Source organism: Dipodomys merriami, unplaced genomic scaffold, assembly GCF_024711535.1.
Source record: "Dipodomys merriami isolate MVZ:Mamm:240054 unplaced genomic scaffold, mDipMer1.0.p SCAF_17, whole genome shotgun sequence".
In the NCBI taxonomy this organism is placed as follows: Eukaryota; Metazoa; Chordata; class Mammalia; order Rodentia; family Heteromyidae; genus Dipodomys; species Dipodomys merriami.
Genome location: NW_027203048.1, coordinates 453,577 through 525,665, shown reverse-complemented (window position 1 = coordinate 525,665; position 72,089 = coordinate 453,577). Strand labels below are relative to the sequence as shown.

At 42.2% G+C, this 72,089-nt stretch overlaps 1 protein-coding gene across 1 annotated transcript; it reads right to left on the bottom strand.

Annotated features, from left to right (window-relative positions):
- Positions 1-30,805: 30,805 nt before the first annotated feature.
- Ddx1 (DEAD-box helicase 1) lies at positions 30,806-61,100 on the bottom strand. The gene is made up of 26 exons (XM_070025019.1): positions 61,024-61,100; positions 58,128-58,179; positions 57,810-57,873; positions 57,110-57,139; positions 56,443-56,539; positions 54,784-54,831; positions 50,621-50,704; positions 50,362-50,445; positions 49,813-49,889; positions 49,057-49,129; positions 47,860-47,936; positions 47,636-47,750; positions 46,211-46,349; positions 43,905-43,965; positions 41,215-41,313; positions 40,201-40,290; positions 39,411-39,599; positions 38,711-38,762; positions 37,049-37,195; positions 34,842-34,933; positions 33,600-33,672; positions 33,405-33,477; positions 33,281-33,323; positions 32,183-32,278; positions 31,767-31,887; positions 30,806-31,135 (listed from the first exon to the last, which is right to left on the bottom strand). The coding sequence occupies exons 1-26, from the start codon at positions 61,037-61,039 to the stop codon at positions 31,005-31,007; spliced, it is 2,223 nt and encodes a 740-aa protein (XP_069881120.1). The 5' UTR covers positions 61,040-61,100; the 3' UTR covers positions 30,806-31,004.
- Positions 61,101-72,089: the final 10,989 nt, after the last annotated feature.

Sequence of the window (72,089 nt, the reverse complement as noted above, 5' to 3'; positions counted from 1 at the left end):
TGAAGTTGAGCTGCCCTGTGAGTCCCGCTGGCCCCCAGCCGCACAGATCCAGCCCTGTGCCAGCCAGCTTTACGTACCTCGGTCAATACATGGGATATTTCATCCACCCTCTGTCGCTGACATCTCCATCTTCCTTCCTCATCACCAGAGGCTGCTATTTACCAACAGATAGTGGACAGGGGGACAAGGGACACAGCCCCTATCCTGCATTTCTGAGACGCATGCCATATGAGGTCCCCATGCTTACCTGATCCTCAGAGCTACCAGAACTAACTCCTCTGAGGCCTCCCATTGGATCCATCCTGCCATTTTTCTTCTCCTTATCAACTCCTAAGGATAAGCTGCCTTCGCATAGTCTGTTGCCTGTGCCTAGACCGGACCAGTTGCACTTTTCTGACAACAAATTCATACTAGCTTTCAAAACCACTCACATATCCCAACCAAGATGGGATATGTTACCCCCACACAAACGCTTGGTATTCTGAAATTACTTGTGTAATTACATGCCTGGATGTCTCCATGACATACCATGAAACTGTGTCCTCCTCTGAGTGCCCGCTCTCCCCCCCTTCCCCCCCAGAACTGAGATACGAAGCCTGGGATAGTTCACCTTCTCACCACAATGTTTCAGGACCTGGGCAGAGTGGCATCCAACTGTCATCCCAGCTGTTTGGAAGTTGGAAATAGGAGGATCACAAATCCCAGGCAAAGACACTGAGACAGTCTCAAACACAAGAGGACTCTGGGTAAAGCTCCAGTTGTAGAATGTTAGCTGAACAAGCATGAGACCCGGTTCAATCCCTGGTACTGAAAAAACAGAGACAGACAGAGAAGATTCAGGTCTGGTGGCCTGGTTTTAGCATGAGCACACTTCCTGGGCTGGGGGGTGGGGGTGCGGTGAAGGAGTCATTATTTCCATGTGACTAAAACCTTTTTCTTTGTAAAGCTTATTTCTAAGAAGCAGTTCTATGCATTTTTTTTGTTCCCTGTTATCTACACTAGCCCTTGACAGACAGACACAGTGTGGAGGGAGCTTCAGAGCTGCTCGGATTTTTTTTCACCTCCAAATGGCAGCCAGGCTTACCGAGGGAGGCAGGAGCTGCTCTAGACCAGCAAGGCCTGAGCTTTTGCTGCGAGCGCTTGTGAAGCAGGGGGGGGGGGGGGGGGAGGGCCGGGAGGAAGTTCATATACCAAGACCACCAAGCTTTTATATTCTAGATCTCACCTGCAAAGTCGCTCTTGGAAAATATGACGGAGCTGCCTTTGGCAGACATTGGAGCAAGCAAAGGCAAGTTCCTTCCAGGCTTGGAATCTGATGACTCCAACAATAACAGATATTAAAAAAAAAAACAGGCATCATGATTTTTTTTTCTTATTGCCTACAGTTTAAGGTGACACCGACATGTTACTTGGATGCTGATATTCATTCTATGGATTAAGCATTACTCTAAACCCAGTTCACCTCCATTTCACAGAGGAGGGGCTGGCACTTCTCTTTCTTTGGTGATCCTATAAATAAACAACGCACATTGCCTGGTACTACATACGCTCCGTGTAACTGGGAAAATCATTCACCTAACAAGCACTGCTGTTAAGAACACTTAGTGGAGGAATCCATTTTCACCAGCTCAAGCATGACCATGCTCAGCCACCCCTGGCCCAGGAAATGCATGCCCAGAGGTGAATGGGTGGCTTTCCCACACCTCCCTCCCCTTCCCAGGGGTCTGGCTGCCCAGCGCTGGGCCTTGACCTCTTTCTCTGCCCTCCAGGGAGGTGCCACAGCGTGGCTGCCTGTATGCCAGGGAATGGGCAGATGAAAGTCAAGCCTGGATGGTCTAATGTATCACTGTTGAGCATCTGCTATTTACTCTGCAGTGTGTCGAGGGATTGTGTGAGCCTATAGTTTCAGGGATCTGTTGGCCACAGTGGATCTGGTGCCTGGCATGTGGTACCCACCCAGGCAATAATTGTGGAATGAATAAATGGACAAGTGAAGTAAGTGCTTTGACTATAAACACCAACCGAGTTGGTGGTTGAGTTAAGTTTGCAAAGGTAGCTACTTCCAGAGATAAAAACAGAGACACCAGTGCTGGGGAGAGGCTGGAAGATGCCTGTCTGTTTCAAGGGATCCACAGTCTTATGGCAAGACCACTATGAGATAAATGGAGGCCCGTCCCCGGCCCTGCCACTGCCCTGCCTGGCTCTGAGCAGTCGAGCCGCTTCTCCTGGTGGGTCTCCCTTTTCCCACATAGAATGCATTCTCAGTGCCTCGCTGCTGCTTTGGTGGGGGACAAATGAGACAGGGCGCGCAAAAGTGCTGGCTTGCTTGCTCTTCTTCCTTCCTTCCTCCCTTCCTTCCTGCTTTCCTCCTTCCTTCCTTCCTTCTCTTCCTTTCTCCTTTCTTTCTTTCCTTCCTTTCATTTCTTTTTTCCTTCTTTCTTTCCTTTTTTCTTTCTACCCTTCCTTCCTTTCTCTTTCTCTCTTTTGTTCTTCTTTCTCCTTCCTTCCTTCCTTCCTTTTCTTTCTTCCTTCCTTTCTTCTTTCCTTTCTTTCTTCCTTCCTTTCCTTCTTTCTTTCTTTCTTTCTCTTTCTCTCTCTTTCTTTCCTTCCTTCCTTCCTTCTTCTGTTGGCAGTGGGGTTTGAACCCAGGACTTTAGTTCTTGCTTAGCTTTTTGCTCATGGCTCTCATTCTACCACTTAAAATCACACCTCCACTGCTGGCTTTTTGCAGCTTCATTGGAAATAGGAGTCTCTCAGATTTGCCTGCCTGGGCTGGCTTTGAACCGCAATCCTCAGATCTCAGCCTCCTGTGTAGCTAGGATTATGGGAATGAGCCATTATTGCCTAGTTTGTAAAAGTATTCTTTTTTTAATGTAATGTTAAATTAAATATCCATTAGTCGATGGGCCTACCTCTGTTCTGTAACTTGCAATGATTGTGCCTTGGGCACCACCAGCTCTCCCAGGCCAACTTTGATTGGTCAGCAGGGTTTTCACACTGCAGGCTGAGTGGGGAGGCCCATCCTCACCACTGTCTATGTGAAACCCCTTCTGCCCTTCTAGGAGTCGCCAGTGACTGGTGTGTACAACTACACACAGAAGTCCAGAGTAGGCCCTAAGGACAGGGAAGGCCAAGAAGTGAAATCTAGGCAGGTGAAAGACAATCGACTGGTGAGCTGTTCCTGCCTCAAGAGCTCAGAAAGAAGGTGCTACCTCCAGCGGGTGGGCTGAGGGCCTCCTGCTCCCCCCACCCAGGCTGCCCACATGCCACCTGCAAGATGGTTTGACAGAGCAGAAGACCAGAGGGAGGCAAAGACCACTGTACCAGAACTAGCACCAGGATCAAAGCCAGGTCTTGCTCTGGTTTTCTTCCAGGCAAGGGTTGGAGCGGGGCAGAAGAGGCTGAGAAGGAGAAGTCCTCACCCTGGGTCCTGAGACCCATCCCTCCACACCCCTCCCACACAGAGCTCTCCCAGCTCTCTCCACACAGAGAGCTGAGGGTCAGCCAAGGCCAAATCCTGTGCTCTCTCATGGGCTGCTCTTTCCTTGCACTGTCCCACAGCACGTGACTCTAGCTACTGGACACTGCAGGAATTCCCACAAGGAAATTGAACCCTTCCTCTAAACATCAAAATAGATTCAAGATGGGCATAGTAGCACATTTCTGTAAGCCCAGCTTGGGAGGCTGACATGGGAGGATCCTAAGTTTAATACTAAACCCTGTCTCAAAAACAAAAACAAGCTAAAGAAGGCTAGAGACATAGCTCAACTGGTAGAGCTCTTAGCATGTGTTTTGGTCCCTGGCTTTTACCCACCTCCATACCCACATACCCCTAGTACTGCAAAAACAAAATCTGGGTGCCAGTAGTTCACCTTTGTAATCCTAGCTGCTCAGGAGACTGAGATCTGAGGGTTGAGATTTGAAGCTAGTCTGAGAAGGAAAGTCTGTGAAACTCTTATCTCCAATGAACTCTCAAAAAGCTGGAAGTGGAGCAGTGGATCAAGTTGTGGAGGGTCAGAGACAGAGCCCAGGCCCGGAGTTCAAGCGCGCACGCGCGAGCACACACACACACACACACACACACACACACACACACACACACACACACACACACACACACACACACACACACACACACACACACACAACATACTCAGAAACCATTTCATTGGCCATGGGACGGTCTGGCTGTGTCTTTGGTGACCCCGTCTCCTTCGTCTAAGGAAGCCCAGTCCAGATGATGTGGCTCCCCGGCAGGCAGATGTGCTCCACAACACGAGTCCTTCCACGCTTTCTGGCTTGCTTCTGCTCCCATGTCACCCTGGGTGGCACACCTCCCGGCCTGGGCCATGTCTCCCCCCACCCCACCCCCAGTCAGGTGCACCCCTGAGCCCCTGACCCGGAGGAAGGGTGCAGCCGGTCCCTTCCCAGCCTCACGCCCGCACCCACCCGCAGGCCTGGCACGACATTAAAAAGGGTCCCTCGAAGCCCTTGCTTGTGGCCCGGGGTCCCAGCCCCTCATTAGGCCGCGGCAGCTCTCCTACACCGTCTTTCATGTGGTGCGATGGTATTTTTCAGGCTGCCTTTGAGAAGGAAAAAGTTAATAACGTGAAAGCTTTATGGCCTCTCTCTTCCCCCCCCTCAGAGACGTGGCCTTTGGTAGTGTAACCCCGGGGCTGGTTAAGGCCACAGCCCGGGATTTCCTCCGCCCTGGGAACCCCTGTAATTACACGCACACAGGGGCCAGGACGCTGAAGTGGCAACAGACCCAGGTCTTAACCTCCGGGGCGGGAGGAGAGCTAGGTGTGAGCCGTCGTGGCCCGGTCTGCAAAGCAGAACCATATGGAGAATCCATTACCTGCTCTACAAAGGAGGCGGCCTTGCTAATAAACGTATTTACTGGGTTAAATAAATACGCCGAGGGTTGTTAAAAGCCCGGTCCTGTGCCTTCAAGTCACCAACATTTTTCACTTGTCAAGAAAGGGGTTTGTGCAAGCTTTCAGGCGGTCTGCCTTCCTGCCCGTGTTTATGCGCCCCTCCCTGTGCCCAGGAAGAAAGGGTCTTTGTCTTAGGAGCATGGAGCCCTTACAGGTGGGCAAGGAGGAAACGCAGGCGGTGTGGGCCAGGGTCTCAGGACTGCAGATCCCTGCCCGGAGCGAACAGGGAGAAGAACTTGGTGGAAATTACATCTTCACACAGCTGTGAGCCATCGGAGGAGACGACTCTGGTCCGATCGTCCCCCCCAGGACATCACAAGAGAATTATCCTTCGTTCAACTCCTGTTCCTAACATTGCAGTCGCATGCACGGCATGTAGACTTTACCACCTGAATCATCCGGAGGGATATTCCTTTCTTGTATGTCTGTCTCTTCACCACCACCCTCCAGAATGCCCGCCTGAGCTGCTGGCTACCATGCATCTCCTTCCCACTCACCAGTTCCTCCAGCCCTAGCACACAGGACAGAGGCTGAGCAAGGAGCTTCTGGTGTTTGGGCCCTAAGAGCCCTAGGCTGGCAAGGGTACCGCATGGTGGTACCCTTAGGTAGTTACTACCTCTCTGTGTCCTCACCCCAATGTAAGACACTCAGGGCCGGGATGATAACTTAATGAATGTGTGCTTCCTAAAATGTCAACCCCCATTTGATTTGGACAAGGAATAATCAACCTGCTATTTATGCCTGCATTTGGTGGTGTGAGGGCAAATAAAAAGTGCTCAAAAGTCATGTGCCTATGACCGTATAAAATGATGCTTATCAAAATGAGTTCCAGGATGGAAACAAGAGGGTTTTGTTTTTTATTGTTGTACTGTTTGCAGGGGTTTTTCTTTGTTTTCTTTTTTCCCTTGCGGTTCATTCCTTTTTGTCAGTGTTTTAGGTTTCTGTCCCCTTTGACTTGTGTATGAGTTTATCTGATCTGGGGAGGGGAAGGGAAGCACAGAAACAGTGGGACCAAGGGTGAACTAATGCAGCAGTGATATTCACTACACACTATGTTGGAGATGAACTATACAACTTGGGGGGGGAGGGGGACTGTGAGGGGGAAAACTGGAAGAAAATAAGGGAGGAGGTAACACTATTCAAAAAGAAATATACACTACCTGACATATAACTGTAACCCCTCTGTATGTCACCATTACAATAGAATTTATTTTTGTTTAATGACCATTTTTTGCTCAAAGGTAGCACTCTACCACTTGAGCTACAGTTGCCCTTCCAACTTTTGGGAAATTCATTGGAAATGAGAGTACCACAGACTTTCCTGCCTGGGCTGGCTTCAAACTCAGATGTCAGCCTCCTGAGTAGCTAGGACAACAGGCCTAAGCCACCAGCCCCTGACAGAAACAACACACTTCTAAGTTGGAATCATTTACCAAATGTGGGACATAGTGTCCCTCTACAGACATCATAGACATTGCAACCTTTATTAAGACCTTGCATTATGAATCTGTCAGCCAGGCCTGATGGTATATGCCTGTAATCCCATCTACTTGACGGGCTGAGATGAAGAGGATCACAATTCAAGTCCAGCCGAGGCAAAAAGTTAACGAGAAACAAGCCAAGTATGGTAGTGTCTAGCTATCACCTCAGCTCTACAGGAAGCCATAGGTAAGAGCATCAAAGTCCAAGTCTAGCTTCCAAGCAAAAGCAAGGACCCCATATCAAAAATAAGTAAAGCAAAAAACAAGGGAGGAGGTTCAAATGGTAGAGCACCCGAACAGAAAGTGCGAGACTCAGGACTCCAGGAGGAAGAAGAAAAGATAACTCCTCCATAATAATCCTGTTGCAATCCAAGTTGTAAAGACTTCATCAGGACAGCCGGTGGAGGCGGCTTCAAAAACCAGATCTACCCAGACGGCCTCCAAATCTTAGAGAGTTGCTCTTTCTTCAGGCCCATGGGGATGGGAAAGGAAACTTCCAACAGCCCCGAGTACTCGAGAGGAGGACTTGTGTCCACATCCTTCTCGCTCTTCCCTCAGTGGCTTCACTAGCACATCTCCTGAGGTCCAGTGGGCTTCCTCTGGGAACACAAAAGGGGAAAAGAGTAGAAAAGTGTTTTTAGATAATGAGCAGAAGTTTGCCATCAACTTGATGCCTGTCAGCTTCTCCAAAGACGAGTTATGCGCTGCGAACTCACTTCTTTCAAGTCTTGTTTATGGTTGATTAAATAAGCAATGGGGTGACCTGTCACCTCTGCACTCAGCCGGTGAGCAGCGAGAGCAACAAGCCAATCTGATGTGAAATGATTTGGACAGTAAGTAAATAAATCCCACCTTGATAAGCCGAACTCCGCGGCAGATCTCCCCGGGGCCTTAAACATTTTGATTAGGGACTGATGAGCGCTTCCCAGGGGGAGGCCAGAAGCGCCCCTTCCCTGGAGGTCCTGGTCCACAGAGGCACAACCCATTTGTCGGGGATGTTTTAGGCAGAAGGAGGGTACGTGGGAGCTGGGGTGAACCAGGTGACCTTTTCGGGTCTCTTCCATCAAGGAAGCTTGAAAACATTGTCTACTCAAGACAGCGAAGTTTCAGAGCCTGTGAAAAGAGATTGCTCTGGATTTCTGCTCAGTCAATGGGAGAGGAAAGGAGGGTAGGTGGGAGGGAGGGAGGGAGGGAGGGAGGGAGGAAGAGAAAGAGAAAGGGAAGGTGGGAGAGAGTGAGGGAAGTTTCTTTAAGGTTGCTGTGCCTAAGAAATTTTCACAAATCGCACAAAGATACATCAACTGTCTGAATGTGGATTCCTGGCCCAAGATACATAAACATCAAATCGCCACATTATTGGATAAGGAATGTTTCTCCTCTTTAGTGAATCTCTTGTGTTCTTGGTTGCAAGGTGGAAATGTTTTATTTATAGGAGGCCTTTCCCAGGTTTATATCTACTCTTAGTCACTCACCACTTTGAAACAGTGCCCGCGAAGCCCCATCATAATGCCTCTAAGCTAACAGTTACATTGATTTAGTGTTTCCACGGTTCCAAGCTCTCTCCACATTGTATCTCATTTAAAGCTGAGACATGCCTCATGGCAGACTGCTTATGATCACAGACCAGCTCCCAGGAAGCCACGTGCCTGGCTCAGGATCTTGGTTTTCTCCCTATCAATGCTGTGGTCCCGGACAGTATATTAAACTGCTCTGTGTCTCAGTTTTCTTATCTGTTCAATGGGGATGATAATAATAACATCTAATGCACAGGAATAGGTAAGTTCTTGTTATTCTGAGACATAAATGAGTCAAGCTATGCAAAGCAGGTAGAGCAGCAGCTGTTATTCTTGCAACTTGCTGCAGATTTCAAAGAGTAAACAAATCTTACTTTTCTGGCTCTGAGGAGAGGTCCATGGTGCTAGAAAGACCTGTATTGGGGGTTGACATTTACATGAAACTGACAGAATAGTCCCATAAGGATGTGATGCTTGAGTGAGATGGGAAAAATGAATGGAGTTAATGGGCCAGGGCCTACAGGGAGGAACAGCTGACACAGGAAGAAGAATCTATGGTACAAAGAAGCACAGGGCTTTGAGAGATGGACCGATCCCAGAGGATGATTCTACCAGGGGAGGAAAGCAAAGAGCTATCGGGAAAGAGAGACACCAGAGACTAGAAAGGGCTGGCCATGCAAGGATTTGAAGTCAATTAAGGAGTTCTGACTTTCTCCTAGGTCACTGAAAACCATTCAAGAATTGGCAACCGAGAAGATGACCAAGTTGGATTTCTTTTTAGAGACCACGTGGCCTCAGTAGGGAGGCTGCAGGGAGTGAGATTGGATCCATTGCTGGTATTCGTCCACTCATTAGAAGCCCTAAGAGTAGCCCAGGTGGATGATAAACGCAGCTGGGTGGACCACAGTATCGGTGAATATGGATACAAGTGGCCAGACTCAGGAGTGATTTAGGGGATAGAAATCCACAGAGTTTAGGCATGCAGGGAGGGGACACGTTCACATCCAGGACTTTGAATTCCTTTAACTCAAGCAGTAGTGGTGCTATTCAGTGACGTGGTGAGCACAGGGGTATCAGACTGACGATGGCGACCATCAGTTCAGGTTTCAGACTTGCTTGAGAAGCTGCAGAGGGCAAGATGGCCAAATGGAAGTGCCCTCCGCTTGTCTACTCCTCTTCCAAAAGAGGAACCAGGATAACCACAAACTAGCTGTGTGTTAAGGTAAGTAACACCAGAAAGAAGAGAGAGAAGGGAAAAAGAAGAAGAAAGATAGCCCTTGAGGTGTTTGGAATACCACTAAATGAACAAATATTCTCATTTTTTGTTGAGCATCTGAAGATGAAATAAAAGGCATGGGCACTGGTAGCTCATGCCTGTAATCCTAGCTACTCAGGAGACTGAGATCTGAGGATCATGGTTCAAAGCCAGCCCGGGCAGGGAAGTCTGTGAGACTCTTATCTCCAATAAGCCACCAGAAAACCAGAAGTAGCACTGTAGCTTAATTGGTAGAGTGCTCACCTGGAGCTGAAGGGCTGAGGGACAGTGCCCAGACACAGAGTTCAAGCCCCACAACCGAAAACAACAACAACAACAAAAAGCATGGGGGGAAAAAACTATTCCATAAAATAATCGCTTACAATATCCCTAACTTTGGGGAAAATACAAGACATCCAGGTGTAGGAAGCATATAAGACCCCAAATAGACTTAATCAGAAAAGATCTTTATGGTGGCATATTATAATCAAAGCGTGAAAAGTACAAGAAAAAGAGAGAATGCCAAAAATTGTAAGAGAAGAGCTGAGTGGCATTTCAGGGCATCATCATTGGACTAAGAGCAGATTTCTCAACCGAAACTTACATTCCAGAATGGAACAACATATTCAAAGTCCTAAAAGAAAATGATTACAAAGCAGGAATCTTATAGCCCAGAAGGCTGAAGAATTCTGGCCATGAGGAGATAAAATTCTATCCTTCAGAAATGAAAAGAAATCTTCCAAGACAAGCAAAAATAAAGAATCTGCTCCCACCAAATCTGCTCCCAGCCTTACCAGAGATGCTACTGGAAGTCCTACAATCAGAAGGGAAAGAAAGATAGCAACTACCATGAAGCCATAGGGAAGTGCAAAGCCCACTAGAGAATGGATACACAAAAGAGCAATAGAAAGAGTCAAAGTTTAGCAATACGGTAAACCACTGAGCCACAGAGGTAAGTGAGAAGAAAGAGAGGAACAAAGGACATTCAAGTCAGAAGTTAATTAACAAAATGACAGCCTCAATTCTTTCCCAGCAATAACTTGGGATGTAAAGACTAAATTCCCCCAATTAAAAGCTAGAGACTGGCTGAATGGAAAAGAAATCAGGACCTAGTGATTAGCAACCTCAAAGAAAATCATATTGCCAGAACTCAGATCTAGAAAGTTTGAGATGTCTTTAAAATATACACCCCACACACATTTAAAAGAGAAGTGGGAGATGTTAAAGGAATATCTGGGATAGGATTACTTATATAAAGCTCCATCATCTGTGTGGAAAGGTAAGCATGCATTTGTCCCCACTTGAAAACTTCTGGTATTTGAAGAATCCTCTGTCTTAGGAAGCAAAGCCCACTTCCCACTACAGAAGCTGAATGACCAGCCTCTCGGGATGAGCTACAAGGATGATGTAAGGATACAATAATGAGGTGGGATCTCTGTAATCCCACAAGCTTCTGTTTTGGCTTGGCATGGAATCAGCTCCTTTTTGCTATGTGAAGGTAAGTCCCTTATCCATCTTACAGCTAAGCAAACCTCCACTCAAAAAAAGAGATGGTATGTTGTCCAAGGAGAACAAGCTGTTCCTGCTACACGCTACCCATTAGGCTTGGCTATGTCAGACTCCTGCTCAGACCCTAACCTGGACCATTGCACCTGACAGACACAGACACTTGGCAGCCAGGGCAATTACCTGGCAGATTTCAATAAAAGAACTATCTAACCAGAATGAGAAAGCAGATTTTTATTTTCTGGCCCTGAATGATCAAGATTATTCATCCCCAAAGCTGTAAATATATCACCCAAAATAGCAAAGAGCTGAACGAAAACACGTTCATCAGCAGATTTAAAATTAAGTCCTCATTTCCCCCATTAACAATGGGATTTCTTTTTAATCTATACTTTTCTTCAGCATGAACTTTGCTTCATCTAACCAAGATGAAGCCTGTATCTTGCCTATAACAAAAAAGGTGCAGGGGAGGGGTGTGTGTTTGTGTGTGTGTGTGTGTGTTTGTGTGTGTGTGTGTGTGTGTGTGTGTGTAGTTATGGTCTAGATAGTTGAGACAAAACAGAATCAATTCAATTGCTCAAAACCTGTGTGAGGCTTTGAGTAAGAGAACATTGCTGAGCTGAGCACTGGTGGCTCACATCTCTAACCTTAGCTATTTAGGAGGTTGGGGTCTAGAGTATCGTGGTTAGTAGCCAGTCTAGACAGAAAAATCTGTGGGACTCCATCTTCAACATAACCAACAAAAAGCCAGGCTGGAAGCATGGCTCACATGCTAAAGTGCCAGCCATGTATTGCAATCTGAGCAAGCCAGCCAAGAGAGTAGGAGGGCCTGAATTCAAACCCTAGTACTTCCAGAGAGAGAGATGAGAGAGAGAGCTGTCCAGTAGAACTTCCTGTGATGATGGAAACTTTCTCCCCTGTGCTATAATTCAGTAGTTTTTTAGCAGCATATGCCTACTGAGCCCTTTAAATGTGGCCAGTACAATTAAAAGAGAGGACGTTTAACTTGAATAAATCTAAACAAGCACACGTGACTATTATCCACTCTACTGGATAGGACAGAAGATGCTGGGACCAGGGGCACCTCTGACTGTGGCATTACTTCTGCCTGAGGCACATCTACATTTATCAAAGCAAATTATTTGAGCTTGCTTTGGGACTGGGGGAGAGAGAGAGCAGCACTCCCCCTTGGCCAGTCCTGTGCGCATGGGTTTATTAATTGTCTACATGATTGCTTTTGTAAAGGGTCTACCTCTCTGAACTCAGAATTAGGAGCTCTGAATTTGAAGTCATTTATTAGGCTTAAATTTATGTGGTGTGAAATCTGTTAGATCATTTGCTCATCAGTAGGTTGTCTAGGAAAAAAAAAAGACTCATCTACAAAGGGTTTTCAGGGTGAGGGTCACCAGTAATCAGAAACATACCAAACCTGGCCTCCAGCAAAAGACTGCGTGCTTTCAAGTCAATTCTGAGTTGGGGAAAGTGGCCTTCGGAAGACCTGACCATTGGTAATGTAACATTTCTTCTCTGATTTAAAAAAAAAAAGGTAATTACTTTGCACATTGTTCAACTGAAAGCCTGAAAGGCAGAAACTCCAAGCGGCTCACATTTGAAAGTATAAACTGCATATTTGAAACTTTCCAAACTGGTACATGGGATTGGCATGCGGCAAGAAAGTGTGAGTGGAATTGGAGCTGATTGGTGCAACAAACAGGCGTGCTGACACTGCCATCAGAGGCCTGGCTGATACCACCGATCATAGAGAAACCAGACAGGTCTGCCTGGAAGAGCTGTTCACTCACTCATCCAACAAACACCAATCCAATCGCAGACCACACAGGCCCTGCACTGAGTTCTGGGAGAGAACAAGAGGCAGATGTTGACTGGGGAGCTCACACTCCCTAGAGATCTCTGTGGGAACCTCCAGTGTACCCCAAATTCAGTTGATGGTAAGAGTCGTTCGATAGGCATTTTGAAAAGCAAGTTTCCAGATTTGTTCTTACCAATTCTTTGAGCTTATAGGTCTATAATAGGCCTAGAAAATATACTATTAGACAGAGCTCAGGGAAGATTGTGTGTGTGTGTGTGTGTGTGTGTGTGTGTGTGTGTGTGTGTGTGTGTGTGTGTGTGTGTGTGTGTGTGTGTGTGTGTGTGTGTGTGTGTGTGTGTGTGTGTGTGTGTGTGTGTGTATGCTGGTCCTGGGGCTTGAACTCACGGCTTAGCCCTCTTGCTTGACTTTTTCACTCAAGGCTGGTGCTCTACCACTTCAGCCACACCTCCACTCTGGCTTTCTGCTGGTTAATTGGAAGCAAGCATTTCATAGACTTTTATGCCATGGCTGGCTTCAAACCTGGATCTTTAGATCTTAGCCTCCAGAGTAGCTGGGATTACAGGCATGAGCCACAAGCACCCAGCTGGGAGATTCTTACTAAAAGGCAGCTTGGGGAATGTGATCATAATCAAAGCATCACCTTGCCATTCAAGGCTCCTCATGACTCTGCTTCTTGCTTCAGCGAGACTCCTTCTGTACCACCACTAAGCACAGGGATTCCCGGAATCCTTCCTTCTTAACCTTGGACTGCCACATGCCCCTCTTTCCTCCAGTCCCTCCTCTCCCTATAAACTCATTCTAGGTCTAGCCTTCCCTACTTGAAGCTGAAGGTGCAGTCACTCCTTCCTCTGAGGTCTCAGGCAATCTCGGCTGCCCTCTTCCCAGCCCAGCCCCTCTCCTGTTAGAAAATGGTCTCTGCCTTTTGCCACCAACACACTGGCTCCAGGAAGCCTTTCCAGATCCTTCCAGATCATGTCCTGACCCCCTGCCTCTATCCGAGGGAAGTTAAAGAGAAGTGAGTGTATGGCTTGAGATTAGGAAGAGCAAATGGTTCTGGAAGCCAGAGGGAACACAGTGGGGGTGGGGGAACAAATCAGGGAAAGTTGGGTGCTTAAAACACACACAAAAAAACCCTGTAGCCATTCTGGTAGAACTAGAGGATAGAGCACACCAGAGAGAAGGGAGGAACAAACGCCTCAAGACCCCACAACGTTGGTGAGAAGCCATGGGTAGCCAGGCCAGGGCTTAGACTGGGACGGACAGGAGGGAGACCAGCCAGGGTGTCTTGAGAACGCATCACGTGAGAATGATGTCAACCAAGTCAGCCGAGGCCGAGGGCAGGGGAGAAGGACCCACTTCAGAAGCAGGACGAGACGAATTCTCTGTCCTTCCCTGGCGACCACACAGCCCCGGGGCAGCCAGAATCAGCAAATCACTCCCCCCATAAAACCTCCCGAGTCAACCCCCGGCCCCCCGCGGCCACTCAGTTAATGCTAACCACCTGGCACCTGCCATTTGGTGGCCTGATGCTGGCCAGGCCTCCCCGGGCACCTTTCATGTGACATTCCTCCCTCCTCAGCTTTCACAGGACGAAGGGTTACTGCCGACGGTGCTGGGAGATGAGAAGCAGGCCTCAGGGAGAGGAGGATCTGTGGGGTGCCCCCCGGCCTCCCTACCAGCAAAACCCAGGGCTCCAGTTCCCACAGAACTCGGGCCTCCAGAGCTCCAAGATGCTGAAGGGAGGAGGGCTGAAATCCACAGAGGGGTTCCAGGTGAGAACTGTACAATGGTCTCAGTGTGAGAACCTAGAGAAAGCTGCAGCTCCTGGAGGCCAAATCTGCAAACCCCCCACCCCCCCAAGGTACTGCAGGGTCCGTCTGCACTACCCAGGCCTTGTAGAGGGACCCAGAACAGGCAGTGGAGAGTGGTTGGCTGCCGGGGCACCGCCCCCTTTCCCAGGATGTTCTTTGGCTCTACCAAGCACATCTACACTTTTTTTTTGTTCCTCCGTCTCTCCAAACAGCTAGAAGGATTCAAAGGGGGAGGCCTTGTGCCACTGCTATGACTGTAGGGAAACAATATTGTTCAGAGATTATCAGCAGTTTTCATCATAAATCTCTCGGAATCAGAGCAACCAGTGAAGCAAGGAAGATCATCCGGGTCCGACAGATCCAACATCCGGGCTTAATGTAAGTCCTCTGTCCTCTTTCCGAGGATGGAGGTAGCAATACTTACTTTGCCAAGTTACGAAGTTTAAGTCAGATCATGCTAAAGGCATTCTGTGGAAGGGTAGCACGGGAGGGTCACCAGCAGGACATGGTCATCATTACCACTTCCACATCACCAACGACAAAGCTACAGGGGGCGAAGTGACCTGTCCCACATCGTACAGCCTGGAAGTTGAGAATCTGGGCAGGCCTATCCCACCCTGTTCTGCAAAAACTGCAGCTTGCATTTGATCTTGCAGAGACCTGCATCCCAGGCTCCAAGATGGAAGACTCCACATGGAGTAACAAACCCTCCATGAACCTAGGTTCCCAGGGCGGGCTCTGCCCCGACCCCCCAGCCCGTAGGGAGGCCCAGAGGGTGGTGTAGGATATCTGTGGGAATGGGGCTTGCTGGTCATTTGGAACTGACTCTCCCGGAGGGTGATTTACATCTCTCCTGGATGGTTGTTTGATCTCCTGCCTGAGGCCTGAGCGCATTAGCGTATCCTTCCCGCTCCGCACCCCCCCCCCCAACCCTACAGGACTCCCATGGCCAGCCTGGACATGGGGTTGGGCCTGACTTATGTCTGCTCTGGTCAGGAGAGCTGGGAGGGGAAGGGATGCCCCCAACAGTATTATTTCCAGGGAGGCAGAGCAATGAGGCAGTGAAAATCAGGGCTCCATGCCACACACCGCAGCACCAATCCCAGGCCTGGAATTTACCACTTGCCAGGCTCAGGGACATTTTGTGTAACTTCCCCGAGCTTCTATTTCCTTGTTTGTAAAGTGGGCCCTCTCTAGAGGAGATTTGGGGGCAATAAAAATAGATAATGGGTCCAGAGCTCTTGGTTTAGAGCAGGCACTCAATAAAAGGACCTATAAATTTTGTTGTTATTTAGTGGGGAAAATAGCCCCACCAAACAGCCCCATCCTTCAACACCAGCCCCTGGCTTTAGTTTTGCCCTGGTGGAGGGAAAGAGGGGGGCTGCAGTGGAAGAGGATCTTCCTTCCTAGGTGGCAACCTGGGGCTCCCACTGCCAAGGCCCACAGCAGTAGGTAAAGACAGGAGGCTGGGGCCGGAGAACTGATGTGGGTCCCAACACTGCCTCTCACCTGCTGTGAACCCAGCCTGGTGGACGGAGCAGGGCAGAAGAGGACTTGGATAAAGCCAGGCTGCCCTCAGGATACCAAGAGGGCCTGGCCTGGCAGGGTGTGAATTGTCCACACTCACCATTCATCCACTATCTGAGTAGGTGATTTACAAGAGCAGAACAGGGCCTGGTGGTGCAGAGTAGGGGAGGGAAGCCGAGGGGAGAGGAGGGAAGGAGAGGAGAGGTGATGGATGAAAGAAGGGGGAGAGATACTGACAGAGTGTGCAGGAGTATGATACAAAAGAAGAGAAATCCTATCCTACGCAGGACTGAGGTAGCCCTGGTCTCTGAGGGGTGGCTAGGGAAAGGAAGTCCATGGGATCCAAGCCCTGACCTTCCTCCATGCAAGGGACTGCCACGTTGGCCCTGAGAAAATTTGTCCTCCTGCCCAGGGGCCACAAACCTGCGTCACTCCCAGGACAGATGATGCGCTAGCCTCAACTTCAGGCCGTCCGAAGTAGAGAGAGAGCCATGGTTCTGAATGAGCTGAGAACAAAGCATTGGGAGGACATAGGCTGAGCTTCCCCTGAGCTGGACACCGGCCAAGGCTTCAGACCTCCCAAGGCCACACAAATGTCCAATAGCCAGGTGTGGAGAGGGGAGGCCCCGGCATCCCTCCACACCAGCCGGGCCCGCGCGAGAGCGGCGTGTGAATGCTGGCCTCCACCTCATACCATTTGGAACAGGTTCAACATGATGATGCCTTGGAGGTCCATGAAAGGGTCAGAGTTCAAGGGGCACTGGCTGCTCAGTCTAGAAAGAGGAGGCAAGTGGACCTGTGTCTGGGGGAACTTTGTGGGGAATTAGGACTCTGATCTGCGGGAGCAGGGGCGAACCCCTAACATGAGCATGGGCGTTGCTGGGGCGCCACAGTCTTGTACCACGTGAGTGTCCCTCACCCCTGGAAGCTGCAGTCAGGATGAGTCCCAACACTCGGATGGCTGGAGAGGGTGAGCTGTGTGGGGCAGAGGGTCCCGTCCCTTCTCGTCCCACATCAGCGCCCCACTGGTGACACCCGAAAGCTCCTTTCCTGCTGTGCCTGCCCAGGTGCAGAAAACCCTTGCGCTAGCATGGCCTTAGCACGATACTCACCACTCATCCATCACATCGCAAGTGGGACCTTCAAAGCCCCATCAGAGATGATGTCACCGTGCAAACACGAGCACTGTGGGCCACACCTTTCCAGGTCATGGAGCTGTCTTTACAGCAGGAAGACACGCTTCCTGGCTCAGGGGTCTGGAGCTGGGTATCCTGCCTCTGGCCTGCCAGGGAATTCTAGGGGGGCTGCCACACCACCCAGAAGTGCGCAGTGTTGAGTCAGAGAAAGGATGGAGCTTCGACCCTCTGGGGAACCAGGCTGGACTGTGAGAGGACAGCGTGGTCCAGGACACAGCTGTAGGACCACCAGTCAGGAGACAAGGCCCTCTGCCCTCTTGTCTCCACACTAGCACCTCGTCAGCTAATTCTCCATAAAAAAAACACTTTTTCCCAGTGTACTGCACACTGCCCGGACACCTGCGCCCAGCCCTGTCCATGAGACAGGCTCATTGGGCAGGCCCAATGCAGGCTCTCCCGGAACCATCTGAGCACCCCTGAGGCATGCTCAGTATGGTACAAGATTCTGTCTGGGCTGGGAAGGTGGCTCAGTGGTAGAGCGCTTGCCTTGCATGCATAAGGGTTTGATTCCTCAGCACCACGTAAGCAGAAAAAGCCAGAAGTGGTGCTGTGGCTCAAGTGGTAGAGCGCTAGCCTTGAGATGAAGAGCCGAGGGACAGCACCCAGGCCCAGAGTTCAGGCCCCATGACTGACAGAAAAAAGATTCTGTCCTGGGTTCAGTAGGGTGGGTAGGTGTCTGCCTCCTCAGAACAGTCTGGGCAAGGGCCAGAAGTTTGGCTCAGTGAGAGAACACTTGCTTGGGCATGCACAAGGCCATGGGTTCAATGCCCAGACAGAAAGAAAGGAAAGAAAGAAGGAGCCTGCAAATCAGCATCAGGAAGCCAGGAGGACAGAAAGAAGTGGGAGGCCCCGCCCACATTGGACCCACTTCTGAAAGAGACCTGCGATCTCTCAGCTCTGGGTTCAGATGGTTTTGAGCTGCAGGAATAGTAGGTGGTGAGACAAATAGGATGTGGGATTGATGGACTGAAAACTCTTCTATGGTGCCCACCAGAGGCATGCTGGACAGTGCATTCAAAACAAACATCCAAAAGGAGGTGTCATCTGGCTCAGCACTCAGATGACAGCATTCCCGCCCCCCCCCAAAAAAGTGGATCATCTTCCATTTTCCTGTCTCTTTTGTGACTTGTTGGAGTTCAAACCAACCTATCCAGCAGGTTGAGGGTACAATCAGCAGGTATTCATTTAAAAGTAATGTGTTGAGCTGCTCTGGCTGTAACTCAACTGAACCAGGCAGGTGAGCCCCAGCCATAAAACCAAGGGACCAAGTTGGACCCCGGGGTGAACCTTCGGGAGGCAGCAGAGGCTAGCAAGAGGTTAGCAGAGGTTAGCAAGGTTCTGCAGTCAGAGAAGTCAAGTCTCAGATCACAAGTGGCCACTCACCGGTTGCGAGTGCTGGAGAAGTGGCTATCTGGCCTCTTGGAAACTTGTCCTTTTCATCAGCAAATGTCCAATGCCTTCTATATCTAATACACATCTGGACTGTATGTTTGCTGCCCCATACTCCTCCACTCTCTTAACCCTCTTGGAGACCTTTTTCCTTCCTTATCTCTGTTTCCAGTGGGGTTCTAGCCCCTGAGATCCATTGAACAATGATGAAGGTCTGTCTAATCATACACCAAATCCTCCAGCCCACTCAAGTGACTGTCTCGGCGTAAGATCCAAGGGTTCTAATGGTCATTCGGGGTCCTGGGTCTTGTGCAAGAGAAACTCTGCTCTCTATTTCTGCTAGACTCAGAGGCCCTGAGCCTGGGACTATCATGGGTCACCACGTGCAAGCCACGATGAAGCCAGCACAGGGGACAGCAGAGCAAAAGAATGTACAGAGACACTGGCCATTGGGTGAACTCCCAGATAAGGCTGCGAATGGAGATCTGATCCATTTCTTTTTGCTTAAGCCAGTTTGACTTTTCTGTCACTCGTCATCCAAAGGTCCCTACCTAATGCAAACCTAAGACTTCATGAAAAATAGTTCTCACAGGAATTGCTGGGCATATTCCCAGGGATTCTTTTGGGCATGGGGCATGCCGGTATGGGAGACAAGTTCACATGCACCAGCATTCCTATCACATCCTTCAAGCCATCATTCTACCCAGCCCCTGGCGGGGCAAATCAGGGCCACTAGCTGCTCTGGGTCTTCTACCTTTCCATCCCACTGTGCCTTCCCTCCACTATCCATTTCCCAGATGTCAGGGAGGGGAAGAACCTGGGTGTGATGATCCCTGCGCACATGATGCCCTCCCGACAGCTTGGCCAAGCAGGTCAATGAAGAATAAATGATGGGTGAATAAAACCAGCAAGACACGAGGTGCATGTGAGCCCCCATCACATGCATGATGTCATGCTGCAAAGGCCGCTCTTAGATGGCCACCCTTCTGGCGGGATACTCCGGACTCTAAAAACTCTACATGGTTGTTTTGTTTTGTTTTGTTTTGTTTTTAATTATTTTCTTCCCTTTAATTTCTAGTGAATATGGCTCTTACTTCTGGAGAATAAAGGTGCAAAATGAATTTGTTTCATGACATTTCCAGGGAGTCGATCAGGTAAGGAGCTCCCTTTTGGCCCTCTCTTCCCCGCCTTCTTTCTGCTCTCTGTCCTTACCGGAGATGTAAGCTGGAGCTCCAGCAGCAAGTTAAGGTCATGTGGCATCTTTGAGGCAGGAAGACATTAGCTTGGAATAAGTATGTCAGAGAAGAAAGCTAGAAAGAACCTGGGTCACTAGCATGGAGGATCTACTCTTCCTGCTCCAAACTACCTATTGTCTGCACAACATTTTCTGTTTGTGCCTCATTGAACACATTGTTCTATGTAATTGTTCCAAATTCCAAGTGATATATATAATGAAATTAATATATCCATATTTGTGGATCACAGTTCTTAGTTTTATTCTAATTGTGAAATGAAACATTTATTTTGATGTCCAACATCTTGAGTTCTGACTGTGGGCTAGATACTGTGGTGGCTTGTACTAGAATACACAGCCTGATATGACTACCAATTTATAACTCTCTCTAGAAGATAAAAAAGAACTATCTTTTTAAATTAATTAGTCATGGAAATCAGAGATGGGTAACTTTCAAATAGAATTAAAACTTTCACTTCCCTATTTTCAATTCCACCATCCTCCCTTCCCTCCCAGTGATAATGTTCCTTCAATGGCAGGTGGAGGTCTCTGGGGATCAGAGTAGTTGCTCTATGCCTTCCTGCCTGGAGCCCAGGGCGAATCAAAAGGCTGAGAGAAAGGGGAGGCTTTTCCCCTGCACAACAGCCCCCCTGGCCCCCCGCAATGAATGACCAGCTTCTTTAACAGACCTCCCCCCACACATTCCCCACGGTTGGTGAGGCAGAAAATTCACAAGAACAAAGCTCTTGCCCTAAAAAGATCTTTTCAACTTAGGGTCATTTCCACATTTGAAGCTTCTAGAATAGTCACCTTTAAATTAAGATGAGGATAGAAAGACGCTGTTGAGTATCAGACCCAGAGAACCACACACGAAAGTGCATGTGTCCTCCCCCACCCCCACCCCCACAGTCTCCCTGGGAAACTTACAAACATGGAATCTGAAAGCAGACCCTGAGGGGGGGGCGGGGAGGAACAAAAGACATGGGAGTGCAAAGCTCGTGATTCCTTTTCCTCCTCCCTCCCACCGTAGAGGAGCCCCCTTCTGGGGGCTTTATCTAGTCTGTCTGAAAAATGGGTAGGTAGTCTGCACCCTGCCTTTCTTCCTGGAGGCTTTGTCTCCTCCCCAGTCCTTAGGAGAATGGCCACAGTGCTTCTGAGCATGTGTCACTGTCTTACAATACCTGGGGTTGGGGCTGGGAAGGTGGCTCAGTGATAGAGTGCTTGTCTAACATGCATGAAGCCCTGGGTTTGATTCCTCAGTACCACATACACAGAAAAAGCCAGAAGTGGCACTTTGGCTCAAGTGGTAGAGAGTTATCCTTGTGCAAAAAGAAGCCCGGGGAGAGTGCCCAGGCCCTGAGTTCAAGCCCAAGGACTGCCTATATATATACATATATATACATATACATAGCCAGTCCCATGTATATGGGGTCATCTTCTCATCCCAGCCTCTTAGGACATATCAACATACACCTGGGTTAAGGTCAACCTCTCAATCCCCTATGAAATGTCTTGCAGCCAGACTCGACATGAAGCTTGGTTCCCAAACCCTGTTCCTATCAGTCTGGGGACAAGTCCTGGGACCCAGGAGGAGAACAGAGCAGAGATGTACACACTCTGTACCCATGGGAAGGGTCAAGGTGATGGAGGTTCTCTCTCCAGCCAGAAACTCCCATGGCCCCTGGCTCCAGGATAATAAACTCAATCTCAGGCCTGGAGCAATAACACACTGCATTTCTGGGCCAAATCTCTGAAGCTGAAGGATTTATTTTTAAGGACAAGCAGTTTGCTGTTTTCAGCTTTTCTCATCAGAAATAGTGCAATTCAGCTTGATCTGCATTGGGAGCATAATTTATCATCTCACGCAGATGGTGGCTAAGGATGGGGAGGAGGTTTACTTTTCATTTTAGTTCAGCAAATATTTCCGGAGCCCCTACATGTGCCAGGCACAGAGTAAAGCACTAAAGAGGCACGGAGGAGCGACAGGAGCTCTTGGTCCTGGGTCTCTTGTAGGAAATATGAAGAGACAGAGCCACAACCCTAACCGTGACATCAACCTGGGCTACTTCCGTCTTGGCTCTGCCATTTACTATTGGAATCACCTTGGGAAAATTACTTCATCTCTTTCTAGCTAAAGGTTTACCAGCTTTGTTGATCTCAAAATACCATTCTTTGCTTCTGTTTTATTTTTTTTCTATTGTGTTTCGATTCTCCTTATTCACATCTGCTCTAATCTTTATTATTGTCTTCCTTCTGCTTGCCTTGGGTTAAGTCTGTTTCCCACCCACCTCATCCCCCATTCGGTCGGCTTACTGAGGTCTGTCTTCCTTGGTAGCACTGTTGCCTACAGCTATACATTCCCCCTCTAAGCACTGCTTTATTCACTCCCCATGAGAGAGCCTAGACTGTTTCCATTTTCACCTCTGAATGTATTTTCTAATTTCCCTTGTGATTTCTGGACTCGGGCTTTTTAGTAGTGTTACCTAGTTTCCACCTATTAGTGAACTTACCAAAGTTCTTTCTGTTATTGATTTCTAACTCATTCCAATGTGCTTGGAGAATAGACTTCATATGCTCTAAATCCTACTAAAGATATTGAGGCTATTTTATGGGCTCACATGTGGTGTATCCCGGGGATTGTTCCATGTACAACTGAGAGGAATGTATTTTCTGCCACTGTTGAGTTGTCTGTAGGAGTCTGGCGGGTCTTGTCAGCTTACAGCATTACTCAAGTTTTGTATTTTTCTGACTTTGGTTCATTGTTCTATATCTATTGTTGAGAGTAGAGCATTGAAGTCTCCAACTGCTGCTCTGGAATTGTAATCTCTCCCTTCTGAACCATTGTTTCCTTAATGGAAATAACTCCTGCCTGTAGAGGGAGTAAAGAATGCAAAGCACCAAGTCAGCCTGCCACACAGGCTGTGCTGCAGTGTCCTGGAATGCAGTGATAGAGTAGAATCCTGGTGGAGAGGTAGATTACCACACACACACACACCCCTGACCCAGCCAGGTGGTCCTGAGGTGAGCCAACCCGGCTTTAGTCTGGAGATCACAGCCTTCTTAAAAAGAAACTGAGGCTCAGAGCCTGTTTCTGCATCCTAATTTCAAGATACACAGATCACCTCTCCAAATGTTAGCAAATTCTATCTTCTCATACTAACTGTGCAGGCTGATGTCTAAAACTTTCTGGTGTGTCATCTGTCCCCACATTGTTCATTCTTTCCTTCCAAGTAAACGAAGTTAACTAGGTGACCCTCTCTAGGCAAGACTGCACTGGGTTTGAGGACAGTGAAATGAGGCCCTACTCTTTGCAGACAGGGATACTGACATCTAAGTGGGAAAGTAAAATAGAGGAAGACAGGCAGTAGTGTAAACTAAGGTACAAAAGGCTTAGAGAACAGAGAAAAGTGACCTGACTGCTAGGGGTCAGAAGAGGAGGTGGCTTCCAACAAAGTGTTAAGGAAGACTGAAGAAGCCCTCCACAGCAGCTTGAGATTCAGAACCCTCCCCACTCCTGCCAACCCTCTCAGGTGGGAAGGGCCCCAGGAGGAAAACAAGAGGATGTTACACTGAGTGAGTCATCCGGCCTCAAATAACTAAGAACTGCAAAGGCAGAAAGTTCTTGACTTGGAAGTTTGCCAGCTTTAATGCTGCAAAAATATCCATGATGAATTCACATATTTCTGTGCAAGTTGTCGGTCCACCATACCAGTGAAATCTCAGCCATAGCAAATTGGAGCTTTGGGCCCATATGCTCAAAATCGTGCTCAGCTTTTGGTCAAGATTTTCTTAAAGAAGCAGAAAACTATATTTTCCCAATCCAGTGTTGTTCTGGTCTGCCACTCTGCCCTGAGTAAGACCATGGAATAACACTTCCTGTCAGGGTTAGAAGTCACCAGGTATCTTTTCTGTTTGGGGTGTCAGTCTCCATAGAATGTTCCTTATTGTCAGGTAAATTGATCCTTCCTCCTTTATATGAAAAATAATCTAACCAGTAATATCTGTTCTGTGCCTACTACAGAGGGAGAAGAGGAGCTGTGGCCCAGAAACTCTTCACTGGAAGCGTCTCTGATTCACCAGAAAAGGGAAGACATCATGAAACAGGTTTCAAAAACATAGAGCTGTATTATAAAGGGTATGGGAAGACAGGCATGTCCTGGAAGGGTTTACTGGAGGCATAGGAGAAAAAAAGCAGAAAATCCCACATTCTGAGGCTTAACAAATTCAACCTATAAGACTTAGACTTCACCTATGTGGGTTATGGGTTCCTTACCTGCAAAAAAAAAGAAAAAGAAAAAAATCACATTTGGCTCTTAGGAGATAAAATATAAAGTATCTGCTTATGGCATATATTCAAAAGCATGGAGTTCTCACGGCCCACAAAGGAGGTAGATGTGGTTCAAGTCCCTGAGGTTGAGAGGAATACCAACAAGGGAGAATGGGCACGTCTTCTAGTAGGCAACATAAGACTAGGCAGGAATCTGTGCTCAAATGCCTGAATTCGAATTCTACCCCTCTTGCTCCTTAGCAATAGGGTGCTCTTAAGCAAAGCACCTTCCTAGTCAATGAAAGGGAAACACTAAGAGAACCTAGCTCCTAGGTCGTGGAGGAAACTAAGCTAAGGTGGGCCAACACTAAGAACAATACCTCATAATGCAAGGTTGACAAGCATTAGCCTTAGTATTTATGGAGGGAAGTGAGGAGACCAAGTTTGTGATGTGTGGAATAAGGGAAATAAGAACAGGAAGGCTAGGAAGGAATTATATAGGGCCTTCAGTGCCTTAAGGGCAGTAAGTTATTTTGGACTTAGATAAGGCACTTAGACTTATAACAGGTTCTTGAATGTGGGTTGACCCAGATTAATTATAAGTTTAAAATGATAGAAGCCAAATAGATCTAAATAGTATTATTAGAAGAGCTGGTTCTTATGAACTGACTCAAGTCTCTTGCTTCTGGCCTCCAAGATATTCTTTAAAGAGTGTAAAAGACAGACAGATTGGGCCGGACAGTGGTGGCTCACATCTGTAATCATCACTATTCAGAAGCTGAGATTTGAGGACTGAGGTTTGAAGCCAGCCCAGGCAGGAAAGTCGGTGAGACTCTTCTCTTGAATTAACCACCAAAAAGCAAGTGGTGGAGCTGTGGCATAAGTGGTAGAGTGCTAGTGTTGTGCAAAAACATTCAGGGATAGCACCTCAGCCCTGAGTTCAAGCCCCAAGATAGGAGAGAGGGGAGGGGGGGAAGAGAGGGAGAGAGGGAGAGAGAGAGAGAGACAGACTGTCTCTGGTCATTTTTCCAGTCAGATATTTCTTAATCTACAACTCCACAAAATCACTTTGCTCAGAAGGGAGATTCTAGAAGACTCAGTGTCCAGTCATTTTAGCCTTTCCAGTAAGTTGCTCTGAGCTACTATTTAAGCGACTAGGCTCCATGTTGGGCTGCCTAGGCCTGCACATCTTGCCCTCACCCCATCCATACCCACACACAGGCAGGCAAGTCAATTGGCGGCCATTCCACAAAGCTCCAACATGCTCTCAAAGGGCAACGGCATAATTCCTGGGATCAGCTGTGTAAGTGGCAGGAAGGCTGTTGGGTGTCAGGGATTTGTTAACATGATACTTCACCTCATTTCATTCAGGTCTGGGCTTTCAGAGACAGGCAGAATCAAAGGAAAAGCCTGAGAAAAAGCATTCAGAGTTCTGGGGATGTTAATGAGCATGGCAATTAGCATAAGTGCGATTTTGACATGTGTGGAAGTTCTTTGTACAGAGAAGTCCCCGGTGCTGGGCCCAGGAGAAAGCATTTTGTGACATAGAAACCATCTGAGTACTAACCATTTGGAGAGCCAACTTGTTTTAAAAAAAAAAAATCCTAATAATGTGCAGTTCTTAGCCTTCAGGATCCAGAAAAAAATATACTATAGTCTTTGACAAAACTAAGGGAATTAATACCTATGAATCTGATTTGCTTGCAAAAAAGAGAGGGGAAATCAAGTAATCCTTAGGTGACTCCAAGTGGTAAAAAATACACCAGCACAAGTGCTTCGTCTTTGTGCATTCAGTGTGACACTGGCGCCATCTGGTGCACACCTCTGGGAGTGACAAACCGCAAACCCACAAGCGTGGCTGTGGTGTGGAAATCCCTCCCGATCTGTGTTACTTTGCAGTACTGTACTTTTACTGCTGGGTTCTGAGCCAACTGCAGTGCGAAGGTAACAGTATGCACACAGAAGCAGGAGTTCCCCATGGCACAGGGTCCTGGCCAGGTCGCCACCCCCTCCTACCACCCTTACCCCTCCCACCCCCCATCACTTTGTCTAGACACAGAATTCTCCCTTTGCAAACACCTGAAGGTACCCAAGGAAGCCACATTGCTCCGACATTCAGCCAAAGCTATCCCTACTGGCCTTCTGTCTCTAGACTTCCTATTCTCAACAGGATTTCCATCTCAGATTCTCCTCCCTCAGACAACTGTCTGGACATAAACACTGGGAAGCCCCAACACACCAGTTAATGCCTCATGAGACACGTCTTCCAACTGCCTCTTCCAAGTCCAACTTGTGCAGGGCAAAAATTACCTTGTGATTGGGATTCTGTTTAAGGAAACACACCACTAACCATACTAGAATCTTTGCTGGAGGACAGAACAGATTACCAACCAAGGGACAAGAGTTGAGCTGCAATATTGGCTTGAGTGATTTCCAGAGTGATTTGAGAATGGTCGTGTCTAGCCAAAAAAAAGGGGGAGGGGTGGATTTCAGGCCAAATGAGTTTTAAAACAATTCCTTATAACACTTACCTATTTGCCCAAAGTCAACATTTTGAAGATTATTAACCTGGTGACAAAACTTACTTTAAAAATAATCTTACTAGTTTCTCAAAATGATCCAGCAAATGACATACTTTTATCAGTCTTTTTCTTCAGTAAGCTCCACTACACAATATTTCAGCAAGGGCTCAGGCTGAGCCCGAAGTCTATTTAAGCTCAGGCTCTGCCAGCTGGGACACATGGAGGACACAACCACGAAAGCAGCAGCCCCCACCTCTGAGAGCACACCAGCACCCCGTGGGGGCACGCAGGGCACACTCAGGATGAGGAAAAGCAGTGTCCAGAGCTAGACATTAGTACTTTCATTTAGGGCACAGGAATGTCCTAAATAAATGATCCCAAGATGTGACTAACGTGAGAGCCAGTATGCTGAGGAATGAGGTGTAAACACTCGGTACAGAGGACGAGCAGAGAGGTCTAGTACACCACATGCTTCCTTTTAAATCACCTTGCCTGAGCCTGTGCTAACATGACCATGAGAAGGAAAGCTCTTAGAGCCATTGCTCCTTACAGTGTCTCTCGAGGGTGATTTGAGGTCCCTTGGCATGGGACCATCACCTGAGGGTTTTATTAAAATGCAGATTTCTGGGTGCCATCTTAGACCCAAGACTCAAAGTCGTTTAGTTGGAGAAGTCAGTAACTATGTTAGAATAAAATTCAGGCCTTCCTGACTCCATGTTCTTTCAAATTCCCCTCAATACTCTTCACCAGAAAGGGTGGAAAATCTGTCCAGAAAAACTAGAGCTCTAGATTTTAACGAAGGCTAATCACTGAAAGCAACAGGGTGGAGAACAGCAGCAAAGGCCCCTCATGCCTCCTAAGGGAATCCTCTATCAGTGCCCGTGAGGACCAAAACAGCATCCCTCCCTTTCCTTCCTGTTCCATTACATTTTCCCCCTGTAACAAATATTTCTTTTTCCCCCCAAATAAGGTCATTTGGTGGGGGAGGGGGGGAGACAAAAAACCCTGTACTTTAGAAACTGTCAACATCTATAGACAGATGATAAGATTACAAGAGAGCCTACCTCCGGATCTCCTTGTGTATTTACTTACACGTTTTTCATATTTTACATATCTCACTCAAACTGCAATAAAGTGCAGAGTTCCTTTTTAAGTTGGAATGAGGTGAGGAATGTGATTAAATGGCTTTGCCCATTTAGACTTGGCTGGGAACCAACTTTTCTTTTTTTAAAGGCAGGCAGTTCTGAGTCATTGCCACACACACAGTTCTACCTTAAGAAAAAAAAGAAAGAAATGAAAAGAGAAAGAAGCCTTCAAGCTTGTTTATAGTAAGTCTGGGTCCTCCGTGTAATCCAATATGATGGCAGTGGGACTGGAGTGGGGGTGGGGGTGAGGGTCACACACAAGCAGTTGTGTGTAAGACGCAAAATCACCTCTACTCACCAGCACTCACTCACACAGCCCATGATGACACAAAGCCAAGTTTTAGGTGGAACATATTTCAGTTTGTAAAATAAATTGTCGGGAATTTTTATTTGGCTAATGGGACTGTCAGTCAGAACAATTCTTTCAGGAAGTAATCTGGTGTTGACTATCCCACCAAGTATTCAAGTTCAAATCTAATTAAAAATCCTATTTCTAGGATTCTAGTTTAACAAAACAATCCAAAAGGCAGAAGACATTCCCTGAGTATTACATGTAACACAATATAAATCATGTAAGTACTAAAAACATATACACTATCAGAGCTTCTAATAACTGAACATTTTACTGAATGCTAAACATTGTACTGAATGATACAAACTGTTTTCACAAGCTAGTTTAGAGGCTAGCAATCTTACCTTCTGTCATGTGATAGCATACAGATTCAAACACAGGCCTTATTCTTTTCTTTTCTTAATGCTGGTCCCAGGGCTTGAACACTCAGGGCCTGGGCACTGTCCCTGAGACTGTTTCACTCATGCCTAGTGCTCTACCGCTTGAGCCACAGCTTGTCTTCCGGCTATTTGGTAATTGATTGGAAATAAGCCTCACAGACTTTTCTGGTCAGGTTTGCTTCTAACTTTGGTCCTCAGATCTAAACCTAATGAGTAGTTAGCTAGGATTACAGGCATAAGCCACCGGTGTCCAGTTTGAAGCTCAGTCTTTTCAGTTCTCCTCAGGACTACTAGGAGCAGGAGATATATAAACCACTGCCCTTTCAAAATATGATCAGTCATTATGAGGAATACACAGGTTAAATGAAGATATAAGAATTTATATACACATAAATGCATATATAATGATCTAACCTATATACCAAAAAATTGACTAACCTATATACCAAAAATATTGATCTAACCTATATACCAAAAAAATTGACTAAGGGCTGGGAAGGTGACTCAGTGGTAGAGTGCTTGCCTTGCATGCATGAGGCCCTGGGTTCGATTCCTCAGCACCACATAAGCAAAAAGAAAAAAAAGAAAAAAAGAAAAAAATTGACTAAGAAAATAAATCAATTAAAATGCTAGTGGTAGAGTGCTAGCCTTGAGCTGAAGAGCTGAGGGACAGAGCCCAGGCCTAGAGTTCAGGCCCCATGACTGGACCCCCCAAAAAAATAATAAAAATAAAATAAAATAAAATGCTAGTAGTAACTCACTCGTGATGAGAATGTTTTTTAAAAGTAGGAAGGGAGATGGGAATTAAAGTTGCCACATTTTTATTTATAAAAGATGTATTAAGGATGAAATGCAGATAGGTTTTGGCAATCTTGTAACCAAGGCCACTAGTTAGAATCCTTTCTAATCAGTTCTAAGCAAAAAAAGCATTTGCTCATTTTATTTGGTTTTCTACCGTCTCTGAGTAAGAACCTCAAAATATCGAATAACACAGGGAAGTAAATGTGAGTCAGAGTAAAACACATCAGTTTGTTAAGATTAGAAACAGAGCTTCAAAAAAGTCCCCCCACAAAAATACCCAAAACCCAAACCCTCCAAAAAACCATTACTAAGAAAGTATGATTCTAGCAATCAAAGCCTGAAAATGGCTTTGAAGGTGAACCACCATTGAGCCTCCAGACAGGCAGGAAGGCAGGTGCCAAGCTCCTGTCATATCCAGCCTGGGCCCAAGTTGGGACAACCATGGATCCCACTACACACTGAGTCAGAAATACTGGCATTTAAAGATTAGTATTTAACACCCTCCAGACTCTCAAGGGCCTTTAGTACTCTGTGTTAGTTGGGCAGAGGCTAAAGTTCTGTAGCTCAGACCTAACATTTTAGTGGCTCAGATAAGATCAAATGATTCCAACAGTTCATCCAGAGCAGGTGCACAGCTCTCTCCCTTTCTGTCCTGCTGCTGTCATTCCTCAAGCACTACTCTTCTGTAATGGTGGTAGCAGGCTCACTAATACCACACCCAAGTTCCAGCCTGAGGGAAATGGGAAAAGATGTAGTCTGACTCTCAGTGTTTGCGGTTATGTGTCCACCAAAAGTCCATTTCTAAAGCAGTTAACTACTGGGGTGAGCACTGCAAAGAGCTGCCATCACAGCTGAGTGACCTGAAGAGTAGTTCCAGGAAATCTCCACAGAAAGTGGCCCAAAATGGCATCTGCAAATCACTGCACAAACTAAGACCTTACACCAGGCAACAGCATTTCCATTAGAGCTTTTTACCTGATTCCATATTGCGTTTCACTCAAGATTTTGCTCAAAGAAAGTATTTCATTGCCAAGAGGTTTGCAAACCATCACATAAGAAATACATAATAAGCTAGGCTCTCAGCAAATGCTACGGTTAGAGGAATTCCCTCCCAACTCTCACAAGAAAAAGAAATCCCTATAAACAAAGGCACAAAGAAACAGTTCAGGCATTTCCCCCTTTCTTTGTAGTAGTTTAGGCAAGAGACAGAGTTTAAGAAAGTATGTCCCAGAGAACTGAGTTTTAAGTTCTTAACTGAATTTGAGCTTGATTTTTAAGTTGTAGAGGACCCACAGATGTGATTTATTTCCCTGGGTATGTGCAATTTGGAAAGAAGGATTCTTGAAAAGGTAATCCTTCAAAATATAACTTTAACATCACCCCACAGAATTTCAAACCAACCGAGCACTCCTTCTGCCTTGGGATCATTTTTCCCCCACGTTACAATTCTCTTCCAGCTTTCACATGCACCCAGACAGTCTTACCCACCTGAAGAACAACTGCCCTTAGGAATAATGCCCTGGAAAAGCTACCCACAGCACATCTGCTAGTGGTTTCGCGTGGGTCCCCTGTCCCTAGCTCCACAGCATTCTTTAAAGGAGGGGAGAAGAAAGTAACTTTAAAAAAGACACAAACCTTATGAGAAGACACAAACAAATCTTCATGAAAGTACAGTTGAATTTATTTTCATAGACTGCCATTTGATAAAGAATCCCTACGATGAATGTTTCTTGACATGCAAGAGTTGGCATTAACAGCTTAGTTACTATAAATACTGCCTCCTGGAAGCAGTGCAACTGTGTTAGTTTTAAGACTACAGACTTTATTACTCCAATCTTATTCAGTCTACATGGAAATCAGAAGGTTCTGAACAGCTGGTTGGGAAGGTAGCCAAGATGCAGGAAAGATGTCTGTGCCTCCTTTTCAAGGGCGGCCAACTCTTGAACAGTAGGTGCCAAAATATCCACATGGCCTTTATAGTTTCCACCTGCATCACACACACAAATCACAAAGTAATGTAAACTACACGCTTGAAGTACTTGTCAGCAATAGTTTGGCTCAATTCTAACACTTTAAACATCACTTCTAGCAATAAAAATGGACTACTGGGCAGGGTGTCTTCAGAAAGTCAGTTGTAAAATCTTAAGCCAATTATTTAAACATAACTGACTTGACCTTACTAAAAGCTGCCCTTCCCCTCCCTCCTCTCCCTCAATCTGCAAACTCTAGTCTAGCCTGACTCAAAAACGTTCAGGAACTAACTAAGGATGAACCTTCCAGGTTGGCTGGCACCTAAGGCAACGGCTTCTGGCTCCTTGTTCAAAATTACATATTATTCTCCTGTGTCCTAATAATCCCATAACAAGTTCAAGTGCTCTTGTGACATTAACACTTTGGAGAGAAGCAGCCAAGCAGCTGTCTCTCATTCACACACAGATCACACAATAAAATTGCTGTAAGACAAGAGTGGACAAGTGTTTAAGAGTACAAGTAGTTATACTCATTAATATGCTAATAACATACTCAGAACGCTGAAACAAAATTACTCTCCTCACAAACCCGAGTTCAAAAGGGGTACATTCACATGTAAAGCAGACTTTGAACTAGTCAAAGCTTACCACCAGCAGCCCTTTTTTGACCATAGGTAACTTTCCCATCAAACTCATCCACTGGAACCTTTATATCAGGCTCAACTTGAGAAATGGTACAGTTCAGATGTTCTTCTATCTCAGACAGCAGCTAAGAAAGACAGAAAATGGATATATTTCCAAATAAAACTCTAATTCTGACAGTTATAATTTTAACAGCATTCAATAACCAGCAAAGCCTGAATGCATAGGATAAATGAAAATTAGATTGCTGAAGAAAAAGCTCACCCATAATAATTTACCAACTACAGCCAGTATTACCCACCAACCATCACTACTCTTCTCCACTGTTACACAGATTGCTAATGGTGGAGAGGCAGCTTTTCTAAACAGACAGTTCTCATTGCCCACATTAACCCAATGCTCCCTGTGTCTTCCGATCTCACCTGCATCTCATTATACCATATAGTACAGCCCCCGTCTTCCTTGAGTCTTGTGTTGTAACATCCTTTTCCACGATTGCTACACACATGATACCAAACCTAGGTTAAAGATGAAGAAAATGTGAGCATGTAGAGAAAGTACATGCTAAACACTTTACTTAAAGCACTAGAAAAATAAAACTACATATTTCTTGCCCAATTACTGTTACTACTCAGTAGCTCATTACATAGACCTTCTGAGATTTTTTGAGAGTAATCCAAAAACTGCCCTAAAATAGATGTCAGCTGTAGAAATTCTCAGACAGAAAATGGTAAAAGATGCTGAGCACCAGTGGCTTATACCTGCCATCCTAGCTAACTGAGGAGACTGAGATCTGAGGATCACAGTTCAAAGCCAGCCCAGGCAGGGAAGTCTGTGAGATCCTTTTTTTTTTTTTTTTCCTGTTCATGGGGCTTGAACAGCTTGACAGCTTGGGCGCTGTCCCTGCGCTCTTCAGCTCAAGGCGAGCACTCTACCACTTGAGCTACAACGCCACTTCCTGTGAGATCATTATCTCCAACTACTCACTGGAAACAGGAAGTGGTGCTGTGGCTCAAAGTGGTACAGTGCTAGCCTTGAGCAATTATAAGCTCAGGGACAGCACCCAAGCCCTGAATTCAAGAGCCAGGACCAAAAAAAAAAATAAAAACAGTAAAAAAAAAATTGGGGATTACTATAAAAAACTAAGTAGGTTTTATACAAGAGAATCAAAAACTAGGGCAAAATGTGTAAGTAATTTAATTACAACTTTTCTATAAATCTATAATTATATCAAAATAAGTTATTCACCCTAAGCAGTCTTCTAAGGTACCACACTACAATTTTTAAGTATTTTTTGTCAAAAAGTTATATAAAGGCAAATCTTGTTTTGTATTTTTTCTAAGTCTTGTCCTATGCTTGTTTATTCAATGAATAAAAGAGAATAAATTGCCATAAAAGCTCATGTCCTTATATTCCAGTTGCCTGAATCCAACTGAAATGGGAAATCAAATGGCTTTTATTGCCAGCATCTAAAAATTACAACACACACAATGAATTCAATGGAGCACTGACAAGATTACCTTTTCTTTTTCTGTTGCCACCAGGGAAATAGCCAAACCCATCCTAAAAGATTTGAAAAATCTTTATTAGACTTCATTTCTGAAACACAGAAGCTTAAAAAGGAGGAAGAGATCACAGTAATACCTTTCAGCTCTTCCTACTCTGCCGATTCGGTGTACATAGTTTTGCTTTTCATCAGGCAGGGTGACATTTATGACTACAAAAAAATAAAAGCAACTATTAACCACTGCCATTAGTTGGAAATTTTAAAAACGTACTGAGCTTTATGAATCTAAAATTTAACTTGCAGGCATAAAAAGTTTTTTTTTTAAATTTTACCATAAGGAACACCATGGATATCAATTCCTCTGGCAGCTACATCTGTGCAAATCAGGAATCTTACATCTCCCTTCTAAAGAGAACCAAAAGAAAAAGGAATGTCAGAAATATGCTAAAAATACAAATAAATATTATCTTTTCACTAGGTGAGATCTCTAATAACTAAACGTTAATATCAGATTAGAGGTTTACAAATTCATAATTGAAGAAGTTTTATGTTATGATTTGCTGAAATATGCCACTTAAGATAATAAAGATTGGATTCATTAATTAAACCACTGCTTAAATTTGGCTTAAACTTGAGAGATGTTTAGTTTTCAGAAATATTTTGAAAATTCAAGAAAAAGATAAAACAGAATATAATGTATAAATATAAATCCAGACTACTTGACATATTCCTTCCTTCAAGGTTGCACTGTTTTGTGTTAATAGACAAAAATCCCAAAGTAAAGAAAATACAAATTAGCATTTAGATGTCATTTGTGTGCAGCAAAATTAAGAGATTTGGAGGGAAGAAGAACATACTGTGTTCAGGTCTAGTACAATTCCCAGAGGAAAAAAAATAGGCCCATGCTGACTCTAGGCCAGGCAGTATGTTTAAACATCTACATCAAGTATGCCCAGCATGGAAACATAATCTTAATGCTCCCAAGCGCAGTGCTCCCTGCTTTTTATTCTCTGGGTCACAAAGGAAATGCATTTGTAACATACAATGGGATAAACACATAGGTAAATGAATGACAATGTCTGTGGGTAAATCAATGACCTTTAGTTCTAAACAGCTGGAGCCCTACTCCCAACTACACCAAGAACTCTATTGATCATTTGTATGTGGTAAGCAACTAACTGCAAAGGTCTACCCCAAACAGTATCAAAACAAAATACATTTAATCCCACAAATAATTCTCTTCATGTCCGTCTTCAATTATTTCCAAATTAAATTTCTATAAGTATTACTATATACTTTCTTAAGGAAAAAAGACAAAGAAGACTCACAGACATGGATTACCATTCTTCTCCCAAAACAATGGATATTTCTTAAACAGAGAATTTTATTTAGTAGTACTGTGCTGGCAGGGAAGAGGACATTTACCATGATGAACCCCTGCCACCATGTCAGAATAGGAGTGTTCCAGACTTTCTAGGATAAGATCTGCTTTAATAGTATTAAATGAAACTGATTAACTATAGAATTGCTGCTTCCTAAGTAGTAAGAATATATAGCTAGCTAAATATTAGTACCTTAAATCTCTCCAGGTTTTGCTTTCTCTCATGAGGCTTTCTGTCACCATGAAGACAAACACACGAGAACTGATGTCCTTTTTTATCAGGTCCTAGTAAAAAGTATTGAACATTTGACCATTTAGGCAATCATTATACCAAAAACCATATTAAAAAGCCAATAGAAGTTGGATCATAACACTACCATATAATTCTACAAATTCTATGCCTCAACTTGCCTTAAACCACAGTAACATAATTTCTGTCACAGGCAAAATGGCATTACATGGAGCATTAAAATTGATTTGCTTTTCAGAAGATTCTAAGTTACCTTCCCAATGTGCAAGAGTAGATTAGGCAATGTGCCAATTAAGAACTTCTTTATAAAACTAAGAACAAAAAAGCAGGCACAAGGCTCATTTGTGGAGACCCAAAGTGAGCACCATAACATTCACACCGTCCCTAAAAGGCAGGCGCCCACAGCCTGGCTTCTAAATAGCTTAGTCACATTGCATTTCTGGGCTGGAGCTGATTGTTTTGAAAGAGCACAATGGAAGGGTAGAGAGGTACCACTTTGGAAGTGGGTAGAATGTCCTCAAAAAAGGACATTTTTCAATTAGACAAAGAACATTTGAAAAGGAATGCAGTTTATCCTATATTAGGATAAACACCTCCTAGAACTGAACATAACCTGTAGGTACCACTCTGAGATCAATAAGAATAATTATGGCCGGGTGCCAGTGGCTATAATCCTAGCTTCTGTAATCCTTGCTACTCAGGAGGCTGAAATCTGAGGATCAAATCCAGCCCAGACAGGAAGGTCCATGAGACTCTTAACCCCATTAAACACCAGAAACCAGAAGTGGTGCTGTGACTCATATGGTAGAGTGCTTGCCTTGAACTAAAGAGCTAAGGGTCAACACCCAGAGTTCAAGCCCCACAACCGACAAAATAATAATAACAATAATAATTATTAGTTATTATTATGTCACTTGACTGTGCTATACAGTAAGTCAGGTTCAACAAAGGATTGAAGACACTACTACATTCTGAAAGGCATCAATTCAAAATGGCTAACATGATAACCAGTTATGCAGAGGCAAAATAACAGGGAAAAAGAACTTCCATAAGCATATAGCTGAGGTGTTATTGAACCATGAATTCCGGTAGTTTCCACTCTCTGGAAGGGATGCTATCCTATCCTCTATTTTCTTCCCTACCTCCCTTGAAGTTCTTGAACCTGATATACATTGTGATTTGCTTTTAGTTATGGTTTGGTAAACTTGTTTTCTAGGGAGAAGCAACCAGAATATTTAGGAAAGGATAAAATCCGGTTATTAGAACTTGGAAAGAAAATGTGTTACTATTCAATGTAATAAGCAGTGACCTTTTGTTCAGACTAATTCTTTATTCTGTACCAGGTGTGGTGGCCCATGCCTGCAATGTCAGTTACTTGGAAGGTAGAGAGCTGATGGACTGTGGAAGGTCAATACAGAGAAAATGTTAGTGAGATCTCACATGAACAAGCCAGACATGGAGGCAACATGTGTAGTAATCCCAGCTACTTGTGAAGCCTAGGTAGGATAATTATGCCAAAAACATCATCAGAAAAATAACTAAAGCAAACAGGGCTAGGGTGTGGCTCAAGTGGTAGAATACTTGCCTAGCAAGTACAAGGCACCAAGTTAAACCACAAATCATCATTTAAAAATAAAAAATAATCACTTAAAAATTTTAAAAATCATTAGATTTATACAGTGAGGGCTTTTGGGTACGAGGTCCTTCATTCAGCATGTTTCTGAGATTCATAGTTCACGTAGTTTAAAACCCTGTGTCTACCAGCACACTTCAATCCACTGTAGTATTTATTTATACTAATTTCATTACTGTAGTCTCACTTCCTCATATACTGTTCCTTTAGTGATTACTATTATTTTAGATACTTTATACTCTAGGTATTTTATCCTTTAACATTAAAGCTAAGCAATAAATTCATCTCTCTCCCATACGACAGAAGGGCCTCAGAATATTAGGATTCAAGTTCACTATAAAGAAGATAAAGCTATGTGGAGAACATTTTCACTGTTTCCCCAGGACTTACCAAATGGAAAAGTACTGGATAAACAGATTGATAACAATCAGTTCTCACAGCTCTAAGTTACATGAATCTAGTAATCTATTCAATGAGGAAACAAACATAATTTGCTTCAAGTGAAAAAAAAAGTTACCTCCTCCTTGTTGCATAAAGTACTGTTCCAAATTATCACAGTCTATTTTGGTTCTGCAGAAGATAATTGCTTGATCCATCTTGTGTTCCTTGATTGCTCGGACAGCGTACTCTCCCTTCAGGATTTTAATAGCTTCCGACCACATCTCTTGAATATCAGAGCAACAACAAAAAAATCCAAAACATTTCAACCTCAAGTTGTCATGATTATATATAATTCATCACAGACTTACTGCTCAACTCTAAGAAAACTGCTTTACTACAAGTACCACAAACAAGACATCATATGAAAGAGAGAGCAAGTCAATACATTCTTGTTTTTGTTATTCTTCCTATTAATATTTTTACATCACTTTCTCAGGTACACAAATACCAACAACCTCATTTCTTATGAAGACACACACAAATTCAAATAAATAGAAACTCACAGCAAAACTTTGTTACCTTTCATGGAGAGCTACTCATAATCTGCCCTTGCATTAATTTACCTAAATGTTCAATAAATGCAATGAATGTTTGGATTTGTGTGTGTTTGGTTCTGGGCCTAGGGCTTAGCACAACTGAGACCATAAAGCCTTCAGTTCAAGTCCCAGGTCCAGCATACACATACATAAGATTTCAGAAAATTCATCTTTTTTTTTTTTTTTTTTTGTCAGTCATAAGGCTGGAACTCTGAGCCTGGGCGCTGTCCCTCAGCTCTTCAGCTCAAGGCGAGCGCTCTACCACTTAAGCAACAGTGCTACTTCCAGTTTTCTAGTGGTTTATTGGAGATAAAGAGTCTCACAGACTTTTCCTGCCCAGGCTGGCTTTGAACCGCGATCCTCAGATCTCAGCCTCCTGAGTAGCTAGGATCACAGGCATGAACCACCGGCGCTGCCAGAAAATTCATCTTTCAGGTACATGTCACAAATCTGCCAGTGAATTCAACCAGGAAGCAAATGCAGTCAGTCTGACCACTGCCAATGACCTACTACACACATTCTATGTTGCCTAGTGGGTTTAAGATCCAATTCTTAGGCTTTAGCACCATCTTTGTATTCTGATGTACATTCATACCTTGTAGACATGAACCAAAGTGTCTCAGCTCTACCTAGAAGTATTCTCACAACATTGAGAATTTAATGTTAGAGTTTTCTAAAAACTGATTAATGGGTCCAGAGAGTCTCAGTTTGGGAACACAAGTTCTGGAGATTGACAGTGAAGATAGCTGTACAATGCAAATACTAATGCCATGGATCCACTAGAAAAATAGTCAAAATGGTACATTTTATCTATGTATATTTTACCACACCAAAAAAGAAAAATCACTGAACCAGAATAGATCATTTTTCTATCTTTCACTGTTGTAACTGAAGATACTTTTAACCCCAAATCTCTCATATGACATTTATTCTGGAATTTTAGAGATAATATCTGGCTCAGAGAAGTTTATTCATTTCCTATGATCAATATGAACTGTGTGATTGAGATGCCAGAAGATTAGTAACTAAGTTCAGTGACTGACATTCCTTCTTTAAGCTGAGTTACAGCTTTCTCTCCATTACTTCATTATTTTTGCTTTCATTTTCAAATTTCCTGTTTAAGAGTAGATAGTGCATAAACTCAACACAGAAAAACAATTAATTTTCCAGATCTTCCAACACATTTTATTGACTCAACTTACCTGGACTGTTAGCACCAGGTCTTGTGTTGTCTTTTGCATGTACATCATCAGTCTATCAAGAGAAAGGTATAAAAAAGGAATAGAGAAAGTTAAGAGTGGTTGAAAAGACATTTTATTATTATTATTATTATTATTATTATATTTTGAAAGAGGAACTATGTTTCTCTTTGGCTCACATCTCAAACTTTATAATCTAGACAAGCCACTTTTTAGGTTCAGGAAAATTCTTCATTAATGGTAGATTTAAGGCAATTAATTACAAATGTAAGAATAAAAACACAAATGTGTTTTTCAGATTACTGTGTATTTATAATAACTATATCCTTATGTGAAAATAAATGGAATCACAGTGGGAAAGATGACAAGATGACCACATTAAGGTGGTTTTCAACAGGCTATGGTGGGCATCCTATTAAAATATTGCTAAAAATGGAAATTACTGCAGCTGAACTTAGATATGCTATACTATTTACTTATCATGGAAGCTGATTGCGGAAGTAATTTTATAAACAATAAAAGGGGTCCCTCATTCATTCAGTGAACTCTATTATTTTAAAGTTCCAAGCTTTCACAGTGGCATGTAAAACTTTTCTTTGGCGGCATAATATCTGATCACTTTAAAGTACCATTAAGAGCCCAGGGTTCACAAGCTCACGAGCTGCTTTACTCTATACAAGTGTTAAGTCTGCAAAGTACTTACCCTAATGTGGTTTTTCCCCAGCCTTTCCCAGAGCCTGTCATTTTTGGGATTCACAGGGACAACAACATGGTGCACAGTATCGGGAACAGAATCTTCTCCTTTTAAATCAACCCATGTGGGAAAATGCATTATCTTCTCCGACAGCTTCTTTACATCAAAAGAATGCAATGTAGCAGAGCAAACAATCACCTAAGAATAGGAAACCTCAAATTCAGACAAACTTTTAATTTATAACAATAATTACAATATCAAACTAATACTGGTGTGGAGTCAAAATAAGACATGCTCTAATTCTGTGTAGCAAGGACCAAAGACATGTCCTAATTCTATGTAGCAAGGATGCTCGTGACCTTGGGCAGGCCAACCTCTCTGAAGGTCAATCCCTCACTCTCACACAGAAATCATGCCACCTCTTCCTCACAGTCTTACAAACTAAGTAAAATTAAAAGGTTTTTGAAAATCAGAAGTCTTCCAAGTTACTATTTATCCCCTTCTTACAAAAGCTTATTCCTCTCAAATACTTCCTAAGGGAGGATAAGAAAATTAAATACAACCTTTTCAAAAATGGCCACTGAGGAGTTGTTTGTCAATAGCTGAAGTTATTTTTCCGTCAACCAAGAAGCCATGCTAATAGTATATTAATCCCAGATGCTCTACAGGAAAGAACAGCTGAGGATTTGTACTTCGTCTTTTGTAACATCTAAGATACTGAAGCAAAATACTTTTGACCCTGAATTAATGTATAACAATTGGCTATATATATTGTTAAGTTGCATTAGTCATTTGATACCTGAAGTCTTTTTCCATCAGAGGTAATCTGAGGAATCTGACTGTGCATCCTATTTATAAAATCAGAATAACCTTGAGAAAGAAGTCCATCCTGCAGGAAGTAAAGAAAAACATACATATTCAATCAGTATCATAATCTTTCCCTTCTAAGTCAAATTGAAAATGTATGATAAAGAAACTAATCACTATCTGTATTTTCAAAATGATTATTTTCTATTGGAAATTCAAAGATAAAGTAATAAATTCAACCTCAAGTTCCTTAAGACTAACATATGAAAAGCTACAATTATCGATCTAAAATCATACTCTAGCATTCCAGGAAGAATGCAATTATAACTTATGTCCTTAAAATTATGAGTTTGGCATGAAAGTCTAAGTGCTATGTAACAGATCATCCTGAAAGTAATTTTTAAGACTATCTCAAAAGCTTCAAACACATTGATGGCCTTCCAGATCATCCACCTTTTCCAACTATGACATAAAGAAGTAATTTGTAATGTATAAAAATAATTTATGAAAAGATACCCATTTAGAGTAAAAAAAAAACTCATGAAGTACAACTGTAACAGATCAATAAAGACTTCAAGAATGATTAAGAAATAATGACATGGAATATTTATACTTTACAAGAAAAAAAGATCTTCCTCAAGTCATCAAAGCTTGTCTTCAACTACTTAAACTAACAGTCACCTCCCAGTCCACAGGTGATTAGACTGCTGTTAGATATCAAGTCCTTTCATAAAATGGTATAATATTTGATGAACACTCTCTCATATTCTTTACATTGTTTTCATATTCTGCGTACATAATGCAATATAAATAGTGCAAAGAATAGCAGAATCAATTTTTTTTATTCAAGCTTGGTTGAATCTGTGACTATGAAATACAAATAGGGTCTACTGTATTTATATTGTTCTTCATTTTACTATTTAGCTCTAAAAATGTCAACACATTTTCTTTATCTCTAAAAATGTAAACACATTTTTTAAAAAAGCATGACTATATTTGAACATACAGCTTCATCCAGGACCAGGAATCTGACTTGAGATAAGTTCAGTTTTCCAGTTGACACCAAATCATCTAGTCTTCCTGGAGTACCTACAACAATATCCACCTGAAAAATAACAAAAGCATCTAATGAAAATAGAAGAACTATTGTAATTGCCAAATATAGAACCAATAATCTACTTAAAATAAAAACATACATACTGAAGTATCATAGTCAATGTTAAATTTCTGAGGAAAGAGATATACATATTACCATACATTAAACTTCAGTTTGGCTTTATATAAATGTGAAGACTTTGGCAAATGATTTTGGATGATAGTAACTATAATATATATAGGCTAATGTATAAAATTCTTTTCTGAGGAAAAGTCAGATAAATTTGCATGAATTTGCAAGTAAACCAGAACTGACAATTCTAGTCTTACATTATTCAACTGTGTGACCACCACTTTTTAAGAATATTCTAATATCGGTTTTCTCATTTTTAATTGGAGGAGTACCTTTGTTTTGCAAGGTAATTTATGATACTTAAGAGAGAAGATACATAAAGTTCTTGAGTACCCAGTGTACTGGGGCTCAATAAATTTCATTATACTTAACAATATTGGTAATTATAGGAAAAAATAAGTATTTGTCAAGTGTTCACAGCCACTGTGCTAACCATCTTACAAAGTTTCATTTCCAATGACCACTCTGGTAAGTACAACTATTATTATTCCTATTTTTAATTAGATTAGCATAAATTACACAAAGGAGTTTCATTCTGATTTTACATACACACATATCCTTTGATTATATTCATCCCCTCCATAACTCTCTGCATCTCCTTCCCCCTAAGTTTTCAGTAGGTTTCATTATGTTATGTCGCAGCTATATGTAATGTAACTCAACTACAAACACCCTCTCTTTTGCTGCTCCTCTACCTTTCTGCTGCCTTCCTCCCCAAATAGTCCCTCTTTTGAAATCATGTCTATTATTCTTTTTAAATAAGAAAACAGGAGTACAGAATATTAAAGTCACAAGCATTTAGTTTATTCAGGTAGTGAGTATCCATATTGGCATTCAAAGGAAGTATAACAACATTAGCCATTCCAGCATGCTGTCTGTACAGCAACTTTAGGTGATAAGAAAACGAAGTAGTTCTCTTTTCTCTAACTCCAATGCCAACTTGCTTAAACATAACCCAGCACGAAGGCTTCAGTCAGTATCAAAGTTTGAAATATGACTGATGAATGCAGATCTAATTTACTAAAAGCACTGTAGCTGGAAAATATGAGGCAAGAAACTTACTTTTTCTATTTAAGAAATCAAGACTAAAAATGAACCTATTAAATTTCTTACCACGCATAAAAATAAAATGTAATCTACTAAACAAAATATATCAAAGCAATAGCATTTATCTCACAATAACACCAACAAGTGTAGTAATGATCCCTTGCTCTGACTATACTATACCAAGTCAGATCTAAAGTCTATTGAGGGGTGAAAGAGATGATATTGATCAAGATGCATTATCAGAAACTGACATGTTAAATTGTAACTTCTCTGTACAACTACATAATAAATTTACAATAAAAAAAATAAAGTCCAGGCCTGGGAATGTGGCTCAGTGGAAGAGCACTTGCCTAGCATGCACAAAGCCCTGGGTTGGATTCCTCAGTACTACATACACAGAAAAGAATGGAAGTGGCACTGTGGCTCAAGTGGTAGAGTGCTAGCCTTGAGTAAAAGCAGCTCAGAGACAGTGCCCAGACCCTGAGTTCAAGCCCCAGGACTGGCAATAAATAAATAAAAAACAAATAAATAAAGTCCATTTGGGATCAAAATAAGACTGATAGAGGAACCAATGGAATGGAAGGGAGGTCTAACTGTTTATCATGACTTAGTATCAAGTCATTTAGATTAACTGAAATATTCAGAAAAGGCACTAAGACAAATCTGAATATTCATTCCATGAGTTAAAAAATAATTCACAAAGTCTTACCTTCAGCGAACTGATGAACACAGTGAGAATTCCCCAAATTTCTTCCCCAACAACTGGAAGTTTTAGCTTTGTCCTTCACAGTCACATATCTGAGCAGTCTTTAAGACTTCTCCTTACCATATGTAAGCTCATTTTTCTCCTACCAACTGTCTACAACTCATCCTTCCAAAAGACTCTACTAAAACTTCTACTTTTTTCTGCAATCTACTGCATCTCCACTTTTAACCTTAATTTTAGTCTCTGAATTGTAACTGCCTCATTCCTCCCCCAAATAAGTGTGACATTTAATTAGTGAAAGCTATAAGAAAATTATCAGGTGCTAAAAGATTAAACAAATTTATCTATAGTCAAATTCTGTACAAACATTTTAGAGCAAGCTACCAATCCGTATACTTTTGGAGAAGAAAAGGTATGTTCAAGATGTTTCTGATAAAAAATAGTCTTTTAACCTTTTACTAATTTCAGCTTCATTTATTTTTCTTAAGGGGAAAAGAAAACAAAAACAGAACCATATTGCTAAACAACATGTGCATGCTTGTGTGCTGAGCAGGGCGGAGGGGTGCAGGAGGGGAGACTATTCCTTTGAAAAAGAGGTCTCACTGATCCCACTGGTCTCAAATTTGTAACCCTATACCATCTCTCAAATGCTGGAATTATAAGCATGACCATATCAGTTTCTAAGAAGTTTTTAAACATTAAAAGTACAACTTACCCCATTATCTAAAACAGAGAGTTGATCCCGTGCTGCAACACCTCCAATTATCAGAAGCTCCCTGAAATAAGTCAAAATGATAATGCAGAAAGACATTAAAGTCTGTTTTTACACTGCTAGATCCTATCTATTCTGGGAAATTATATAGTAAATACTTCCAACGTCAGAAGCAAAGCCAGGAACAAGCTGGCATGTAGTAATTTTAAAAAATGTGAACACTTAAGTGTACACAAAATGATTGGTCATTTACGTATCCTTCTATATTAGGATAATTCAAGCTCTTCTAAAACCAAGTTTCAATTTATCTTTAAAGATATATGTAGTTGTGTATGTAAAAAAATTTCTAAAAGAATAAAGTCTATACTGGGTGCCAGTGGCCTACACCTATAATCCTAACTACTCAGGAGCTGAGATCTGAGGATCGCGATCAAAACCAGACCAGGCAGGAAAGTCCATGAGAGTCTTATCTCCAATTAACCACCAGGAAATCAGAAGTGGCATTGTGGTTCAAGTGGTAGAGCTCAGGGACAGTACCTAGGCCCAGAGTTGAAGCCCCAAGACCAAAAAAAAAGAATAAAGTCTACGTAAAATGGTTGACTTCAAGAAAGGACACTAGAAACTGAAGATAAAAATAAGACTTAATTTCAAAGTAATCGTTTATGTTTGAATTTTTCTCATTTCAACAAGTGGGGCTGGGACTAATGTATACATATACATATATGCAAAAGTCTACACTCAGACCCTTTCTTTATATCAAACATAAAAATTGTCTCTACATGGAACTGAACAAAACTGAAAGGTGTTATAAAAACTCACAAAAAATGGTAGAGATTTTCATGACCTTATTTTAAGCACTACACAATTCCAAAACACAGTGACAAAATAAATTTAGAATTCTTGAAAATTAAGTTTAGAGATACTAAGAGAGTAAAAATACAAAATCAGAAAATAAAATTCTTTCAGACAAAAATCTAATATACAGAATAATATGCCTCAAAATCTATTAAGAACTGTTAGAACTCAAGGATAAGAGAAGTCAACCCAATTTTAAAATGGACAAAAGATGGGGCTGGGAAGGTGGCTCAGTGGTAGAGCGCTTGCCTTGCATGCATGAGGCCCTGGGTTCGATTTCTCAGCACCACATAAGCAAAAAGAAAAAAGACGGAAGTGGCGCTGTGGCTCTAATGGTAGAGCGCTAGCCTTGAGCTGAAGAGCTGAGGGACAGCGCCCAGGCCCAGAGTTCAGGCCCCATGACCGGACCAAAAAAAAAATAAAAAATAAAAAAATAAAATGGACAAAAGATTAAAACATTTCTCCTAAGATAAACAAGTGATGACCAGCACGTGAAAAGATGTTCCTTGTTATTAAAGATGACAGTAATCCAAGTCACAAGGAGATAGCGTCTCTCACACCGTGGGGAGAGCAACGCCCCCAACCACAGGGAGCATGTGTGAGAGAGGCTACAGAGAGCCCTCCTCATACATTGCCAGGAAGAACAAAAATGGCACAGTTGCTTGAAAAATAGCTCAGTAATTCCTAAAAACATTAAACATCAAGTTACCATCAAAAATATTTTACTGTTTGACTAACCATGACTTTTAAAAACTATATTTATCGCAGAGCGCCGGTGGCTCACGGCCTGTAATCCTAGCTACTCAAGAGGCTGAGATCTGAGGATCACGGTTCAAAGCCAGTCCAGACAGGAAAGTCTCTGGTATCCAATAAACCACCAGAAAACCAGAAGTGGCACTGTGGCTCAAGTGGTAGAGCACTCGCCTTGAGCTGAAGAGCTGAGGGACAGTGCCCAGACCCAGAGTTCAAGGCCCACAACTGACAAAAAAAATAATAATAATTATATTTATCTTTAAGTACTTTACAAAGGGGTTACAACTCATCATATTAGTTTATGAGTAAAATCTCACCCCTTTCATCATTCTCCTCCATCCCTCTAACCCTATCCATCACCTCAATTTTCCTAATTTCATAGTATATACATCGAATTTTAGAACTGCATTCTCCTCTTTTCCTCTATTCATTCATCTACCCCGCCATGACTTTTTCTGTAAAACAGGAAAAAAATCACAATTTGGTTTTGCCTAAAAAAATAACAAAAATACCACTTACAAAGGAATTCATTTTAAGTTTTATAAAGGAAACAGATACTACATATAAAAGTTAATGATATTTGTTTACTGATGCATGTGTATTATGTATATACAATAAATATTTCTTTTCTTTTGTACTGTTCTTCTAAATCACTTTAAACCTAATGACAAAAAGGCACCTGAGCACAAAGAAGGACCTACCTTAACTTAGGATTATCAATATACTTCTTAAACTGTTTAACATTATTCAAAGTTTGTTCAGCTAATTCCCGGGAGGGTTCAACAATGAGAGCTTTTGGAGCATTGGGAAGAAACTTGGTTTGTGTCACTTGTGCATTACCTTGAGAAAAAAGATTACAACACATTTATGTCACACCTAAAAACACCACTGTCTATAAAATATGAGTTTGAATATGTCAAAGTTTTAAATAACAACTGTCAAAAAGTACAGGAGGGGCTGGGAAGATGGCTCAGTGGTAGAGCGCTTGCCTTGCATGCCTGAGGCTCTGGGTTCGATTCCTCAGCACCATATAACAAAAAAAGAAAAAAGCCGGAAGTGGCACTGTGGCTCAAGTGGCAGAGCGCTAGCCTTGAGCTGAAGAGCTGAGGGACAGCGCCCAGGCCCAGAGTTCAGGCCCCACAACCTGACCAAAAAAAAAAAAAAAAAAAAGTACAGGAGACAGGGCTAAGAGTGCAACTTGAATGGTAGGGCACTTGCCGAGCATGCTTGAGTTTCTGGTTTCAATTCCCCAGTAAGGAGGGAAATAAGTATGGAAGACAGTCAAACAAAATAAGGCCAAAATTCCTAAAACAAACTATATTTCTTTTTTTGGTCAGTCGTGGGGCCTGAACTCTGGGCCTGGGCGCTTTCCTTCAGCTCTTCAGCTCAAGGCTAGCACTCTACCACTTGAGCCACAGCACCACTTCCCGCTTTTTCTGCTTATGTGGTGCTGAGGATTCGAACCCAGGGCCTCATGCATGCAAGGCAAGCACTCTACCGTTGAGTCACCTTCTCAGCCCCAAACTATTTTTCTTTAAGCCTACTTTTGCAATAAATGTAACTGATTGTTATGTCTATTAAAATGACCCATTTGTTTGTGGTAAACAAACCAGAGTTTACTTTAAACATATACCAGGAAATCCTAAGGGGGAGGTATAAACTTTCACATTATACTGCTTCAATTTACATTCAGTTCTATCATTTTCTTTTTCTGTGATTTTGGTTACTTCAATTTCCTAATCCTCAGGCTCATCATCTGTACAAAGGAGAATGCACTGTTTCATAAGGTTGTTGTGAAGAATAAAACCTGCCCTGTAAAGCACTCAAGAAGCTTAACAAGTACCAGTGCACATGTATCAGATATCATTACCAGCAAGGCTGAGGTGCTCTAAACAGCTAAGCTGAAAGCAAACAGAGTTCAGAATTAAGCTCTGAAACTGTACATCATGGTTCAGTTACAACTTGGATGTGTGTGGACTTTATGGGTTCAGTTACTATTCTAATGTGTTAAAGACGTGTAACTAAGTCAGAAAGGGAGATAAACTGAACTCTCTCTGAGAAAACCTATTCACTGGAGTTTTCTCTAACATCCCATTATAGAAACCCGTATCCTCTCAGGTACAAACCTGTGTGCTGTGACTTGACAACATAACTATCTGGTGCCTTGGAAAGAGCAACAAAGCCATCTTTAGGTGGAAACTTAAATTCTTCTTCCCCAAAGTTAAATTTTAGTTCAGCATTCTAGCAAATAAAGGAGAAAAAAATGTTAACCTAGTAGCAAACTGCTCCATGGACGGTAATGCAAATGCAGCTGATGAACATATGAATTTCTACCTAGAATTTTAATTACCTTCAAAACACAGGCAGGAAAGAGAGCTTGATTTTTCATGTGTGCTGGTACTTCAAATGCCAGACCAAGATCTTTTCCTTAAAGAAACAAACACCACCAGAGAAACTGAAACAACAGAGAAGGACTTCCACACACTCAGCACCAACCTGCCAACCCACCTGAACTCAGATCATGCTTTCCCTCTGCACCTGTGGATAAGCCATGCCACCTAGGATAGGACCAGGCTTTCACTTTTTTACTTTACATCTTCAAACTGCCCCCTTTCACCCCTCTACTGTAATTTCCCCATCTACAAGGTCACTGCCACTGCCCACTGCACAGCAAACACACCCCCAATTAGAGACTCTGAAAGCCTCCCTGAGCCCCTTTCCTTTCACTTACTTTCCATTTGCCTTCTCTCTCCATTTTTAATATGTTCACTTCCTTTCATTCCATTGCCTATTGATTTGACTCAACCAGCAATCTTCACCCATTACCAAAACAATCACAGGTAGGCTGATATTGTCTACTTGCCAAATCCAGCAGTTAATTCTCACTCCCCATGTTTCTAGACTAGATCTAGCAGCAGCATTGGACACAAACTGCTTGCTTCTCCTCCTAGAGATGCTTTCTTCATCTAGATCACGTGACCTTATGTGTTCCTGGTTCTCCTCATCCTCCTCTACTGGGTAATCCACAGCAAGCGGACTTCTAGCAAGAGGAACCTAGATCCCAGATAGTTTCTGACTCAGAAGCCTGGGCCTCCTCACTGTGACTCAGGAACCTCAACCATACTTCTACCTCAAGACCCTCATATTTACTGTTCCCTCTGCCTGAAATGCTCTTCCAAAATATCCACACAGCCCACCATCCCACTCTGACTTCTATTCAATGTCATCAGCAAAGCCTTTTCTGACCATCTTATCAAAAAGCATGCATTCTCAGGCTGCTGTTACCATACACTCTCCTTCACAAACTTACCACCACCTAACATGGGATTTGCATGTCTGCCACTCCCCACCAGTAATGAGAGCCTCACAGAGAAATTCTTCCTGAACATTCTCTTTTCTGCCTTCAGCACTTATCAGTATACATGGCACAAAGCAAATACTCAATAAATGTATGTTCAAATGAAAGGCAAGAGGGACAAAGGGTGAAATCTTTAAAAATCACAAACACTAAACAGCATTTAGCTGACAGGATTCACACAGAGCTTACCATTTTTGGAAAACTTGACTTGTCCTTTATCTATATCTAGGTAACATCCAATGGTATCATGCATAGTAAATTCCTAGAAATCCAGAAAGTAATGCATGTTTAACAGGAAGCAGAATCTTAAATGAAGTCAATGTTCAAATGTATTATCAAGAATAAAAGCAGGAGCTAGTATTTCAAAATTGATTTTCTTTTCTTTTTTTTTTAGGACTGAGACTAGGACTTGAACTCTGTACTGATGCTTTTGCTCACTGGCCAGCACTCTATCTACTGAGCCTCCAACTCCTCAAAATAAATTTTCTTAATTGGCAACATAGGTGTCAAAAAAGTCACTGAATGCATGCAACAGTATATATAACAGCAGGTGCATCTGACAGGTTTTTGAGTATTATCATGGGATGAGGTTTACCTGAAGAACTAATAATACAGTCAACATGATCAAACTAAGGAGAATAACATACATACAAGAGCCAAAGGCAAAATCAGAATGGGCATAAAGAAGGACAGTACAATAGAAAATGTTAATTTTTGAAGGGCTAATAGGTAGCATGAAAGAAATACTGTAACTCCTACGTATTTATATTCTTCCCTAATATTTCTGTTCTGAAGTTCAACTTTAGAACAGTCTAATTACTGTGAGAAAAACATACAGAAAATCTATTTTTTTAAAGAATCATTTCTATACCCTCAGTCATGTCATAAGTGATCAAGTGAGAAAACTTACTAACGCAATTTAAATCAGGTAACATCATGGCTTACCTCTCCGTAATTATCAAACTGTTTATTATGGGATTTCTTTCCTGTACCACCAAATCCAAATCCAAATTTGTCAGTACCTAGATTTAAAAGAGTTTATATAGTAGGCACACATAGAAAGTTACAAGCCATGTAAAAGAAGTGATTTTAAGAAACCATAAGTAAGTTTCTAAATTCTGAAACATCCAAAGCATTTTCAGCTGAGGGAGATCAGCAACACTAGGGACACTACACAGCCTACCTCTTTGCTATGGCCTCTAAGAAATCCAGAAGGAAAATCACAATACTCTGACATATCTCTAAGATGCTGTCTGGAACTAATGCTACCTTACCCTGACTTCATATTCTTAAACCTTATTCTCCCTACTTTCATAATGTTCAAATACATATTTGTGTTTTAATACGTTACTTATGATCTTTCTTGGAACAGGGCAAAAGTACTAGTAAATATTATTTCTCTGTCTCTAAAACATAAAGTTTATGTTTTCCAAGCTAATAAAACATTAACATTCCACAAATACACATCAATTCAGTTACTTCGAAAACACTTACCTAGGTCTAAAGAGGCCTGCATGGTAGACCACCCAACTCTGCACAAACCTTGGTCGTGACAAGACACTTCATAGTAGTGTTTCCCTGTAGGGGCAAAATACTCTTTAAGTTTTACATATTTTATACATATGATTCATTTACCATGCAGCTTTTGAATTATCATTTGTATGTACCAAATAATGAACATAAGTACTCTAGGTATTTAAGGTATGTTCATACACAGATAGTCTCTAAAGTTTTTATAAATGTGGTTCCATACCTTTCATTAATCCTTTGGTAGCTCTGCACCCATGCCATTCCTTTACTTCTCTGCTTTGACAACAAAGACCATCCGACCCAATTGCTGGATTTGAGAAAAAGCAGACAAATCATGTCAGTACAAGTTTTAAGTCACATACTCTGAAATAAATACAATTCACTCTGAAAACAAATCTGCTATTACAATGTTCTAGAATTTGAGGCTTGCTGATTCCTGAGTGACAACAGTACTGTCCTTAAAAATCATTGCCCTTATTCATCCCAACTGTCCTTAAAAACGTTGAGGGCTAGGCCAGGCATCAGTGGGTCACACCTATAATCCTAAACTGTTCAGGAGACTGAGATCTAAGGATCATAGTTTGAAGCTAGCCTAAGCACGAAAGTCTGAGATTCTTATTTCCAATTAACTATGCAAAAAGCTGCAAAGTGCAGCTGCGTCTCAAATGGTAGAGGAGCACTAGCCTTAAGCACAAAAACTCAGGAACAGTGCCCAGACCTTAAATTCAAGCCCAGGACAGGAATACACACATATACAAACAAAAGTTCTATATTGAGCCGGGCGCTGGTGGCTCACGCCTGTAATCCTAGCTACTCAGGAGGCTGAGATCTGAGGATCGCCGTTCAAAGCCAGCCCGGGCAGGAGAGACTGTGAGACTCCTATCTCCAATAAACCACCAGAAAACCAGAAGTGGCGCTGTAGCTCAAGTGGTAGAATGCTCGCCTTCAGCTGAAGAGCTGAGGGACAGCGCCCAGGCCCAGAGTTCAAGCCCCATGACCGACCAAAAAAAAAAAAGAAGTCTATATTGATATCTGTTAACAAGGACAAAGTTTTACTGTATCAAATCCAGAAAGAACCAACATAGCCCCTAACCTGACTTGCACTAGTAGTAGCTGCCCCACCAACATGAATGTGTTTAGACAGCCATTCTCTAGGCTGTTCAAAGAAACTGGTACCAAGGACAGCACCGTACCTGTTCATTACTGTTCCCATTGTTGACTTTATACTTAAAGCTTGAATGACCACTATACTAAAATGTTATAGGAACTATTTTGGCTTGTTCCCAAGTCACAGATCCAGAAATCATAATGGCAAAGTAGGAGAAAGCACATCAACTAACATATATCTATTATTGGCTAATACTGAACTCCATAAGCTAAGTTTCTATATAATAAGCCAGTGGGTCACTGTGATGTCTGCACTAGAAATAAACCTAACTACTGCCCTAGTTCACATCTGCACCTCATATTCAGCACCTGGATATAACATCTTCAAATTAACACCTCATCGCACATGTTCTCTTGTCTAACTAAGATGAAGTCATTCAAGTATCAAGAAGAAAAAGCATGGGCTTGTGGAAATGACTTACATAAAACTTAGAACTTTTAAAACAGTTCACTAGCAGAGATAAATCCTTAAAATTCTTATATTCAAAAGTCTTCCTGCATATATACAAACTAAGCTTTTATATAAATTAGATATCCTATGGTAAAGAATAGCAGATTTTGTTTGGAGTTATTAGTGCAAGTAGGGCTGACCTTACATTCACATGAATACTTTTCTCATTCATCAACACCTGGTGACATTTCCACAACTCTAGTCCTTACTCATTCTTCATGATGGTTTTATAACAGTTCTAATGTTAGTTAAATCACCCTCTGATCAATAAAACTTATTTGTATTGATTTCTTCATTACAAGTGCTTCATTACAAAATGCCTTATACATACAACTTTTTTTTTTTGGGTCTAGTCGTGGGGCCTGAACTCTGGGCCTGGGCACTGTCCCTCAGCTCTTCAGCTCAAGGTTAGCACTCTACCACTTGTGCCACAGCGCCACTTCCGGCTTTTTTTTTTCTGTTTATGTGGTGCTGAGGAATCGAACCTAGGGCCTTGAGCATGTAAGGCAAGCGCTCTACCACTGAGCCACCTTCCCAGCTTGTACATAACTTTGTACAGCTGTTTTTATTCTAATGAGCTAGATCCTACAGTAATGAATTTTTAAAATTTTAGTAGGTAAGTCAAACTGCTTTCAAGAAAATTCTAAGTGGAGCACACTTCATATTTGTTCTAATCAGAGGGATCTAGAGAAAACCTCTTAATATCTTCTTTATACTACTTAGGACTACTAATTCATATTTTAAATTACTCTGAATGGCTGTACAAGAGTTACAATTTAATATGTCCATTTATTTAGGGCACCATGTATCTTGATCTAAGTCATGTTCTCACTTTAACTTTTTTTTCTGAGTTTTTTTCTTTCTTTTCTTTTTTGCCAGTCCTGGAGCTTGAGCTTAAACTCAGGTCCTGTATTCTGTCTCTAAGCCTCTCTTAAGCCACAATGCCACCTGCGGCTTCTTCTGAGTAGTTTATTGGAGACAAGAGTCTCACAGACTTTCCTGCCTGGGCTTGGCTTTGAACCACAATCCTCAGATCTCAGCCTCCTCAGTATCTAGGATTACAGGCATGAGCCACCAGAGCCTAGCTTTACAGTTATTAATTGTATATGTATGCTGGTTCTGGGGGTTTGCACTCTAATTCGGCTTGTTCATTCACAAATCACACTCTACCACAATGAGCCACAGTCCACTTCTTGCTTTCTGATGGTTAGAGATAAGAGCCTCACGAATCTGTCTGTAAAACTGGCTTTGAATCATAAACCTCAGATCTAGGCCTCCTGAGTAGCTGAGATTAAAGGCATGATCCTCTGTCATCGTGCTCACTTTAATGTTCATTTCCTACTATCTGTATGATCCTTGCATATTTAGTGACTATTAATTTCTTCTCTCTCAACTGCCTGTTAATACCTTTACCTATTTTATTATTTCCTTCTTACTAGACTATTATCTGCTATTTACATAAAGAATCCTGTAGCAAGGCATGACAGCTCACATTGGTAATCCTAGTTACCCAAGAGACTGAAAACAGAACTGTTGTCTGAAGCCAGCCTGGGGGAAAAATTCACAAGACCCCCTAAATCAACCAATAAAAAGCTCAACTCAGTGGCATGTATCTGTCATCCCAGCTATGTGGGAAGAATAAATAGAATTTCAGTCCAGGCTAGCCCAGGCAAAGACTCTATTCAAATGCCCAACAAGAAATGTAGTCATTACCTTACTGATGTAACTGTAACCTCTCTGCACAACATCTTTACAAGAAAATAAAATTTTAAAAAAAAAGGGGGAAATGACTAGAGGTGTGGGTAGAGCTCTGCTAAATAAGTGCAAGCCCTGAGTCCAAACCTTAGTGCCACCAAAAATAAATAAATAAATAACGGAATAATTTTAATGCTATTTTTTGCAAATATGCAAATATACCTTTATCATCGAGACGCTGTGAGGCACAGGATTATAAATTCAAGGACAACCTGAGCTACTGTCTCAAAACTGTCTCAAAACAAAAATTCTACCACCACCCAAAATCCCAAATATGCCAGGAGGAGAAAGGACAGTTAAAAGAAGAATAAAGGGATGGACACAATCAATATATAACATATGCACCTATGGAAATATCACCATTAAATACCATTAATTTGGACACTTAATGTTAATAATTATAAAACTAAAACTAAAATAATTATAAAACTAATTATAAAAATAAAACTAAAATTATAAAACTAAATAATTATAAAACTAAAATAAAAATTATAAAAATAAAAACAAATAGATCTATCTTCTCTTTTACAATTTTGGAGTTTCCTACTTGGTTTAGGAAAGTTTGTATCTTACCAAATTGTATAAGTGATATTCTCAACTTAAAATTTTATACACTTATATATGCATGCATGTACATGCACACACACGTATATAATTTAAATCTTAAGTTTATGTGAAATTTATTTCTAATCATAATGGGACTGAAGTCAATTTTATATTGCTCCAGATGGATCATCAATTGTGCCAACACTTTTCCTGAATAAATTATTCCTTTTTCTCCACTAAAATGCCATTTTTCCCTGCATATTCATTTCTCACGTATCCTGAATTTATCTCCACTATTTTCCACATCTCTTCTTATTTCTGCACTATACTGTTGAACTACAGTGGCTGTATTCTAGCATTTGACAAACTAAAATGCCATATTTTCCCCTAATTTTCTTAGTATTTGCACCTGTTTTTCAAGAAAAGTTTATGAATTATAAATGAGTGAATAAAATCCATATACTTACCAAAAGCAGACCCTCTATCATATGGGTTCATCTGCCATTTGTTGAGCACTAAATATATTAAGATTTTTTAAAAGTTACCAAAAAAAGTTACATACAAACATAAAACTAAAATGCTCTATAAACATATTTTATAATATTTTATGATGCCTTAATTCCTCTAGATTAATAAGGTTTTATACAGTATTTGGGATATAAAATGAAATGAGCTATTTTCCACTAAAGGCAAGTCTAAAGCTCTCAAGGGTACTAATCACTGGCCTACAAGGACAACCACCAACTTTCTTCTACTGCTTTGTGCCACTGGCACTGGAGGACATGGATCTTTGCCCTACTTCTAGGTCAGTAATAAAAAATGAAGTCTAGGTAAGTAAGCCAGTTGACTTTAATCATTGGGAAAGAACTGGACAACAGTAAGTCCTTTATCTTAATTCACTATTACATTCAAAAGTTACATATTTCCTCCTCCCCACCCCTCTGCCACTCTTCATAAAGACTGATGTTTTCCTTAATAAGCTGTGAATAATCAAACAATTGTACACAACTTCTTGACTAAAGCAGAAACCCTTCTAAAATCATTTCTGTTCAACAGACATCATTATCTGCTTAAACACTTTGTACAAAAGAGAAGTATTTTTCTTGAGGATCTCCTATTGCTGGCTTAATCTAGACTTTAGCAAGTACTTAAGTGAATAATCACCTAGATTATTTCCATCTGCTCTGGCCCTGCTCCAGCTCTGTTCAGTGGTATCACAATCATCCTCACCTTTTAAATAAACGTCTGTCTCACTGGACCATCACCCTCTGGTTATCCTCCTGTGTCTCTCATAATGATGGCATATGGTTGTTACAAGTTCTGAAACTATTTGTAGTTTAGTCTAATTGTTTCAGACTTCATTTACGAATTCTATGAACTATGACACTCTTGCAAATTGAAAAGAAAAATGTCGACATGCCGAATGACTCTACTTATGCTTGCTGTTTGGTCACCATCCTGCTTTGTATCATGAGAAAAGTAATGTCAAAATACTGAACAATTTTGTTAAAATTTAAAAAGGTTAAAGAATAAAATAAACAAGAAAAGATCTAACAAAATAACCTCATTTAAAGATGAGGAAATTAAGAAAAGGTCATTTATGGTATTGACAGGCTGAGAAACCTAGAGAAAACCAACCACTGTATAAACAGGGCTAAAAATAAAACTGACTTCACATTTTACATTTTAACTTCCTAGACTCCACTCCTCAATTCCCATCCTAAAGGAAAAGGTTTGCCTCTTTTACCAGTGTGCAGCTATGTTTCTCACCATCAAGAGTTTTTTCTACATAAATTATTCATAAAATCCTTCCCTAATACTTCCTTTGCGAAATATGCCAATTCATCTTTAATATTATGTATGAAAAGTTAATAAAAATGCAAAGACAACTAAATGTATTTTCCAAAATGCAGTATTTTCTCAACAGTAGCACTACCTATATTTTAGGCTCTAAATGACATTTTGTGTATTTGGTTTCCAGGGTACCTAAGTCCAGTAGCACAGTGCAGAAATTTTTTAAAAAAACAAAACAAAACAAGACAACCCCACTTAAATGTCACATTTCTAAATACCACATAGAGAATAACTGATTTATACAAAAGGAAGTATCAATGTATAAAACTTACCTGAAGCTCCAGTTTTAATTGTTGTTTTTCCTTTTTTACCTTCCTGTTGGTCTTTCAGAGTTTCATAAACTATCTGGATAACTGGAATACTGAAAGCCTATCAGAGAAATACGATTTCTATATTAGTATTCAAATGTTAAAGATCGTAACCAACATAAACTGAAATTATGTATGCACATTAAGTAATTACATGTATTTCAGATTGCTGCCCCACATTTCATTTGCTCAAACCCAAAACATCACTAAGATAACCAAGAGTTGACAGAAAAAGGAAATATAAGCCAGCTGAGGGCCTTAATAAATGAGGACCTGCAGAATGAGCCTAAGGGAAAAATATTATCCAGTCTGATAAACTGTTTTTCTAGTATAACCTACAGTAGATTAACATTCTGTGATCTCTTTATAAAAAGACCAATCCATTAACATTCTGAAGTGAGTATAAACACTAAAGATATTGTAACTCTTCCTCCTGGACCCATTTATAATTATGTTCTTATTTTTGTTCTTTTTTAGGGCTTTATAATTTGCTAGCCACAAGAATATAGGTATGTGCGTGATGTAGATTACATTTGAAGGTGACTGTTTTACTAACTAATCCAAAATAAAAGCTAGTGTTGAAAAACTCCTTAAAATTCAGTGCTTAACCAAATTTAAATGTACTACTTACACCAGTTTTTCCACTTCCTGTTTCTGCAGCCTGAATAAGGGGGAAATTTTTAGAGCTTATAAATTATCAATGCAAGATATCAAATCAGCATACCATGTAAAAATCCGTTACATGTGACCAGTAGCTACCTTTATTTTCACAGTGCCTCACGATTACCCAGACTTCCTCAGTCACCCTTGACCCTTGCCAATCATGTCATTTCTCTCAAACCCTTTAAGATCTGCTTTCCTTTCCCTTTTTCCAGCAGTCAAATGGAAGCCCTCATAATTTAATTCTCAAAGTATCCAAACAATATCTGATCAATCAATATCTATCCAAATAGTATCTAACTCATAGAGCTACTATAATCTGCTACCAAATTAGTGTTCTCAAAAGCATAATTCTAACCATGCAACACATCTACTGCATACCCCCACTACAAACAATTTCCCAAACTTTTTAATGAGATTTGAGAAGGGCCCCAAACTGTTTGCGATTTTATCAAAAGTTACTCTCTCCTACCCAGATATAGTTATTTTATGCTACTATCTACCTAAACTATTCCAGGGTCATATCCTGCACTCCTATTCACTATCTTATAAATGTTGGTGAGTTTAAAAATTATTCTGGCAAAAATACCATTTTTAATTGTACGGGTGTTCTTACAGTAGACCATACACACCATCCCAGCTCCCAGCCACCTCAGTTAATACAAACATACCATCAACACATCACCTCCTCCTAGGATTAATGGGATAGATTCGGCCTGGATATCAGTTGGAAGACTGAAAGAATTCCATTGAGAAAATTTTAGTAAAAAAAGTCACAAGCTGATTAAATCATTATATTATAAACCTAAAAGAGATCTTCATTTGGAAAATAAACTAGTGTTTTTCCGCCTAGAAACGAAGTCAAAGAAAGCATTCCATCATCTAAAGAATCACCAGAAAAACTGAGTTTCATTTATCCCACTAAAAAATGTTTTTTCATTAAATCACCACTCAAGTTATAAAATATCACTTAAGTTCTGTGTACTTACAGCCAGTCCATTTCTTCCACTGCTTGAGCAATCTCAGGCATAACACCCATCTCTGAAAATAAATAGAAATTTTAGAAAACATTTATATTAAGCTTACTATAAACCATCCTGCTCTTAAGATGACTTTCACACGGCTTTTCTATAGGCCCTACCCTGTGTGGCACTGCTGTAACAGTATTAAGTTTTGGAAAAGAGGCTTGTCTCTAAGCTCTCAATTCCTATCAAGAGACCTTAGGCAAGTCCATAAATTTGTTTGCCCTACATTATGGGGCTTAAATTACCAAACTTGTAGGGCTACAGAAAGATTAGAGAATAATGTAATTGTATTGTATACAGTTGTATCTTACCACAGAGAAGCCATCAGTATTTGTTTACCAACTAACTACTGGGCCACTAAAAAGTCTCATGGAATTAGGGTTCTAGCCAGAATCTCTATTCTTTTAGGGATTATGTGGCATATCTTGACAATTGAACTCTTAAGAATATGAGAAGAATCTGAGAAAACTGGCAGCCATAATCATAATTCTGGTTACATGAAGGTAGTGAAACTTACGCAATTAAGAGATGTCAAAGATCAGCTCTTAAATGTTCATGTATTTAAATAACTACATTAAGGATAGTTTTAAATGAATACAATGGGTTATTCCTGACTAGATTTTGTTACTGTATCATTTCTCAAATAAAACAGAGGGTAATTATACTTCCAGTAATTAACTAGATTAAAATTCCCTTCAAGATGAGAAGTCATCCTTATCTTCAGTCTACATTTATAGATCCAACCTATAACTTCATTATAAAAGCATATATCCCTGTTAATGAGTACCATTAAAATATCCAAGCCCTAGAGATAATCAACTCTGAAATTCTGTAATTCTTGTTAGTTTGTGAAAAAGCAAATCCACAATATGACTATAACCTTTACAAAAGTAGTTTTTCCTTTGTATCGGGTGGAGAACAACCATTTTCCAAATTAAAAAAAAAAAGTTTTTCTAACTAAATCTCCCTCAGGATAATCGTTTATCATGCTCTAAATTTGTATAGCCAGAGAGATCTTTCTAAGAAATACCCATTTAGAGTGTACTGATACTTTAATTATAAGCTGAGACTGATAACATACAAGCAGAAAACAAGTTTCCTTTCAGCAAGTTCCAGGTGATTTCCTGTCCTATTCTGGTCATGTGCTGTGCAGGTTTTCTTTGAAATCATGTCTTCTAACGGTTAAGGGGAAAAATAGGACTATTATGTTCTTCAATTCTTTTTATCTTTATTTTTATCCTATCACAGACTCTTCCAGTCCTTTTCTGGTGTGTACTGGGGATTAAACTCAGAGCCTGAGCATTCTCCCTTAGTTTTTCACTCAAGTCTACCACTCTACCAGTTAAGTCACATCTCTATTTGCAGCTTTTTGCTGGTTATTTGGAGATCAGAGTTTCATGGACTTTGCCAGGGCTGGCTTCAAACAATGATCCTCAGATCTTAGTCTCCTAAGTAGCTAAGCAATACAGGCATGAGCCACTGGCACCTGGCTTTTCTTCCAGCCTTTTATCCCAACATTCCCAAAAATCTGTGTATGATTCCCAAAGATGTGCACCTACAAATCAGCCTGGAACTACTCTAAAACTCTTAGGTTTAATACTGTCTTCCCTAAGAGTTGGGAAGAGAAAAATAGCAACCACTTTGAGTAGATTTTCTCCAGACTTTTACTATCAAGACACTTAACAGTCAGAACTATTCTAATGCGACTGGAGATTATGAATTTCTACTATTCTTATTGGAGAAAACTGAAAAACACATTGTTAACATTTAAGTCATTTTAACAGGTCAAAACAAAAAAAAAGTATGTCTAACTTCATGTATTTCCTGTTATATAAACCTATCATTCATAGATCATCTCTATCTTTATACATTTGTGCCAGTCCTGGGGCTTGAACTATGTCCCTTAGTTCTTTTCCCTCAAGGCTGGCACTCAACCATTTAAGCCACATCTCCACGTCTGGCTTTTGGCTGGCTTAACTGAAGACTTTCATGAACTTTCCTGCCGGAATTGGCTTCCAACCATGATCCTCAGGTCTCAGCCTCCAGAGTACCTAGGACTACAGGTGTGGGCTACTGGCATCTGGCTCCTATTTCATACATCGAATACCAACTGGATCTTTGTAAAAGTAGATGCATAAAGGAACAGGCCAGAGCAAGACAGAAAAACGACGGCCGACATCTGGATTGGATTAACCTTCCGTCAAATCCCGTTTGGAAATAAGAGGGTAACCCACGCCAAATAAATTCACAACTAAGTTAAAAAGTGATACTCAGGGCGAACGTGGACGCGAGGGGGGCACAAGCTTTCCCTGCAGCGCCAACGTCTCACTGTATACTGATCTGGCGGTGTTCAACAACGAACAGAAAGGTTTATGTTTGAGTCTTTTGTGCTTGGAAGGGTCTTAAAAACAGCAACAACTGGACAGGCCAGAAGACCCTATGTCGAGGGTCCCGCCCCCTCCGCCGTTCCCACGCCCCGACCGGGCGGCGGAGGACGGAACCAGGCTCCCGGGGCCGCGGGCCCGGCCACGTCGGCGGCTCTGCGGGAGACCCGGGGTCGGCGGCCCTGCGGGAGGGAGGCCGGGCGTCCGCGGCACCGCCCGCCGCAGCCTCGTTGCGGCCGCGAATCTGGACAAAGCGGCGTGAGGACAGACGGGCGGGCCGGCGGGGCCAGGAAGGCCCGGGCGGGACCCGGCCGCGCCGCGCCGCCTCCTACGAGGCCGCCCCGGACGCTGCAGCGCGGGGCCCCCACGCCGCCGCCGCCAGCGCCCCTCGGCCTCCCCAGACCTCCCCAGCAGCTGCCCCAGGGCCCGGCGCGCAGCGAGCCGCCCACACCACCCCCCAGCGTCCACCTACGCACCGGAGAAGGCCGCCATCGTCGCCGGTCCTCCGCGGGGCCACCCGCTCCCGCCCTGCCTAAGGAAAAGGGCACCGCGCACTTCCGGCCCCGGGCCTGCGGCGTTCGTAGTCCGGGCAGGAACTCGGCCCCAAGAGAATGGTTCCGAGGGAAGAAAAGATCCGCCCTGACTGCTCTATATTTGGTTTATCCTGACTGGACAACTCAGACCCAGAGCCTCAGAGCATTACCTTCCATAAGAAGCCAAGACCCTGCTAGCAAGTCCTTAAATTGCCATTTATTTAGATCACACTGTGGGGATTATCTTTTTTCCTGTTAATAAAGCAGATCTTTGATCAGTAGTGTCCAACCATAGACTATAAAACAGCTGCCTGACTCAGTTCCCCAGCTTCACACTGATAAACAGAACCTTGTGGCCTCTGACTGACTTGGAGAGAAAATACTGAAGAACCAAGACTAAGGAGTGCCTGATAGCCACAGAGTTTGATGACTGATTTTGTTGAGAAAGGTAAAATTTTGACCAGGATGAAGTTTCTTCCTTCTGAAATATTGACACAATTCCTGGAAAGTCCGCAATGACCCAGGAAGATAAAAGGTTCACACTAAGGCTATTGTAACAAAACATAGGAGAGTAGGTTCTTCATGAAGATGCAGAGTTAACAGCCCAGGTCTGTCCACAACTAGACAACTTAAGGCTTGAGAATGCCTCACTGAATTAAGGTACTTTAAATGTTCTCTTGCTTTCTGTCCAACCTGATGCTATGAAGGACAGAATAGAAAGGAGATGAAACACTTGTGTAATGAATTATTCAGAGAATAAGTTCAAATGATCTGGAAAAGAGCAAGAAAGAACTATAGTGGCTCCAAGGAAGACATTTGGCCTGAGTAAAGAAAGCACCACCAAAATGATTATTAAATAGCCATTGTTTCACAGTAAAAAAAAATGAAATGTACCATGTACAAGAAAGAATGTGAGGGCTGGGAAGGTGGCTCAGTGGTAGAGCGCTTGCCTTGCATGCTCAAGGCCCTGGGTTCGATTCCTCAGCACCACATAAGCAAAAAGAAAAAAAGCCGGAAGTGGCACTGTGGCTCAAGTGGTAGAGTGCTAGCCTTGAGCTGAAGAGCTGAGGGACAGTGCCCAGGCCCAGAGTTCAGGCCCCACGACCGGACCAAAAAAAAAAAAAAAAAAAAGAAAGAATGTGAATATAGAGAATGCAGGAAATAGAAAGCAAAGCAAGTTGTCTACTTTGCTCTTTTGTTAACATCAACTGCCTCCCTAGCTTCTATTCCTATCTCCTGCAAACACTTAAAGCAAGCTGCCTCATTCTTGAAGATTTAGCTACCAAGTGGAAGGAAGCAGCAAAAAAGAGAAGTTATTTCAGTACAAAAGATGTTGATGCTGTGGGCAAAACCTGAACAAAAGCATGAGACCCTGAGCTCAGACCTAGCACTTGTGCATGCACAAATGCACACATACACACACACACACACACACACACACACACACACACACACACACACACATTAATTTGACCTGAATTCAAACCACGGTAACACTAGATAGAAAGATAGATAGATAGATAGATAGATAGATAGATAGATAGATAGATAGATAGATAGATAGATAGATATACATACATATGTACGTACATGTGTGCATACATACATAACACAGATTTAAAAAAGCTTGAGTACAAAAACAGTATCTTTATTACATACCTCCAGTCCTACCTTATAGTTCAGAAGCAAACCCCAGTGATCATTCTACAAAAGTGACAGCAATCTTCTCTCCTCCTAATGCTGCCCATTATATGTGCCCTCAGATCTATGCGATGGGAGAGCAAAGGACTCAGAAGTGCCTATTGTGGATCTTGAACCCCACATTGATCAGACCTTGCATCAAAAAGCCCTGTCCCTTTTTTGTTCTGGCTTTCGAACTTATCCTCCTTGTAATGGCATGTGTCAGAGCCTCCATGTCCAGCTTCCTGCTGACTCATCTATCACCTGCTACTCTCTTCCATACATTTTACTTTCCAGCAATCCAGATTGTCTCATGCTACTATGTATATTCTTCAGTGTTCACTTTCACTGGAATAGCTTTCCCTTATGAGTTTTGGTTATATATTCAATATAACAACCAGCTAAAATGGACTGGTGGCTTGATACAACCAGTTATTTAGATGCCAAAGAGGTTATTCAAGACTCAACTGGCCAGTTTTTCTGCACCGGTGGGCATTCCTAGGGTCACTCATTCAATCGCATTCAGCTGGCATCTTGTCTGGGCTGAGAAGTCTGAGAACATTTCTCTCCTGTGAGTGGTACTCTTGCTCAGCTTTTCTTGCTCCTGGCTGGTGCTCTACCACTTGAGTTATAGCTTTAGCCTGGCATTTTTCTGGTTCACTAGTAATGTAATCTTAGGGACTTTTCTGCTCAGACTGGCTTCCAGTCTTTCTGCCCAGACTGATACTCCAGCCCTCAGCCCTTTGAGCAGCTAGGATTCTAGCCTTCAGCACCAGCCATAATTTAAACTTTCTTACATGAGATAAAAAAAAATCTCTTAGCTGGGTGCTGGTGGCTCCTATCCCTAATCCTAGCTATTCAGGAGGCTAAGATCTGATTATTGAGTTTGAAGCCAGCTCAGGCAGAAATGTCTGTGAGACTCTTATCTTCAGTTAACCAGCAAAAAGCCAGAAAGGAAGGAGTGGTTTGAGTTGTAGAACATTAGCCACAAATGAAAAAAAAAGATCACTCATTAGGTCCTGAGTTCAAGCACCAGTAATGGTGCACGTGCACGCATGCACACACACACACACACACACACACACACACACACACACACACACACACACACACGTATCTTTCTTTGACTTTTCTAACAAAGTCAGAATTGATCTGACTTCCTATCCCCCACTGGGTAAGTATTGCTAATGAAACAAATCTCAAGTCTAGTAACTTAAAACAATACCCAAGTTCTGTGAAATAAATACTGAGGAGCTGCTTAGCCGGGCAGCTTTCTGATCCCTCCTACAGTGGTAGTGAAGCTGCTGGCGGGTATTCCAATCTTTGTAAGGTTTAGCTCCAGCTGGTGCATCGTCTTTTAAAGGTAAACCACACACACACAGTAGGGCCATCAGTTAACAGGAGCCACAGCTCTTCGCCTGCACTTCTTGCTGGGCTCTTCAGTGTTAACACTGACATTATATGTGCCTAATACATCAGTTGGAGCCTTGCCTCACCCCCTTCCTTTCCAAAGCAAGCAATCCAAGAGAACAAAACAGCATGAAAAGTACATTTTATTACATAGCCACTGAAGTGGTGCAGCAGTACCACAGTACCACTGCAGCCTCTTATTAGCCACACAGGACCATTCGGTGTGGAAGGTGCCTTTACACACACAGAGACATGAGTGTCAGTCAAGGATCCTCAGGGCCAACTTAGAGACTGGCTACCTAAAAGATCCCCTCTTGTGTTCATGTAGCAAACAGTAACCTCTCCATTTCAGGAAGTGTTATGTTCATGTAGCATCCTCTGGGATACATCTTACTGTTTCTAGGCTAGCCGTTCTTGGCATTCAATTTGTTGGTTTAGCTTTCCCTGCTATTCACAGTTTACCTGACTTTTGATAGCAATTTGGGAGTGAGGGGGCTCATATGTAGACGTCCTCTTTGTTTCCTCCCCTTGGATTTCTCATAGCCTCTGAGCTGTGCAACAATCATTGAATGTTACGTTTTTTGTCAGAATAATCTGTCCGAAGCTGGTCCAGATCTCTTAGAATGCAACATCATTCTCACTGCCCTGGCTTTCACCGTATGGCACAGAAATCAGAGGGGGACCTGACGACCAGACATAAATTCAGAGATCTATAGCTCTGTATCCCCCGAAGAAGTGGCCACGAAGTCCTTCCCTGCAGATATATGGAAAGAGGAAGACAAAGAGCAGCCTGGAGGAGCTTCCGAGGGACTGTAAAACAGAAAAAGAGATCTCCACTAACTGTTGCTCTCATTATAAGCAAGCCAGGCAGGGACATGATTGATGTGTGAGTGCTGGCTGGCTGGCAGGCGTGACTGCGGCTCTCTGGCCCATGCCTGCCATTTTGGGCACTCACATCAGCCCCTGTGAGCAATGCTGGTGACTTGGAGAAATGGTGCTACATTTGAAGTCTTAGAAAGAGAACATGGCCTGGAGGTAGTGTGTGTTTAAGAACAGCAGTGGGCCTAACAAATACTCTGAATATAGCAGTCCAGAATCTGCCAGGATCCCCAAGCTGTATCACTTGAAGCACAGAGCCATTTTACACCGTATCCAGAGCAGACTTGCTTCCCCAGCCTCCTACTCACACTCCTTATCCACAGCGTTTGCTTTCTCTCTGTCACACTGATCACACAGGCTTTCTTATGAATGAAGCTTACGACTCCTTAGCAGCTTGAAACAAGACAATGTGCTATATTAGAAAGGAAATGTGCTAGGGGACTGTGGCTCAGTCCTTTCATCTTAGCCATGTGAGAGGCTGAGAGGGGGAGGATTGCAGTTCAAGGCTAGCCAGGACAGAAAAGTTCCCAAGAGACTGTCTCAGCCCATAGCTGGGCACAGTGGGGCAGGGGAGACTGAGATTTGGAGGATCATGGCTCCTGGCCAGCCTGTTCAGAAGAGTTTGAGAGACTCTTTCTCAAGAGAAGAAAGCTAGACTTGGTGGTATTCAGCTATCCTTCCAGAAACAGTGGAAAATCTAAATAGGAGGATTGTAATTCAGGCATGCTTTGGGTAAAAAGCAAAACCCTACCTCAAAAGTAACAAGCACAAACAGGGCTGGAGGTGCATCTCAGTGGTGCAGTGTCTGCCTAGCAAGTGTGAGGCCCTGAATTTAACTCCTTGACCCCCAAAGAGGAGCAATAAAAAGGATGGTCATCTGGTGCTGGTGGCCCATGCTGGTAATCCTAGCTACACAGGAGGATGAGATTTGAGGATCATGGTTCAAAGCCATCCCAGACAGGAAAGTCTATTAAGACTCTTATCTCCAATATTAGAATTTATAAGTACAGGTAGAAAATTCTTGACAAGAGTCCCAGAGGCACAACAGATAGGAGAGAGACTTGAAAGCTGGGACTACATCAAAATAAAAAGTTTCTGCACAGCTAAGGACATAGTTACTAAACTAGAAAGACAGCCAACAAACTGGGAGAAAAATCTTTACCAGCAAAATAGCAGACAAAGGCCTAATATACATTTACAAGGAGCTCAATTAACCAGCCCTTCCCCAAACTAATAAACCAATCATTAAATGGGCAAGGGAGTTTAAGGAGAGACTTCTCAGAAGAAGAGGTAAGAATGGTGAAGAAACACATGAGGAAATGCTCATCATCCCTAGCCATAAAGGAAATGCAAATCAGAACAACTCCGAGATTCCATCTCACCCCAGTTAGATTGGCCAACATTGTGAATTTGAAAAACAACCAATGTTGGCATGGAAGTTGGGGAGCGGGGAAGGAGCCCTACTGCACTGTTGATGGGAATGTGAACCAGTACAATGGCTCTGGACAGAGAGAATCCTAAAGGTTCCTCAAAAAAATAAATACAGGGGCTGGGAAGGTGGATTAGTGGTAGAGTGTGTGCCTCATATGCATGAGGCCCTGGGTTCAATTCCTCAGCACCACATAAGCAGAAAAAGCCAAAAGTGGCACTGTGGCTCAAGTGGTAGAGTGCTAGCCTTGAGCTGAAGAGTTGAGGGACAGTGCCCAGAGGCCCCACAAGCGGAAATATATAGAGAGAGATAGATAGATAGATAGATATAGATATAGTAACAGGGGTTATGATAAAGACATGATCCATGACATGATAAAGTACATCCATGTTCATTGCTGCACTATTCACAATAGCCAAGATATAGAAACAGCCCTGATGTGCTGCAATAGATGAGTGGATCCAAAAAATGTGGTACCACTACACAATGGAATTTTACACAATCATTAGAAAGACTAAAATAATGTTATTTGCAAGGAAATGGATGGAATTAGAACAAATCATATTAAGTGAAGTAAGCCAAGTTCAGAGAGAGAAATAGAGTATGTTCCCTCTGATATGCAGAAGGTAGAGCTAAAATGCACTGGGATATAATAAATTATACAGGGGCTGGGAAGGTGACTCAGTGGTAGAGCGCTTGCCTTGCATGCATGAGGCCCTGGGTTTGATTCCTCAGCACTACATAAGCAAAAAGAAAAAAAGCCGGAAGTGGTGCTATGGCTCAAGTGGTAGAGTGCTAGCCTTGAGCTGAAGAGCTAAGGGACAGCGCCCAGGCCTAGAGTTCAGGCCCCACGACTGGACCCAAAAATAAAAATAAATAAATAAATATATTATACAGAATCCTAGATACTCACACACAGTGAGACCAAAAGAGGATACTAACACAAAGGCGCAATGCCTAAGTGCCCCCCTCTTTCTCTGTCTCTCTCTGTCTCTGTCTCTGTCTCTGTCTCTGTCTCTGTCTCTGTCTCTCTCTCTCTCTCTCTCTCTCTCTCTCTCTCTCTCTATATATATATATATATATATATATATATATATATATATAGCACACACACAAGATGGTAAATAATTTCTTGAAATGCCTGGAGACAATACATTTGAATACAGAAATACACAGTTGCATACGGTTGCAATGGTAAGAACGGAATTTAACCCTCCCCCCATGGTATAACCCCTGTTTTCACTGTATTTGATGTTGGTATAATTTGGGGAGGGGAAGGGAATAAACAAAATGTTTAAATAGGAATACAGGTGGACCCATTGCAACAATGAAATGTACAAGAGGCTATGTCAAAAAACGAACTTTACAATTTAGGTGGGGGTGCGGGTGGGGGTGGGGGTGTAGTTGAGGAGGTGGGAGGGATAGGATGATAGGGAGAAAACGAAGGAGAAGGTAACAATGCTCGATAGGAAATGGACTCATTACCTTGCTCATGTAACTGTAACCCCTCTGTACAGTATTTTCACAATAAAAAACTTATTTTTTTTAAAAAAAGAGTGGGATCTAACAAGTGCTGCTTCAAGTAGTTCTGTAGTGTGATGTTCCAGTTTCCATGGTTGCAAATAAATTCCCTGAAAATATCATGGTTTAAGAATTCTTTATTTTTTTAAATTCATAGATTCTGTGTATACAAAGCATTCAGCATGGCTTCTGGCTGTTCCATAATTCCCAGCTATTGAGTAACTCAAAGGCTGGGGCTGGAGTCTTTAGAAGATTTGGTGGTTTATTTATTGCACCTGATATTCATGTTGATGAGCCCCTGCTGTGGCTAATTTAGCATTCGTGGCATCTCACATGGCCTGGGTTTTTACACAGCGTGGTATTTGTATTCTGAAGTTGAGTATCTCAAGGGCAATGGCCTTTATGTGAAAACTTCAAAAACCCAAGCAGTATTATTTCCTCTTCACTCTATTAATTGAGATAGTAACAAAAGTCAGGTCAATTTTGAGGGGAAACCTGCATTCCAGAGTTATTCTTCCTCGCCTCCATTGCTGGGTAGCAAACCAATTATCCATTGGTATCCAGGATCAATTATGCCAACTGGAGTAGTAAGCGCCTTCTTTGCCAGTTGGTTCAGAGAAATGAAGATCCCAAAGGGACCAAATGATCTCTACTCGCCATTCAGTGAAGTCACTGAGCCTCCTGGTGGAGACATTCTTCTCTTTGAACAAAGACTTTGAGAGTAGCAAAGCATAACATTTAAGGACAGGAAGTGATAACTTTGCCAATGATCCATTGGCCATAATAAGGCCACTCCTACCCCCACCCTTTGATTTCTGGACCTGTGAATCATGACTAGAAGAGACAGCACTCTCTATAAGAAACTGAGCACATGGTCATCTCTGCAAAGTACAATTTACCATAAGTAAAAAAGCAAGTCTGAAACTTGAAAAAGCATCTCTGCCTTTGAGAAAAGGATAGAGGATGGATGAAGTCATTTGTGTTCAGAGACTGTGGCTTTTTGTAGTCCATGGTTAGGGCCTAGCTAAGACGGTAACTCAGAGGATTCTGGCCAATTTGGGTTCATGTAAGAATCTTTCAGCCAAGCATGGCAGTGCATGTTTGTAATTATAGCTATTCCAGAGGCAGAAATTAGGAGGATCAAGGTTTGGGGCCAACATAGGAAAAAAGTTAGTGAGACTCCAATCTTAACTAATAAGCCAGGTATGGTGGTGAGTGGCTTCATCCTAGCTGAATGGAACATATAGAGAGTAGTCATATGCAGCCAGCCTGGATGAAAATACAAGTCCCTACCTGAAAAATAGCAGGGGGAGGGGGAACACTGGGGACATGGTAAAGCACATGCCTACTAACCACCAAGATCCTTGTTGGACTATGTTTTAGATTAGATAGCTAAAACAGACCAAATACTTTGTGCAAGGCCATAGAACTAGCCAGCAACAGAGCTGTGACTCAAACTAAGGCCTTTCTGACTCTAGGAGGAGGAGAAGGAGCAGGCAGATTGCAGACATTTAACTGAAGAAATAACACTGAAAATGTGTACTGACTGGAGAACAATCAAGTTTTATCTTTTATCTTTGGGGTTCAACATACAGAAATTGTAAAGCAATTTTTAGCATAATGATGGTTATATTTAATACAGTATAATGACTTAAGTTTGGTAAGATCTGTATCTTTGCTGAAAGGCCTTTCATTTTCCTTTGTATTTATTCATTCATTTTTTGTTAGCATATATTACTAGCAATAGGGTGGTTCATTGTGACAACCCATAGATGGACATGGAGCAAGCAAGTTCACTCTCCTATTATATTCCCTTACCTCTCTTTCTCCTCCATTCTTGTCCCAAAGAGTAGTGGGCTTCATTATGCTATCTTTATCTAGATCATACTTTCATTCTCTTTATCCTCCATTTTCCTCCTTCTGCTCTCCCCTTCCCATTCATCTCCTGCAGACAGTCTTCTTTTATACTCACTAGTCAGTAATGTGGCTTGTCATTAGTGGGGCTTGAACTCAGGGGCTAGGTGCTATCCCTAAGCTCTTTTGCTCAAGGGTAGCACTCTACTACTTTGAGTCACAGCTCCACTTTGGTTTTTCTGGTGGTTAATTGGAGATAAGAGTCTCACAAACTTTCCTGCCCTGGCTGGCTTTGAACTGTGATCCTTAGATCTCAGCTTTTTGAGTAGCTAGGATTACAGGCGTGAGCCACCGGCGCCCAGCTCTCAGTTTTTCTTTTAGTCAGCTCCTTTATGACTTAATTAGGTTGGGAAGTTTCTTTCCTGAAAATCATTTATCTCATGTCTATATCAGGATGTGACAATTTAGACTCTACAAAATATTTTAAGAGCTTAATATTAGTTAAGCTCAAAACTAGTTGAGCTAAAACAAATATTGCTGAGCAACATTTAATAATTCTTTCTCCAGTAGTTTTTAATTCTTAATGTTTAATAATGTAGCTCTCTCACATAGCAGAATGGGTCTGATTTACATGTTTTTAATAACTTCTACATTTTCACTCAATATCTTACAGAATCAAAACAGTTTAAATATTCTTCAGTTCCATTTAATGTTTGTTTTTTGGCTAGTAAAGAAAATAAAGTCAAAAATAAATGAAAGGACTTGATTATAATTTCGCTACAAGAGAAGAAAACAAACCAGCTCACAAAGGGTCTGTTTATTGAGAGGATGTCCAGTAAGTGTATATTATTTTTCCAAGAGGAAAGAATTTATTTTAAAGATCACCATCTCTTTAAGCAACAGGGTAATCTATAACAGCATCAACCTTGCCATGAATAAATCATAGAGGCAATACAAATTTGTTCAGCATTTACCCTCCAGCTGAATTTACAGCGATTAAAAAGCCATTGTCTCTGTCCACAAAGAATTACAGTATTTTGGTTTTGTAGCTGCCCTTTGAAGTTTTGAATTATTGGTGTTATTTGAGACTCCCTAGGCATCCCCACGTTTGTGGACATGACTAGTAGTCAGTGTAATCTGAAACACTGTAATTTCACTGACCTCACTCCCAGTTGGTGACACAGAATTCTCATTCATTGGTTAGACCCCCTACAAAATATTTCTAGAGAGCCCCAGAAGTGTCTAGTACATATTGGCAAGCAAAGCTAATTCCTTTGGACTCTGCCAATCATCTCTTTTTGGAGTCCTGTGGATATGCTCTTTGGTCTGTGGTGTGTGTAAGCTGTTTCACTTGTTTGGGCAAAGTTGGGGAGAATGCCCTCCCTCTTACTACCCCTCTGCTAGGTTCCAAGTGTTGTTTTTTTTTGGGGGGGCAGGCAATTTGTCAGAGAACATGTCATGAAAAACTTCCATGAACACTAAGAGTGCTAGCAAGAAACAGAAACAGAATCACAGTGTTAAAAACGAAGAGATAATCTAGGCTTTGTTGGCTCATACCTAGTCACTCGAAAGGCTGAGATCTGAGCATCATGGTTCAAAGCCAGCCTCAGCAGCAAAGTGAGTGAAACTCTTATGACCAATAAACAGTCAGAAGCAGACTTAGGGCTCAAATAATAGAGCTCCAGTCTTGAGGAATCAAGTCAAGCATGAGCTTGAAGCCCTGAGTTCAGGCCTTAGTACTGGCACGCGTGCGCGTGAGCACACACACACACACACACGCACACACACACACACACACACACACACACACACACACACACACACACACACACACACACACACACCCCAATAGGTGAATTTTTTTAAAGCTAAAGAAAAATCTTGGGCCTTGGTAATGGGCAGAAAAATCAAGAGCTAAGATCACCAGGTTTAGGGATGGCAATAATCCAGGTGGCTGGGGGATAATAGGACAGTTTGAGAACAAAGGCTTGGGCCTGTAGAGAGGGGTTCACTGATCACTGAATATTTCCTAATTGATGTTTGCACCTATAAATTGCCATTTTTTTCTGTTAATTCCCATAAGGTGAACAGAAACCAAATCTGTCATTCAGCCTGGAATTTGTGTGGATATGAAAGTCTCTTTTAAGAATTTATGTGTACAACTTGCCCTTCTTATAAGTTTGGGCCTAGAATGTACACTTGTGTGTCATCTGAAAAATTTAGAATCTTCATTCGA

What these genes read in the sequence shown, in the direction of transcription:
- Ddx1 (XM_070025019.1), bottom strand. An exon ending in CAGGAAGTGGAAAAACTGGT is followed by an intron (nt 56,540 to 57,109) that starts GTAAGTAGTACA and finishes TTTCTCTGATAG; the next exon opens with GCTTTCAGTATTCCAGTTAT. An exon ending in GCAGGCCTCTTTAGACCTAG is followed by an intron (nt 49,890 to 50,361) that starts GTAAGTGTTTTC and finishes TTTTAAATCTAG; the next exon opens with GTACTGACAAATTTGGATTT.